A 60948-nucleotide genomic window follows, 5' to 3' on the forward strand; every position below is an offset into this window, starting at 1 on the left:
TGGCAATTTTTAGCCTGGAGGGTGGGTGGCTTGTTAGTCCTCCCTATGCTGACACTGACAGCCAGGAGAGACACCGGCCCGGGGATAGCCCAGGCTCCCAGCCAGCGCCGGCAGTGCCCGGCTGCTGCCACGCTGCCCATGCCAACCAAGGCTGGGCCAGGTCTGTGCTTGGATGGGAGACCTCTAAGGAGCACGGAGTGATGCTGGGGGCCCGGAGTTGCTGCTTCTCTTCCCGGGTCAGGAATGAACCAGTCCGAGTGGGGCTTGTTAGGGGGCACTCTCCCCTGGTCCCCCGTGCAGTGCTAGGGGGCGCCGTGCTGGGGGGGAGCAGGAGAGGAGCTCTCTAGGGGGCGCTCTCCCCTGCTCTCAGTGCTACCCCAGCGTGGCACTAGGGGGCGCTGTGCTGTGGGGAACAGCAGGGGCTCACTAGGAGGCGCTCTCCCCTGCACTCAGTGCTACCCCAGCATGGCACTAGGGGGCGCCGTGCTGTGGGGAACAGAAGGGGCTCACTAGGGGGCGCTCTCCCCTGCACTCAGTGCTACCCCAGCATGGCACTAGGGGGCGCTGTGCTGTGGGGAACAGAAGGGGCTCACTAGGGGGCGCTCTCCCCTGCACTCAGTGCTACCCCAGCGTGGCACTAGGGGGCGCTGTGCTGTGGGGAACAGAAGGGGCTCACTAGGGGGCGCTCTCCCCTGCACTCAGTGCTACCCCAGCATGGCACTAGGGGGCGCTGTGCTGTGGGGAACAGAAGGGGCTCACTAGGGGGCGCTCTCCCCTGCACTCAGTGCTACCCCAGCGTGGCACTAGGGGGCGCCGTGCTGTGGAGACCAACAGGGGCTCACTAGGGGGCGCTCTTCCCTGCACTCAGTGCTACCCCAGCGTGGCACTAGGGGGCGCTGTGCTGTGGAGACCAACAGGGCTCACTAGGGGGCGCTCTCCCCTGCACTCAGTGCTACCCCAGCGTGGCACTAGGGGGCGCTATGCTGGGGGGAACAGAGCAGGGACTCGCTAGGGCTCTGGTCACCAACCAGTAGATCTTGGAGCATCCCACGGGTGAACCTGACTGGTCTGACCAACAGGTTATCAAGTGCCGGCATTTCAGCTGTCCCTGCCCCCACTGCTGCGCATCTCTTGCCCTTTGCCTGTGAGCTGCCCCTCCCCCGGGGAGCCTCCTGCTTTCTGGGCAGAGGAGGGGCGCTGATGTCCGGGTGCCCCCTCTTCCATCCTGTATCCTGTCTCCACAGTGCAGAGAGGGGGCACAACAGGACTCGGGAGGGAGTTTGCTGGCAGCTTTAGGAAGTGGTCCAGGGCCGGGGTGAGCCTGCCTTAGCCCCACTGCACCACCAACCAGGAGCCACCAGCAGGGCCCCGCTGGAGCCCACATCCCAACCTCCTACCCTCGTCATGAACCCCCTCCTGCCCCCCAAACCCCTGCCCTAGCCCTGAGCATCCTGCATCCAAACATCCTCCCACAGCCTGCACCTAGAGCCCCCTCCGGTACCCCAACTACCTGCCCCAAGCTCAGCTCAGAGCCCCTCACACTCCAAATCCCTTAATCCAGGCCCAGAGCCTGCACCCCCAACCCTTTGCCCCAGCCTGATGAAAGGCAAGAGAGGGAGCGTGGAGTGACCGGGGCGGGGCCTCAGAGAAGGGGCGGGGCCTCAGAGAAGGGGCGGGAAGGAGGCGGGGCCAGGGTATTTATATTTGAGGTAGATCTTGGATTGCACCTAAATTCAAAAAGTGATCTTGGGCTCAAAAATTTTGGAGACCCTGCAGCTAGGGGGCGCTCTCCCCTGGCTCTCAGCATGGCACTAGGGGGCGCTGTGCTGCGGGGTGGGGGCAGCCCTCCTGTCCCACTGAGGGCTGGCCCCCAAGAGGTGCCATATTGCAGTGACAGTCTGGGCAGCGGCTGCCGATTCTGGAGCACTTTGGCAAGTGACGTGGGTGTAACTGGCCGGGTTCCCTGCTTGGATTCCACTGACCTCAGCTCTCCGCCGCGGTTCCGTCTTGGCTCCGGATTAGCCTTGGCGCCCTGTGCTGCAGAGCAGCGCGGCTGCATGCGGGCAGATGGCCCCCGCACCCCACCCCAGAGGTAGCCGCATCTCCCGATTAGGCTTGAAAGGATCCCGATGTCGCCCTGTGTGGGGAAAGCGCTTGGAGTTGAAAGTTGTTTTAAGCTTTTATCTGGCACAGAGCTACTATGGTAACCGGGATATTAGAATTGATGAGACACAGAGATGGAGCTTAGGTGCTAATTATCATTCTCGTTACCATAGCGTCTGAATGCCCCATCGGCCCCCTCTTCCTGAGGGGGAAACTGAGGCACTGAGCGCTACAGGAGTCTGTGGCTTGGGAACTGAATTGAACCCAGCCCTGCCAAGTCCCAGGCCTGGACTCCCAGCCTTGGGCCACCCTTCCTGCCCGTGCGGGGGATGCTGTGGCTGGATGGGGAGAGGTTCATTGTTGCCTCTCTGGGCTGGGGGTAACTGGGACCCTATGGCCTGGGAGTGGCTCAGTGCATGGGTGGGGCTGGCCCACGGTGAATGCCTGGAAGGGTGGGGGTGGCAGAGAGATGGGGCTGGCACAGCGTGAGTGGATGGGACTGAGGTGGGGGGGGGGATTCCTGGAAGGATAGGGGTGGCAGGCGTGGGTTGCCGTGGGGTGGGTGGACGGGGCTGGCACAGGATGAGGTGGGGGGATGGACGTGGCAGAGGGTGGGTGGGGGGCTGGGGCTGGGCTGGCGTGGGGTGGGGGGATGGGGCTGACAGGTGGATGCCTGGAAGGAAGGAAGGGAGTGGCAGACGTGGGTTGCCGTGGGGTGGGTGGACGGGGCTGGCACAGGATGAGGTGGGGGGATGGACGTGGCAGAGGGTGGGTGGGGGGCTGGGGCTGGGCTGTCGTCGGGTGGGGGGATGGGGCTGACGGGTGGATGCCTGGAAGGAAGGGAGTGGCAGACGTGGGGGAAGGGGTTTGGCTGGCAGGGGGTGGGTGCACGGGGCTGGCACAGGATGAGGTGGGGGGATGGACGTGGCAGAGGGTGGGTGGGGGGCTGGGGCTGGGCTGTCGTCGGGTGGGGGGATGGGGCTGACGGGTGGATGCCTGGAAGGAAGGGAGTGGCAGACGTGGGGGAAGGGGTTTGGCTGGCAGGGGGTGGGTGCACGGGGCTGGCACAGGATAAGGTGGGTGCGTGGACGAGGCAGAAGACGGGCGGGCAGATGCTACCGCAGCAAAGCAGAACAGCCCCTGGCCTCCCTCTGTGCCTCGTGCCACGCAGTCGGCCAACTTCCCGGGGCCGGATCGTGCGCCGCCCCCTCTCTGCGCGTGGCCCCCGCGGCTCCATGCCCTGGGACCGCAGCCCGTCCCCCGCTGGGCTCCCTGCTGCCGGCTGGACTCAGGGGCCGAGAGACACGTCCCCAGCCACTGGGAATGAGCCAGGGATTAACCCTACGGGACTTAATTCTCCTAACTGCCCTGAGCCCCTTATGTAAGAGCTCTCCAGAGCCCCTGGGGGCCAGCACGGGGGGGGGGATCACGGAGGCCTGTGGGTGGTTGATCTTGGCCCTGTGGGCCCCTCTCCATCCCCTGGGCAGGGGCATGGGGGTCCAGGGCAGGGGCTGGCTGTCCATGCGCGTGGCTGGGCGGGGGTCTGGCTGTTACACGGCGGGGGTGGGGCGGTGACTCGCTGCCCCCAGTTAAATGCGTTTCTCTCCCCTTTGCCCTTCGCTTCCTCGTCTCTCCCCGGGGAAGGTGTTTTCTCAGCCCCCCCCCCCCCCCCACTTTCTGTTTGTCTCACTCTCTCCCAGACAGGATTCACTCTGATTCCCCCCCCATCCCCAACCCCTGCTCCGTCCCACTCCCCCCCCCACTGTCCCATTCCTTCTGTGACCACCCCACCCCCTACTTTCCCCCCACCTTGGTTGCTGTGCCCCCCAGCTTCTGCACGCCTCTACCCAGAGGCACCCGCCAATGTGGCTGGGGGGCAAAGGGGCGGGTGCACGGGCATGGGGCTCTGTGCAGGGCCGGAGACCCGTGTGCTCACACTCCTTGTGCACACCCACACTCGTGTCTACACGTGTACGTGTGCCCACCCCTGGATCGGGACTTGCGCCTGGAGCCCAGCTGGGGAATCTCCTCCCTTCCCGTCCTCTCTTGTGACCCTCCCACCCACCTGGGACCCCCGAAGGACTCCAGCTGCTGAGTCCAGTGCTGTGGGGCTGAGCCAGGGCTGGGGGGGGGGCGGTGCCCCCAGTCCTGCGTGACAGGGATCCCTGTTCCTCCCCTAGTGGCCAGCTCCCGGCACCTGGCGAGTCCACTGGCTGCAGCCTGGATTCCCCCCCCCCCACCAGCCAGACCCCTGTTCCACCCCCTTCTCTTTCTTTCTTCCAGGTGGGACACCGGCACCCACTTCTGGGGGGCTCGTTGCAGGAACCTAAGTGTGGGGTAGGCAGATTCCTCCCCCCCATACAGAATGCACTCCCCCCCCCCCCCCATCCCAGCTCTGCTTGCTGATCTCCCTGGGCATGCAGCATGGGGGGGGGGGCATACAAACCAACCCCCCCCCCCCACCTTGTCATCTCCCTGCCTGCTGTTCTGCGATGCCCCTGTCTGAAGCTCTCTAACCGGGTAGACCCCCCCCCACGTACTCTGCCCCGCCTGCCTGCCCCCCCCCCCCACCCTGCTGACCTGCGCCGCCCCTTTGCTTGTACCCAGGCCAGATCGATGTGTCCGAAATCCAACAGACATTCCACAGCCTCGGCGTCTACATCTCCCTGCAGCAAGCGGAGAAAATCCTGAACAGGTGAGACCTGGGGCCCCCCAATCCGCCCGTACGCCTCCCCCCCTCGTCCCCCGGCCGCCCACTCGCAGCCCCAGCCAGGTCAGTCTGCGTCAGTGCTGGGGGCCCGAACTGCTGGGTTCAGTCTCCTGCTCTGGGAGGGGAACGGGGACTAGGGGTTAGAGCAGGGGCTAGGGGCATCGACTCCTGGGTTCTGTCCCCATCTCTGGGAGGGGAACGGGGACTAGGGGTTAGAGCAGGGGCTAGGGGCATGGACTCCTGGATTGTCTCCTGCTCTGGGAGGGGAGTGGGGACTAGTGGATAGAGCAGGGACTAGGGGCCCCAGCTCCTGGGTTCTGTTCTCAGCTTTGCCCTTGATTCCCAGGATGGGATGAGATCGGGGGGGGGGGGGGGGGTAGTTCTCTGTCCCAGCTCCCCCTGCTGTGACTTGGGGAGAATAAACCTGCTTCCTGTCTTGGCGGCTGAGTGTCTGTGCCCAGGGCTGGGGTGTGGCCAGCAGCGGGGCTGGGGCGGGTCCTGTGGGGCGCCCCTCACCCTGGGTGTGTCTCTGGTCTGCCTGGCAGCATGGACAAGGACGGCACCATGACCATCGACTGGCTCGAGTGGAGAGACCACTTCATCCTCAACCCGCTGGAGAACATGGAGGAGGTCGTCCACTACTGGAAGCACTCCATGGTGAGGGGGAGCCGCTCCCGGAGAGCCCAGGTCTCCCCCCGTTCCCCCCAGGGGCCGGCACCCACCGGCTTGTGTCACCTGGCCGGGGCCGCCCGAGACAGGGAGGTGCCTGGCGGGGCTGGAACCGGGGGACCCAGCAGTGGGAGGGGAGGGTGGCTACGAACCCTGGGATTATACCTGGCTCCGAGTGGAGTGGATGGGTTAGAGCCAGGTTCTGGGAAGGGAGCCTAGTGGTTAGAGCAGGGGCCTGGGAGCCAGGACTCCTGGGTTCTCTCCCCATCTCTGGGATGGGAGTGGGATCTAGTGGTTAGAGCAGAGGCCTGGGAGCCAGGACTCCTGGGTTCTCTCCCCATCTCTGGGATGGGAGTGGGATCTAGTGGTTAGAGCAGAGGCCTGGGAGCCAGGACTCCTGGGTTCTCTCCCCATCTCTGGGATGGGAGTGGGATCTAGTGGTTAGAGCAGAGGCCTGGGAGCCAGGACTCCTGGGTTCTCTCCCCATCTCTGGGATGGGAGTGGGATCTAGTGGTTAGAGCAGAGGCCTGGGAACCAGGACTCCTGGGTTCATTTCCTGACTCTGGGCGGGGCCCGGGTCAAGGGGGCGGGGCCAGTGGCGCCAGGACTCCTGGGTTCTGTCCCTGCCACTAAGGGCAGAGCCGTCTCTTGCTCTCGGTCTGTCGGCGGCCCAAGGGGAGCAGCCCAGCGGGTCTCTCCAGACTGAGCAGCGCCCTGCCCCCCTTTCCCCAGGGAGCCATGGCCTACCCCCTCCGGGGCCGGGGCAGCTGGGAGGGGGCCAGCCCTGCGAGGGCTGTTTCCCTGCTGGGCTAATCTCACCAGTGACCCACACCGGCTGAGATTTACTGTTTATATTTAAACGTGATTGATAGGGGGCGGGTCAGACCAGCGCAGCCGGGCCTCCAGCCTCCTGGGTTCTATCCCCAGCTTCAGGAGAGGAGTGGAGACCAGTGGTTAGAGCGGCGGGTGGGGGAGGGGAGCCCCTGCCCCTCCCCGTGTCTGTTTCCAGCGGCGACTGCTGCCTGCATGGGGAGGGGGTGCTGGGCGAGCAACCCAGGGGGTGGGGAGGGGGGTCTGTGGGGGCATCCCATTTAGCAATTAACATTTTGGGGGGGCCACAGGGAGGCAGGGCACCCTCCGAGTGCTACCATGAGAACATAAGAAGGGCCGTACTGGGTCAGACCAAAGGTCCATCTAGCCCAGTAGCCTGTCTGCCGACAGTGGCCAACACCAGGTGCCCCAGAGGGGGTGGACCGAAGACAATGATCAAGCGATTTGTCTCCTGCCATCCCTCTCCAGCCTCTGACAAACAGAGGCCAAGGACACCATTTTATCCCCTGGCTAATAGCCTTTTATGGACCTAACCTCCATGAAATTATCCAGCTTCTCTTTAAACTCTATTATAGTCCTAGCCTTCACAGCCTCCTCTGGCAAGGAGTTCCACAGGTTGACTACACGCTGTGTGAAGAAGAACTTTCTTTCATTAGTTTTAAACCTGCTCCCCATTCATTTCATTTGGTGTCCTCTAGTTCTTCTATTTAGGGAACTAATAAATAACTTTTCTTTATCCGCCCTCTCCACACCACTCATGATTTTATAGACCTCTCTCATATCCCTCCTCAGTCTCCTCTTCTCTAAGCTGAAAAGTCCCAGTCGCTTTAACCTCTCCTCATAAGGGACCTGTTCCAAACCCCTCATCATTTTAGTTGCCCTTTTCTGAACCCTTTCCAAGGGTGCCATGAGGCATCGATGTCTGTTCCCCTTCCCCCGTGCCTCAGTTTCCCCTCCCTGCAACGGCCGGATGAGCTAGAGGACAGAGCGGCTCTGCCCAAGTCCCTCCTCCACCACAAGCCCTCTAATCTCATTAGCAGGATTTCTAGGAGGCTTTATTGCCTGCCCAGCCCTTCCCACCCTCTCTCACCTTCTCCCACTCGCCACCCAGCCATGGAGGAGCCCTCGTCCGCCGCAGGGCGCCCGGCTGGTGCGTGCCCCACCGTGCTCCGCCGGGCCGCTCTCAGTGGGCTCCCCAGAGTCCAGGCGCTGGCCCAGCTGTGGGAGGCTGAACAGAGACACCTCGGGGGCTTGGGATCTGTCCTGGGGGATCCCCAACGGGTAGGATGTGGGGTTATTCATCCCCAGGGGCGTCTTTCTCTGTCTGTCCGTGCCCCACTTCTAGCCAGCCGGGATTATTAAAACCCCTGCTTGTGGCAGGCCGGGGTTCCCCATGGGTCCAGCGATTAGAGCCGGGAGCGGGGGAGGGGAGCTAGGAGTCAGGACTCCTCGGTTTTTATCCCCGGAGGGCGTGGGGACGAGGGAATTAGAGCAGAGAGAGGGGAGAACTCAGGGGTCTCCCCAGCTCTGTCATAGTCTCCATGCGCTGTGCCGGCCGAGTCCCGGCCTGGCGCCGTGCCTCAGTTTCCCCATAGCGCAGGTGACTGGTGGTAGTGTTGGGGAGGGGTACCTTCCCCCTGGGCCCCGGCCAAAATCTGAATTGCTAATTCGGGGGCCCCTGTAACACAGCCATGGGGCCAGGGATTCTCCTGCCACCTGGCTCCCCCCAGCTGCAGGTGACCCCCTTCCCCGGCTCATGAACGGTCTGGGGGCAGCTGCAACGGGGAGCGGAGCTGGGGGAAGGGAGTGAGTGTCCTTGGGGAGAGCCAAGGTGGGGATGGGCTCTGGGAGTCCTTTATTGGAAAACCTAGTCGCCTGTTATCAGGGCGCCCCCCCCCCCACCTGCCCCATGGCCTTGTGGGCTCCTGTCGGGGGAGCCCCGCTCGCTCGCTCCCTGGAGGTGTGAGACGTGGTGACCGGCCAAGGTAAATTGACCCAGATCATGAACAAGTCCCAGGCTCCCGGTAGCATGGGGTTGGGTTGGCAGGAGGGAGAAGAGGCTTTTCCCCACCGGAGGGCCCTGGTTCCGATCCAGCCCTGGGTCAGGGGGACTGGCTGGCTCTGGGGGGGCAGGGAACAAGCCATGGGGCTTCCCAGCTCCAACCCAGCCCCCGGCTGCTGTGCCCAAACAGCATCACCCTTCTCTGGCGCCCATGTGCGGTTCTGGCCCCTTCCCCAGTAGAGGGAAAGCGTCGCTCTCCCATGCCACCCATCCAGCACCAGCTGCCATGCCAGGGGACCAGGCAGCAGCGCCCTCATGGGCACCACAGGCCGAATTGTACTGTACCCTACCACCTGGAGTCCTGGGTTCTGTTCCTGGCTCTGCCATTCGGCATACCCTCCATGCCTCAGTTTCCCCATCTGTAGGTGGGTCCTGTTACTGACCTCCTTGGTAAAGCGCTTTGAGGTCAGCTGATAGCAGCCCAGTGGTGCTGTTCTTTAGGGGGTTTCCTTCCAGGGCTCTGGCTATTCCTGGGGGTCCTGGTTCTGATCCACTCACCCCCCTCCCCATCTCCCCTGGCAGGTCCTGGATATCGGGGAGTGCCTTACCGTGCCTGACGAATTCTCCGAGAAGGAGAAGAAGACGGGGATGTGGTGGAAGCAGCTGCTGGCAGGCGCCATGGCAGGAGCCGTCTCCAGAACCGGAACCGCCCCCTTGGACCGGCTTAAAGTTTTCATGCAGGTAAATAAAAAAAATAGGCCCCCGAATTCTGTGGCTATTGGGAAGCGGGCCTTCTGCATCTGGGCAGCCTGGCCGTGCAGTGGCGCCCGTGGGCATCTGCGGGCATGGAATAGAGCAGCACCTGGGGATTGGGCAGAGAGTGCCAATGAGAGGCATTGCAGAAGGACAGGCAGGGGGAGGGGTTGGAGATGGGCAGCGAGCCCAGTTGAGGGCCCCCACCCCAGAAGTGGCCCCATTTCCGCTCTGAACGCGCAGGCTTGGGACAACCTCCTTGTGCCCCACCCCAGAGGCGGCCGCATTCCAGGAGGCCGGGGCGAGGCTGGGCCACATCCCACCCCGCCCAGGCAGGGTCCCCTCCCCGGGGCACTGATGCTGCAGCCTCTCCGGCACAGGTTCATGCCTCCAAGACCAACCACATGAATGTGTTTGGGGGGCTGAAAGGCATGATCCAGGAAGGGGGCGTCCGCTCGCTGTGGCGCGGCAACGGAATCAACGTGCTGAAGATTGCGCCCGAGTCGGCCATCAAGTTCATGGCCTACGAGCAGGTGGGTGTGGGGAGTGTGGAGCTATGGCGGGGGGGGGGGATGTGGGGGGGGGGTGCAAAGCCAGGGAACGAACCCAGGAGTCCTGGCTCCTAGTTCCCCTAGTCTAACCCACTAGATCCCTCTCCCCTCCCAGAACCAAGGCATCTTGGCTCCCAGTTCGAGTCCCAAGCCCCTCTGAATGCAGACAGCCCCCCCCCACCCCACCCCCAAGACCGTTCCTTTGGACTACAGCTTTTGCCCACTAGAAGGTGGGGCGGGGACTGCAAACTGGAAAATGCCTTCTGGGCACAGGCGATTGATCTATTGTTTCTCATCCCAGATCAAGCGTGGGATCCGCGGCCAGCAGGAGACGCTGCGGGTGCAGGAGAGATTTGTGGCCGGCTCGCTGGCCGGCGCCACCGCTCAGACAATCATTTACCCCATGGAGGTGAGGCCCCTGCGGATGCCGAGCCACCGCCAGGGAGCACATAGCCAGGGTTTGCATCCAGCGTGGTAGCTACTGCCCTGCCTCCTTTGAAAGTTCTCCTGCCCGGTGTGAAAGCAGGGACTTGCGGTGTTGTTGGAGGAATGGCGAAGGCACAGGCCTGCTGTTCGTAAGAGCTGAATTCAGGCCCCAGCTCTGCCAATGCCTGGCTGCGTGACCTTGGGCATGTCCCTCAGCATCCTGGCCTCAGTTTCCCTCGCTGCACAATGGGGGTAATAGCAGCATGAGCCGTGTCCTGCCTGAGGCTAAATACAGTGACGATTGGGAAGGATCAGAGATAAGTACCCCAGGCAATGTAGGAGGTGCGCACTTGGACTGCGTTCGGATCCCAATGTGGCGCTAGAGGGCTCTGACCCAGTGCTGATCCGGATGCCCCTGTAGGGCACTAGCCGGTGCTGTGCTGCAGGGTGGGGGGCACAGGAGGGGGTACTCTCCTCTTGCAATTGGCTAGATGCCAGCTGGAGAAATGCCCCCTTCTCCCCCATCCTCCCAATGATTTTGTGGTCCAGTACTAAGCTGCTCTGTCAAACCGTTTGCCTGCCCCACCCCAGAGGCGGCTGCATTTCAGTGTTGGGCAAGCCAGTGCTGCACTGCTAGCCCGTGGCCGTGCCCCACCCCAGAGGCGGCTGCATTTTAGTGTTGAGCAAGCCAGTGCTGCACTGCTAGCCCGTGGCCGTGCCCCACCCCAGAGGCGGCTGCATTTCCATGGTGCCCCTTATCACGGTCCTTAAGGAATCTGTCCCCCAGGTGCTGAAGACCCGGCTGACCCTGCGGAAGACGGGCCAGTACGCAGGGATGGCGGACTGCGCAAAGAAGATCCTACGGAAGGAGGGACTCCGGGCCTTTTACAAGGGCTACCTGCCCAACGTGCTGGGCATCATCCCCTACGCCGGCATCGACCTGGCTATCTACGAGGTCAGGGCCAGAGGCGCACGGGCCTGCAAGCCGGGCGGAGCCTGTTTGCACATAAGCTCCTCCCCCACGGTTGGAAGTAGGGGGCTGCGAGTGGACCCATTTGTCACATGCTGGAGTCCTGACTTACAGACCCGTCCCACTCTAACCATTAGACCCTGCTCTCCTCCCAGAGCTGGGAGTAGACTCTAGGAGTCCTGACTCCCATTCTCCTCCCCTGCTCTAACCACTAGACACCACTTCCTCCCCCCCCCCCCCCAGAGCTGGGGGTAGAATCTAGAAGTCCTGACTCCCATTCTCCTCCCCCGCTCTTACCACTAGACACCACTTTCCCTCTCCTCCCCTGGAGCTGGGGGTAGAATCTAGGAGTCCTGACTCCCATTCTCCCCCCTGCTCTAACCACTAGACCCCACTCCTCTCCCAGAACTAGGGGGAGAGCCCAGGGATCCTCACTTTGAGTCCCCCGGCAGCCTACCATCCCTGGCATCCACCCAGTACTCCCATCCCTCTGCTGGAACCCCCCAGCCCTGGCATCCATCCACCCCTCGTCAGCTCTGCTCTCCTCCTCCCTGCAGACGCTGAAGAACATGTGGCTTCAGAAATACAGCTCGCACACCGCCGACCCAGGCATCCTGGTGCTCCTGGCCTGCGGCACAGTGTCCAGCACCTGCGGGCAGATCGCCAGCTACCCCCTGGCCTTGGTGAGGACCCGGATGCAAGCCCAAGGTGAGATGGGGCGGGGGGGGGGGGGGCGCCAGCAGTGGCCCAGATATCACAGGGCTGGGTGTGGCCTCAGGATGCAAAAGCAGCGAGATCCCAGGAGTTGACCCGGTGCATTATGGGTTCGGCGAACATCCCGTTGGACCAGTGATCCAGTCCCCATACAGCCAGGGAGAGGCGGGATCAGCAGCAGCCGCGGTGCCCGGCTGCCTCCTCTCCAGACTGGGGCCGTGACTGAGGGAGAGATGGGGTCTCCCTCGCCGTGCCCAGGGGGCGCTCGGCCCCTTCCCCACTGCACTTCTCCTGGACCAGTGCCAGGGCAGATCCGTGGGGTGGGGGCGAGTTTAGTGTAAGTCAGTGTCAGCCCTGGGACACGCCCTCCCTGTGCAGCATCGCCGCGCCCAGAGGCCGTGCCTCTCCCCAGACGCAGCTGCATTTCCATGCGGAGTGAGCCGTCCCTGTGCTGCGTGGCTGTACGGCTGATACCGGATGCATTCACCACATTTGGGGCTTTCTGCCTGGCTCCCTGCTCGACCTTATGCTTTGCCCCCCATTGGCCCTATGGCAATGCCTCCGAGCCACCTGCTGTGGGGCAGAGCTCCCTAAAAACTGGGGTAGGGAAAGTCCCCTCTGCAGGGAGATTTTTTGGGGTCACCTCCCGTTCCCCCATAGCCTGAGTGTAACTGAGCCTCAGGCCCTGAGAGTGGGGGTCGGGTGAAGGTGACCATAATGGGCAGGACCTGACCGGGACCCCTTCTCCCCCCAGCCTCCATAGAGGGTGCCCCCCAGCCCACCATGCTGGGGCTCTTCAGGCATATCCTGTCGCGGGAAGGGGTGCTGGGCCTGTACCGGGGCATCGCCCCCAACTTCATGAAGGTGATCCCGGCCGTCAGCATCAGCTACGTGGTCTACGAGAACATGAAGCAGCTGCTGGGCGTGACGTCCAGATGAACCCGCTGCCCCTGCAGGCAAGGATGCCCCCCCCCCCCCACCCGCCCTCCCACGCTGCACTTTGGAGCCGGCTGGCGCAAGAGCGGGGCCGGGAAGTGCCGGAGCTGGGGGCCTCCGGAGACGCTGCGAGAGCTCAGCTGTACCCAACCCCCGGCCCCCCTCCCATGCCGGCAGGACTGCGCCGGGCCAGGGGACCAAACCCTGGAGCAGGCCCGGGGGGGAAGGAGGAACCCTTCAGCCTGACTGCCAGGCGGAGCACGTCTGCTGGGGGCAGCTTGGCCAGGGGTGGGCGAGGAGCAGAGCCGGGGCATGGGGGGGTTAAGACAAGGCTGAAGTTTCGGCTTTTTTGAGTTTGAGACTCTCCAACCCCCTCCCCCAGTTTTGCGGAGGGGGCGTCGCTCCTGGACGTGCATGACACACGCACGGCCCCGTTCCCTGCATGCTGCACATTTCCTGCACGCGGGAGGGGGGGGGGGCTTTGCTGCACCCCCTCCACAAGCACTTGCTGACATTTCACTGCCAGTGGATTCCAGTAGAGACTCCTCCATTCAGCACCCCCAATGGCACCGACACTGGATCCCCCCGGGGAAACCCCCCCAATCAGCACCGACACTGGATCCCACCGGGGAAACCCCCCCAATCAGCACCCCCAGCTCAGCACCGACACTGGATCCCCCGGGGAAACCCTCCAATCAGCACCCCCAGCTCAGCACCGACACTGGATCCCCCGGGGAAACCCTCCAATCAGCACCCCCAGCTCAGCACCGACACTGGATCCCCCGGGGAAACCCTCCAATCAGCACCCCCAGCTCAGCACCGACACTGGATCCCCCCGGGGAAACCTCCCCCGATCAGCACCGACATTGGATCCCACCGGGGAAACCCTCCAATCAGCACCCCCAGCTCAGCACCGACACTGGGTCCCCCGGGGAAACCCTCCAATCAGCACCCCCAGCTCAGCACGGACACTGGATCCCACCGGGGAAACCCCCCCAATCAGCACCGACATTGGATCCCACCGGGGAAACCCTCCAATCAGCACCCCCAGCTCAGCACCGACACTGGATCCCACCGGGGAAACCCTCCAATCAGCACCCCCAGTTCAGCACCGACACTGGATCCCCCCGGGGAAACCCTCCAATCAATACCCAAACTGGATCCCAGTGGAGAGGCCTCCAATCAACACTCCCAACTCAGCCCTACCACTGGGGAAACCCTCCGATCAGCACCACCGCTGCACCCCATTGGAGAGTCCGCCACTAGCCATTTCCCTTCCCCCACCCAGACTTCCAGTGCTGCCACTGGATCCCACTGGGGGCCGCCTCCTGCCGAGAGGAACGCCCCCCCCAAATAGCGTTACAAGATCCCAGCTGGAACTGCCGCAGCTCCCCCTCAACCCAGGCACTGCCCGGTTCATCCAGGGGGCTGCACCCTAAAACACCAGTGCCCAGACAGGAGCCGGGGCCCTACCTCTGCAGAGACCTTCCTTGCCACCCCACACCCGCTTCCCGTGAAGTCCGAGCTAGCAGCCTGCCCTGCCCCCCTTGCCACCCACTGTCTCCGTGTCCCTGCCTGGGGAGGAGACTTGGCACTGGTTAGCCCCCCCCTTCTCCTCTGGGCGGCCTCCCCTGCATGCACCGAACAGCTCTCCCCCTGCACAGCACAGGAGGCCCCCTGGCCTGCCAGCAACGGGTGGGACAGGGCTCAGGCACGGCATGCTGAGCAGAGGGGGCAGGGCCGTGCTGGGGAGAGGGACGCAGCCTGAGCCACACAACTGGCTGGAGGGGGGTCAGCGAGGGCTGGTGGCCCCAGGGAGTCAAGGCCAGGCCATTGATTACCCCAGGGGACGGATTCCAGGGCCGTTGGGGGTGAGCTTCCACCCAAGCAGGAGGCAGTGTGGGGCATGCCCAGCCCAGGATGCTGACTGTGTTATCCAGCAGGGGGCAGTATGGGGCATGCCCAGCCCAGGATGCTGACTGTGTTATCCAGCAGGGGGCAGTATGGGGCATGCCCAGCCCAGGATGCTGACTGTGTTATCCAGCAGGGGGCAGTGTGGGGCATGCCCAGCCAAGGATGCTGACTGTGTTATCCAGCAGGGGGCAGTGTGGGGCATGCCCAGCCCAGGATGCTGACTGTGTTATCCAGCAGGGGGCAGTGTGGGGCATGCCCAGCCCAGGATGCTGACTGTGTTATCCAGCAGGGGGCAGTGTGGGGCATGCCCAGCCCAGGATGCTGACTGTGTTATCCAGCAGGGGGCAGTGTGGGGCATGCCCAGCCCAGGATGCTGACTGTGTTATCCAGCAGGGGGCAGTATGGGGCATGCCCAGCCCAGGATGCTGACTGTGTTATCCAGCAGGGGGCAGTATGGGGCATGCCCAGCCCAGGATGCTGACTGTGTTATCCAGCAGGAGGCAGTGTGGGGCATGCCCAGCCCAGGATGCTGACTGTGTTATCCAGCAGGGGGCAGTATGGGGCATGCCCTGCCCCGCCTCACCACACCATGTTGGCCTATCCATCCAGCAAGGGGCCGTATGGGGCATGCCCAGCTGTGCTGACCTATCCCACCCAGCATGATGCACCCAGCAGCCCCCCTTTGCACACAGGCCAGAGGAGCCCATCCAGCAGGGGGCAGGATATGCAACTCCAGCCCTGCCCTCTCCCCCCCCCCCCCAACCAGCACATGGCTGGGTAGGTATTGACAGTCCATCCAGCAGGGGCAGCATCACAACCCCCCCACCCCACTCCCCCACCCCAACCTTGGGCCGCGGAGCCGTTCTAAACTTCACCCACCTGCATGCGCCCTGGACCCGTTGTTCCAGCTTGGGGCCTATGTCCATCGCTAAGGGGCAGCGCCCCCCCCCCCCATCAGCTCCCCTGGGACACCCACTGTGGATAGCGCCTGCCTGTTTTGCACTAGGCTGGATTTAACTTGGGCCTATTATGGACGCTGCCTGGATTTCTATGAACCTTGTGAAGCCCCCCCCCCCCAATATTGAGACGGGGATTCTCCCCCCCAACACACAAACACGCACACTGGCTGGGGAGGGCAGCTCCTACAGCCAGAAGCGGCAAGGGCTAATATTCTTGTGGTGGTGTTCTTTTGGGTAGGGGGGCGGTTAGGTCGTCTGGCTGTGGGCTCCCCCCAGGTCCCTTGGGTCTCTTCCTGTCACCGCAGCGGCCATCTAGCCCCCGCCTCCAGCCTCGGACGCAGACGTTCTTCCACATCAAACCTTGGCCGGCCGGCCCCTCTCCCGGCCTGCTGACGCCAGCTCTGAGCCAAGGCCAGGCGCGGGATTGATAGAGAACACGCTAGCCCTGGGAAGCGGGGGATGTCCCACACTGCCAGGTGGAAGGGGCGGCCGGTAGATAAGAACAGCCAGGCTGGCTCAGCCCAATGGTCCATCTTGCCCAGTGTCCTGCCAGATGCCTCTGAGGAAACAAACAGAACCAGGAAAAGAACAGAATCAGGAAATTGGCGAGTGATCCCTGCGCCCGGCCTCGCTGCTTAATTTGTAACAAGAGAGCTGCTGGGCTCAGGCAATTGTTTTACTTTCATAACGGACGTGGCAAACCTGGAGGTGCCGGGCTCTGAGATGCCAGGCCCGGAGGTGCCAGGTCTGAAGGTGCCGGGCTCTGAGATGCCGGGCCCGGAGGTGCCAGGTCTGAAGGTGCCAGGCTCTGAGATGCCAGGCCCGGAGGTGCCAAGTCTGAAGGTGCCGGGCTCTGAGCTGCCAGGCTCTGAGCTGCCAGGGCTCACAGCTGCTGAGCTGCCAGGCCCAGCTGGGCTCTGAGCTGCCAGGTCTGGAGGTGCCGGGAAGAGGAGGGGGATCCAGGTAGTGAGCTTGCCCAGTAAAGGAGAAAGGAGGGTGGTTCGCCCTCCCCCTGGCCATTGGCTGGGACCAAACCTGGGACCTCTGGAGCCCGAAGCCGGCACGCTTGCTAACTGAGGCAAAGGGCCAGCTTGCCTAGCTGGCCGGCAGCAGCACGCACCTATGCTGCTGTGCAAAGTCTGTCCCCTAGCGGGCACCAGAGAGCAAGCACCTTCCAGGGACACCCCCAGGAAATACGGCAGGGTGAAGAAGGTGCCTTGTGGGGGCTGGAAGGCTCCCCCCCCCATAGTGAGCGTGGGGGGATGTGTAAGGGGGGGGCAAAAGGACGACAGGACTGGCTGCGGGGAGGGGCCTGGTACCAGAAGGGAGGAGCAGGTGTGGCGGAGCCGAGAACTGGGGAAGTTGTGACAGGGATGGGGAAGGGACCCATGTGGGGCAGGGGAGGTTGGCAGGACATTGCAAACTCCCGGCAGTGTTGGGCCTTTATTATTATTTTAATCTTATTTAATTCCCCCACCCCCCCCCATTGGAGGTGTGAGTGATGAGTGGCGCAGGGCTGGGGAGACAGTAGGAGGCAGAGGCAGGTTGGGGGGGGGGAGGCAGAGACAGGTTGTGTGTGGGGGGGAGGCAGAGACAGCCCCCCACTGTGGGGCAAACAGGCTTCCCAAGGGGCCATTGGTCCCTCTCCAGTAGGGGGCACTGAGAGCCCCCAGGCCCTGGGGAGGGGTAGAGGTCGCCAGCCTCGCCATTCCCGCAGGAGCCAGGGACGCCTGCCCCCATGACGGCACCAGTCCTTCCCCCAGCTGCTTTGCTCCGTGGTGCCTTGCCGGGCAGCCCAGTCCGACCAGGTGGGAAGAACACGGCACTCGCCCCCTCTCGGCAGGGCCAGGCCTGCCTCGCGCCTGGCTCTTGCATGTGCTGGCTGGCAGGCCCGGCTCTGTGCCCCGGGGGGCTGCTGCTTTAAAGGGAAAAAAGAGCTAATAAAAGTTTTCTAAACTTTCTTGTTTGTTCTGGTGCCAGTGCGGGGCTATGGATTGGGGCAGGGTGGGGACGGTGCCAGGTATCACACCAGCCACCTCCACTGGGGCAGAAGCCACCCCCTCCAGAGGCACGGACAACAGCTGAGGCCTCTGCCATCCGCTGCAGTTAGGAGGACAGAGCGGTGCAGCCTCATGTCTGGGACACAATCCTCTCCAGTAGTCTCGGAGGCCTTGGTTTGACTCCCGCCACTGACCTCCAAATTCCCTCCCAGCCCTTGAACTGGTCAGGCCATTGGTGCCTCAGTTTCCCCGAGCCACCCTTCCTTTCTCCCACCTTGTGTCTGGTTAACTGGGTTGCTCTTCCCCACAGGGGCGGCATCTCACTGGCTATACTGTGCCAGGGCGATGGGGCGACTAGCAGATCTAGCCAGTAGGGGGCAGTGATATGCCCAGGGGATTCCTGCCCCAGAGATGTTCCAGTGTCAGTCATCAGAGGAGCCAGTGGCTTCCTTTGTCAGACCAGCTGTTGGGGGGCGGGGTCCTTAGAGTGCCTGGGTGCCACTGAGGCTCAGAGAACCACAGATCACCCCCACAGCATCCAGGGCACACGTTGGACCAGGGGCGCTCTCATCTTGCTCAGTAGAGCTCCCGTTTAAGCCTGAAAGGCACAAGAGGAGGGTTTGGGACGTAAGTAACCGCCCTAGTCTCCATTCACCGGCCTGCCCTGGGCGCTCCGCCTGGCTCTTCTGCCTGCAGCTGTGCAATTCGGGTGCCCCATCTGGGCTGTAGCAGCCCGGCTGCATGTGACTGGTTGATTGACAGCAGGAGCCACCCACAGGACATCTAACACCAGCCAGCATCAGCGATAAAATCTCCCTGCTGAGTAATCCGGGGCCTGCTTCCTGCGGGGTGTCAATCAGCCTGGCGCTATTCCCACGACACCCGCCCGCCAGCCCCCCACCCTTTGGTAGAGTCCCATCTGTGTCACCCTTCGCCCTGCGGGCATGGGCTGGGCCGCCCCCTTGGCAGAGCAGCTTGCGGGGGCCCATCTGTCAGGAGGAGGCCGTTGGGGTTCTGCTGCAGCCCCCCTGGCAGCCGGGTGCGAGGCCCCGACCGGTGCCAATTACACGCAGCGCTGGCTGCTAAATATTTCATGCTCCTCCCTCCCCTTCTGCAAACCGCAGGGGAGGAAACCTCCCCCAAGCACGGCACAGTCGCCGGCGTATCGACAGACTCAGGCCCAAGGAAAGGAGAACACAACAGGGCTCCGGCCTGGGCCCAGGCCCCTCTCCCCCAGCCCCCTAACTAGGGAAGTGGCCACACCGCTTTGCTGCAGATTAGCAGCTGAGCCCCACGTGACAACATTGTTTACATGAAGCAGGGGATGTGGGAAGCAGGAGAGCAGATGGGGGAGTTAGTTCTGTTAAGATCAAGGCCCTGTCCTGTTGGAGGCCAGACAATGCAGAGACCCGGACCAAAATCAGGACCCGTGTTCCCTGTAAGCTCAGCGCCTGGGCAGTTGGGCAAATGAGATTTAAATGTCACCCAGCTGCTTAGAGAACCCCCAGCCACAAGCATATATTTCTGCAGGTGTGCACATCCACACAAGCTTTGGTGCAAGTGACAAAATGTATTCCACACTTGCGGCAGGGAAGAGAGAAAATTACAGCCAACCCTTATCCGAATCCACACCATTACAGCAGACAGTCCCTGCCACAAAATCTGCATCTAGACTGGCATGATTTTGCGCAAATACTTTTAGCGGAAAAGTTTTTCCGTGAAATATTTGCGCAAGAGAGCGTCTATACTGGCATGTGCCTTTGCGCAAAAGATTTGCTTTTGTGCAAAAGCATCCGTGCCAGTGTTGACGCACTCTTGGGCAAGAAAGCTCCGATGGCCATTTTAGCCATCGGGCTTTCTTGCGCAAGAAATAAACATGGCTGTCTACACTGGCCCTCTTGCACAAGAATACTTGCACAAGAGGGCTTATTCCTGAGCGGGAGCATCAGAGTATTTGTGCAAGAACCACTGATTTTGTACATTACAACGTCAGTGTTCTTGCACAAATACTTGCGGGCAGTGTAGACAGGCGGCAAGATTTTGTGCAAAAGCAACTGCTTTTGCGCAAAATCATGCCAGTCTAGACGCAGTCAAAGTGTTTACAAACTGTTGGGACTATAATGTTATTTCAGCCAAAAATGCAGGTTGGGTGATGCCGGCACCTTCCTCAAATTCGCGGTGGTTCTGGGTGGCTGTTTGCATAGATAACAAAAGGCAGAAAAGTGTTGCAACGGACATGGTCCCACTTTTTGTTATTTCCTGCCTGTTTATTTTTTCACGTCACAATAAAAAAGCCTCATGGAAAATGAGCAAAATGTTTTGTTCAAGCCAAAACAGCACCCGCCCCCTATACCCCCGCTTTTCCCTTTGCTGAGAACTGTGGAAAGGTGTGTTTCTAGGGACGACCCTGAAATTGGAGGGGGGAGGGGTAGATTTTTCAGACTTGCCAGCAAAGGAAAACACGACCCAGCTCTAGTTTCCAGTAGAAATAGACGAGGCAAAGGGCAGGGTTGTGCAGCTTGGCTTGGGGAAAGTGAGGCTCAAAAAAGGAGGAATTGAACTCAGGTCTCACGCCGGCGCTTTCAGCACTAGCTCCCTGTCCCCCTGTCCTTCCAAGCTCCATTTCCTCAATGCTTGCTCCAGGGAAGGCTTGGTTTGGTTTTTCCAACCACATCCTTCGCGCCCCCAGCCGAAAGAGCCTTTTGCCATTAGAGAGTCACAAAAACAGCTGGCAGCCACTGGAGAGCTGCCCATCTTTAATTAGCCTTATCCTAATGACAAATCACCTTGTTAGTTTAAACCCCACACCCTCCCTTAACAGTAAGTGCAAAAAAATCATTAGGAAGCAGACAGTTCTTTCCCTTGGCGCCATTCACGTGGCCTCCAAATTTGCAGGTGGATTTTCCTCCAATGCCCCCAGCTTCCTGCAAAGACATTTGGAAGCTGTTTGTTGGGTGAAACTGACAAGGGTCTGTATTTCCCCCCTCCCTAAGAGAAAAAAAAAAAAGACAGCTGTAAAAATTGACACTGGCGTAATTTGGGCTGAATCCGTCGCCTATGTCTACACAGCAGCGTTATTCCGAAATAACGTAGCGCACGTCCACACAGCAAGCCCGTTATTTCGAAATCACTTCACAACAGGCTTCTTACTCCGACTTCTGAGTAAGTACTCCCCATTTCCTGAGGAGCAAGGGAAGTCGGGGGACGAGGTCTCTATTTCAGAATAACTGCTGCGTAGACAGAACCAAAAGTCGAAATTAGCTATTTCGACTTAAGCGACGCAATTAGCATAGCTCAAGCTGCGGAGCTTGTTTCGAGGTTAGCCCTGCTGCGTAACTGTGCCCAAAGCGAATGATTAAGGACACAGAGGGGGAGCCGTGTGGGTCTGTAACCGAAAAAAAACCCAATAACAAATGGTCCTGCCACATCTAAGAGACGAACAAAAAATGCAGATGGTACCATGAGCTTTTGCGGGCACAAATTGCATCGCTTATTTCGGAGTTCATTTTGAAATCAATTTTTTCAAAATTAAAATAGGGCCCTATTCTGAAACATTCCTTCCTCCTCGTGAAACGAGATTTACAGGGATGTCAGAATCACGCGCCCCTTACATTTCGAAACAAGGGGCTTGCTCAAAAGATATGGAGCAGCTGTTTCGTGATAGCTCCGCAGCGTAAACATAGCCCGGCAGAGCTACACCGCCAGGTAAATATACCAGCTAGCCACGATGCACGCGCGTTTATAAATCAGTCAAAGGTCATGATTTTCAAAGGCATTAGGATTGTTTATTAGGCATATTATGGTAATGCTTAGGAGCCCAGTAAGAGCCTTGGGCCCAGCATGCCAGGCACTAAAACACGGAACAGTCATGCCCTAAATCCATGCCACTTTGGTCGGGTTTCAGTTTCTTCAGGCACCATTTTTGCGCCAATCTCCTCTTCCAAGGTTCACCTGCTACATGACATCCCGCCTGTTCCAGAGAGCGGAGTGCAAGGATTTGAAACACCAAAGCCGGCGTATCTAGCTGGGTGCAAGACAGGACTGAAAGTTCACAGCCTAGACAGTCAGCAGGGGGCGGTAGAGCTAATGACCCTGCCTGGCCTAGAAATCGATGCATTTCTCGTGCTCTCAAATCGTTCTGGGAAAAGTGGGGAGGGAAGGGGCAGAATCCAGCAAAGCTAGCCAATGAGAAAAGAGCGCATGGCCAGACAAGGCCTCTACCAGTCGGCTACAGCTTAGCTGGACTTGGATGGCTACGAGTGACGGGTCAATCTTTTGGCTTCCTCTAAAGGCACTTTTTTTTTTTTTTTTTAAAGCAAGAAGTTGGCTTCTCTTTATAGATTGCACGTCCCAACCTTGGGGTGACTCGCCGCTTTCCTTCACCCGCCACCACCCCGGGGCCAACCCGGTCTCCACAGCCGGGGCAGGACGCGATGAAGCGTTGCAGGGCTGGCCACGTCCCCCTGGGATACGCCTGACTCCTTTTGGATTCGAGGCCCGGGACCGCTAGGGGCAGCTGACACGATGAAGCGGATTCTCGGTTCAGGCCCCTTTAAAGCAGAATAAAGTGGGCGGAGACAAACACCTGCCTCCTCCCCATATAGGCAGGGGGCAGGGCCTCCCCCAGCCCGTGGGAAGCTAGAAGGGCAACAAACCTAGCGGATGGTGGGCGTGGCCAGATCATGTTGCATTATGGGTACTCCACGCTTTTGTGCAAGAGCATGAATTAGAGTAGCCCAGAGACTGCTCTAGCTGACACTAGGGACTAGGCACAACCCCAGAGGTAAGGGAGAAACTGACCATCATGCCCTGGTCCAGGCCCAGGCAGCTCCTGGTGGGGAATCCAATGAATCCCCCTCTTTCCAGGGTTAGCTAAGGCCCTTTGGCCAGGTCAAGCTTTGTGGCACACCTGGAAATAAACTGGGAGGCTTTGGGGTTGACGGGAAGTCAGATCCACAGATGCCAGGGAACTGGAAGGGGAGCAGGGCTCCTCACACCCTGGAATCTCAGCCTACAGCCAAGTCAGGCAGCTTGGGAGCTCCCTCCGGCGCTGATCCACAAGGCAGCCCTGCCTCACTAGCCCATCGGCGCACGGTCTGAATCAAACCATGCGAGAGCCTGAGGCCTCGATCCTGGAGCAAGCTCCAGCCTCGCCTCCATGAGATCAAGGTCTCAGCCAAGCCAGGTTCCAGCCTGGAACAGGATGGCTAATTGGGGGAGGGGAGGGGGGAAGTCTCTCTCTATTCCCCTGCCCTGTCCTAAAGTCCTCCCAGCCCAATTCCCCAGTGCCCTACCCCATTAGTCTAACCCCACTGAAACAGTCGCCGCCTGTGCGCAAACCAGACTGGCCTGATTTTCGCCCCGCACACACCAGTGCAAATAAATGGGAATTAAGAGGTTTGGTGCAATGGGAATCCAGAACCAGGATTTTTTGCTTTACGAGACTCCTAGCCCTGCAGGGGTTGACTCCAACCAACCCGATACATGGGAGGAATTCAATTTTCTCCCCAACCCATGGGCTTCTCCGCCTCCCCCTCCCCCGCCACCAGCCCTTTTGTAAATTACAGGCCAGATCCCCAGGTTCTGTAAATCAGTGTCACTGCATTGGAATCGATGGAGCAACACCCATTTACACCAGCACAAGGTCTCGCAGAACCTTGAGAACAGGGACAACTCCTCCTCCCAGTCAGACAAGCGTGAGCTGAGCCTCTCGGGATTTTCCCCTCTCCCCACACGCAAACGACTGAAGATTTTTGGTGCCTCCAGACTTGGGGTGCTCAATCACAGGCTCCTTAAAGGGACCGGCCCCTCCCACCCCCCAAACCTTTGAGGCAGGTCATGCTGGGCAAGTCCCCGAATTGCAGCACCTCCAAAGCAGGAGATGCTTTGAGGAAAGAAAAAAAAAAAACCCTCTCAGCACCCAATCCCCCGCTGCCTCATGCCTTCATTTTCACTGCCACCCCCCTCCCCCCAAAGGAGCATTCAACACTAGTGCAAACACATGCACGAAGGTCAGGCAGTGCACTAGCGCCCCCTGGCCACGTACAAGGTGTATGGCTCAGTGGGGAGCAGTCAGATGGGGCGGAGTTGCTTTGGAAGTGCTGATGCAGTGCCCCATGGGAGTTGTAGTTCACGGGCCTTAAAAGCTTCCATTCTCTCCCACCAGACAGGTTCCTTGATGAGAATCCCTGGTTAAGATACAGTCCAATGATGCAACTCCCCCACCAGGGAGAGTGTGGTGCATCATGGGAGATGTAGTCCAGCCAAGGAGGAGAGGAGGCGCACAAGGCATTTCAGAATCAAAGTAGCTCCAAGTTTTTGGTCAAGAGTGTTCAGGAAGTTAAAATTAACGGGAAAAAAAACCTGAAAAAAATCCAGTGGAAAAATAAATGGAATTCTCTCCTCCACCCCCACCACCTGTTTTACAGCATGAGAATTAATGTCCCTCACACCAACCGGCAGCAAAACCTGCGCACAAAACTTCCTGATATCTACCGCATCCCCTCCCCGCTCCCCTCCCAGCACCCCTCTCTGTCCCCTTCCAAACGCAGAGCGGTTGGCACTGATCTACATGGGGTTCCATGCCCTAGCCTTTTGCAAAGCTCAACCAGGGCCGGGTTAATAACAGACGCGCTCCCACGAGACACTGTGCACAGAGGCATCTAACCCCCTTTGGGTCCGCGGCACCCACACCAACGCAGTCAACGGAAGTCAGGACAGTTTTCGCCAGCTGCAGGGGCGGGGAGGGGAGGGGCTAGGCCTACCCCACTGCCTCCGAAGCCGGGTGGATGGGCTGGGGTGCCACATCCCAGGGACAGACGAACTGTGGAATGGGGCAAACCAGCAGGCAGATTCAGTGCAGAGCTGTCATAGGCAAACAGAAAACCCTGGGGCAGCAGCCCAAGAGATCTGTCCCTAAAACCTCCCCTTCTATTTGTCTATGACACCTGTATGACCACTGGAAGGGGGAGGGGGGGGGCGCGAGGAGAGGGAAGCCGCCGGTGGGCGGAGTCCGTTATCTAGCAAGAGCAGCTGCCAGACTGCGGGGGCGGGGTCTCCGTCAAGGTGCCGTTCTTGCTGTTGCCGACGAGCGTAGGGCTGGCGTCCAGGCTCTCGTTCATCTTCTCGCAGATAATGTCCACCAGGCGCTCAAAGACCTGTTTCACGTTGATGTTGTCTTTGGCGCTGGCTTCGAAGAATTCAAACCCTGGGGGGAGGGGGCGGGGAAGGAGAAGGAAGAGAAAGTGGGAGGAGGGGGGTGGAAAACACATGTTGGTAAATGTGGATTGCAAGTAACAACAGATCCATCAGCGGGATTCGAACACATGGCCGTCAGTATGAAACCCCCCCACCTCCTCACAGAGCAGTAACCCGCTTGCCAACCACCTACGGGAGAACTTGTGCCTTTTCACATGAACAGAGGAAGGCCGACTCCACCCGGCCGCTGGCAACTGAAACCAGACCCATTCGGACTGAAAATAAGGCGCCCGTTTCTAACAGGGAGGGGAATTTGCTACTGGACCAAGGGTGGATTTGCCATGACGGACACCCAGATTGGGCGTGTTTCTCAAAGACCATCTGGAGGGATTATTTGGGGGAAGTTCTCAGAATACATGATCCTGACGGTCTGTTCTTGCCTTGAATTCTAGGGGTACGTCTACACAGCAACATTATTTCGAAATAATGCCCAAATACTGTCAAGCTGGAGAAGCTTTTATCGGTTTCCCTGGGCCACTAGGGGGCAAGGGGGCACAAAATGAAAGAGTGTTAAGGGCACAGAGATGATCAGACAGGCCCCCTTCTGTTGATGGAAATTTGTGATTGGCCAGCCACCCCAACTCAATTTTTTGTCAGGGGGGGGGGGGGGGGAGAAATGACATTAAAACAGGGTAGAAAAAAAAAGCTATTTTTTTTTCTAAAAGGAAAAAAAAAAAATTTCCTCCCAAAATTTCCCTGCCTTTTATTAAAAATTACTCCCCCCCCCCCCCCCGACGTTTACTCCTGGGGTTTTGGAGCTGCCGACACCCCCCCCCCAGAATCCGTTTCATGCCCAGCCTGCTGTGGGGGAGGGAAGAAGGGACCCCTACCGAGCTCATCAGCCAGCCGCCTGCCGTCCTCCGTAGCCACCACCCGCTCGTCCTCCAGGTCACATTTGTTGCCTACCAGGATCACCTGGGCGTTGTCCCAAGAGTAAGTCTTGATCTGAGTCGCCCTATGGAGCAGAGGTGGGGATTGAACTAGCGCACAAGCCCTGCCCCCAGCTGTCAATCACCTTCACCCACCTTGACTCCTCCCCTTCACCCACCTTGACTCCTCCCCTTCACCCACCTTGACTCCTCCCCTTCATAAAAGTCACTATGGCAAACCCCGTGCGCCTGCTCTTGCTGGGGACCAAAAGGGTCGTGAGCCGCACCACCAGAGATTTGCACTAAAATAGGCCCTTCCGTGGGAGGAAAGCAACCGTCCTAGCACCCTGCTCCGACCACTAGACCCTGCTCTTGGAGCTATCAACTCAGGCTCTTTGCAGATTCAGGCACCAGTGAGAGCTAACTTCCCCCACCGAGATCTTGACCTCGATCCCTCTGACCAACGTTCCCACTAATTTCTTCCATCCATGTGTGGAATAATTTGTATGTGCGCCGAGGCATATGTGGATGTGCACCATCAGTAGAAACACAGGCTGTGGGTGCTGTGCTAATCAGATGGGCAGCACCTGAATGTCTCCTGGGTGGCCACCCAAGCACCCAGTCTACAGGGAACACTGGCTGTGACACCCCACCCCCCGACTACCGGTATCGTCTGTCAGCTCTGGACACAACTAGCTTTCTTGGTACAGACCCCAGTGCAAGGGAACGTGGCGTCTCCTACCAGTCCTGCACGGCACTGAAGGAGTCCTGGTTGGCGATGTCGTACATCAGCAGAAAGCCCATGGCGCCCCGGTAATAGGCCGTCGTGATCGTCCGGTATCTCTCCTGCCCAGCTGTGTCCTTTAAACAATCCCGGTCCCGCCCCAGCACAAATTAGAGCCACTTCTTTGCAAGATCCCAGCTGCACAGGGGACGATTTCAACTCAGAGGACCCATTTCCCACTTGATTTGATTCCTGCCACAGACCCCCCCCCCCCCCCGTGCCTAAGTTTCCCCACCTGTAAAACATGGGAAAATCCAGCGAAAGCAGCACTCAGCTGGTGTAACCCACCTGGGTCCTAGCTTGGCGGGGGGCGGGAAGTTAACATCACTCGCCTGCAGAGTGCTGACTAGCAGAGCTCCTCCAGTGGATGTCTGGAACAGGGCAACTAGCCTTAGGACGGACAGAAGAACCGGGGCAGGGGAGGGGCGGTTAGCCTGGGGAACTCACTGCCCATTGATGGGATCAACACTCCCGTTTGTGCCCGCAGCACCTAGCACAATGGGATTCCAGTACTCCAAAGTACTACCGTAATACACCTAATAACATACAGCACCCAATCCATTGTGTCCCAGGCCATAACTGGGACTCCTGGGTGCTACCTTAATACATCTATTTATTGACCTCAAGGGTGGGGGTGGTGCAGGCAGAGTCTGTAGAGAACTGGCATCTGTCCATCCTTAGTTAATTAATCCTTCCCCATTCAGCTGCGTCCCCTTATATTGAAGCATATGCTTAAGTACTTATTTATGAGGCGGATTGTGCTAGTGCCTCAGCGGCCCAGGAACCCAGACTGTACATCCGCAGAACAAACAGATGGCCCCGGCCCCAAAGAGCTTCCGACGTCGCCAAGCAGCGGAGTGACTCCAGTGAAGCCACGCTGAAGAGCTAAGCACCTGCTACCGTAATATCGCTCCCACACGCGCCCCTGATCTAACAGCCCCATCCCTCCTAGGCATCAGGTCACTAACGCTGGACCCGCAGGTCCTCCTGCCAACCACAGTGGGAGAAGAGGTTGTGTAGGAAACATACTAGGCCAATGTGCCCTGAGAGCTGTGGAGTTACTATCTGCGGAGATTCAAGCTGCAGCAAGTATGGAGACCGCCCAGCCTTAGGAACCAGTATAGTAGGGCTCCATCTATCCAGTCAGCCCTTCTCCAATGGTATTATCTGGTGGCAGTGAGTTCCGCAGATTAACCACATTGATAGAGGTAGAGAGTAAATGCGGAGGCAGAGGTAATTCAGGGTTCTGGGGTGGGCAGTAGTAGGCTGGCGCAGTTCCCACCATAGGAAAAAAACAGTGGCAATGAGTTCCACAGGTAAACCCACAGAATTAAAAGGGAGACAAAGTAGGGCTGTCAGGCTGTGGGGGGAGAAAATCCTGAGGTTGGGGGGGGCAATAACTTTTTTTGGGTGGCGAGTTTGGAGGATGGTGCCCCAGTGACATTTACCGGCGTCAAGGTAACGCCAGCGGCTGCCGGAGCCAAAGCACACAAGGGCCGGGGGCGTTGTCATGGTGACCACAAGAGGCCTTCAGGAGCCAAGCGACTCCCCCACTCCGGACGCCCGACAGCTGCCGTGTGGGGAGGGCTGTTTACCCTCAGCTCCAGCGCTTAACGACTCGGCCACAGCCAGAGATAACCGGGACAGAACGTGCTGGTCCGGTCCTACCACCTGGTGCCGTGGGATAGCGCAGCTGGCTGGGCCTCAGCAGCACAGGGGCCAGATCCCCACGCGGGTGTAAAGCGACCTAGCTCCATGGACACGAGGCCGATTCACACCAGCGGGGGGCCGGCTTCCGTGGTCAGAGAGTCTTAAAAAGTCTCATTCTCCGCAGGCTGTGACATGGGGCCTTTCCCCTCTGGGGCCCTGGTGCTGATCGGCCCCAGGGTGGAATAAGGAAGGAGGACATAGGGTCTTCCCCCTCCAATGGGCATTGGGGGGGGGATAGCTCAGTGGTTTGGGCATTGGCCTACTAAACCCAGGGTTGTGAGTTCAATCCTCAAGGGGGGGCCATTTAGGGATCTGGGGCAGATCTGTCAGGGATGGTATTTGGTCCTGCTGTGAGGGCAGGGGAGTGAACACACTAGGAGGGCAGGGACCAGCTGGCTGCCTTGGGGTGGGGAAGTCAGGCCTTTTCCTCGTACGGCTGCAGTCTGCTGCACAGAACGGTTTCCCCCAAAAGGAGGAAGGAAGGACGATTTTTAAAGGAAGTGGTGCAGGACTCCAGTGATTACGGTAACAGCTCCTCATGCCCTGTGGTGGGAGGCATGCCAATTTCACACCCATGCACCACCCACATGAAGTTCTGGTCCACTCCCTGCAGCAGGAGCAGGCCCAATCCCCCACGATGCAGGGCAGAATTTCTCCAGCTGCCAGTCCTCTGCCCCCTGCCCATACAGAACCCCAACAGAAAAGGGGGCTGGCAGAAGGAATATGCCCTGGTATGGAAGGCTTGGGGTAGCTGGTTATCCGCATGCCCAGGAACACAGAGCAGCTCTGGGGAGGCACAAAGTTTGCCCCTAGTTGTTCATAGGACTAAGAGCAGCACCCAGCAAGGAAAACTGAAAGGAAAAAGGTCATCGACCCTCATGCTTCAGGGCACAGGCTGATCCTGGTTTGGGGTCAGGAGGAATTCACCTGGAGTTTAGTTCTGCCCAGCCTGGGGCAGTGGGCTGGGCTGCTCTCCCCAGTGTCTGGCGTGGACGCTGGAATATAGAGGATGCTGGATCTGTTCTGACCTGGGACCCCGATTGCTAGAGATTATTATGGGATTCAGGGCCACGCCCTGAACCGCTGGGACCCTCGGCCCCACTCTCCATCCAACCTCCGCCCCCGCCGGCGCTCACCCAGATCTGCAGCTTGACCCTCTTCTCGTTCCGATAGACCGTCTTGACCTTGAAGTCGATGCCCACGGTGCTGACGAAGGCCGAGGTGAAGGAGTCGTCCGCGTAGCGGAACAGGAAGGACGTCTTCCCCACGCTGCTGTTCCCGATGATCAGCAGCTTGAACATGTAGTCGAAGTTCTGGTCGGCGGCATCTTTCTGGGCCTGCCGGGTGTCGTTGGCAGAGGCCATCTGGGTGGGGGTGGGAGGAAAAGGGGGCGTCAGCCTCAGGAGGGCCTGTCAGGACACGGTTCCACTGCCAGTTCCGGGTGGGGAGTGGAGCCTAGCAGTTAGATTTGGGGGGAGTTGGAGGATAGGACTTCTGGATTCTCTTCCAGCTTTGGGAGGAGTCTAACGGTGAGAGGTGGGGGAAGGCAGGACTCGTGGGTTCTATCTCCAACTCTGAGAGGGGAGTGCTGGCTAGTAGTTAAAGCAGGGGATCGTGATGGGAGTCAGAACTCCTGGGTCTCGTTCCCAGCTTTGCTAGGGACTTGACTAACTTTGAACAAGCCACACTGACTTGCTTTCCCCCCTTTTCCCCCCAAGAAAGGCAAATACCATCTGCCAGCCAGTGACAAGGCTAAGAAAAGCACAGAGAGAAATTCCCCCCACCCGGGGAGCTAGGACACGCAGCACGCTGAGGTCTCCAGAAGTGAGGCTATAACCCGATAACAGGTGTGGTTTTTTTTTTTGGGGGGGGGGGGGAGGAAGAAGAGGCTCCCTACGGGATTCAATCAAAGTTCTTCCTCCTCCTCACAGCCCTTTCTGGGAACAGCCGATCATCAGGGATCCCCAGCCTGGAAGTTAACGTGCAAATCATCACCGGAGCTTCGAACCAGTCTCTCTTCTGCGTACGCCCAGAGCTGTGCCAGGTCCCCTCGCCACTACCGTAAGCCACCTAACAACTAGCCACCCCCGGGCTCTAAATCCCAGCTCCAATTCGCTGAATGACCTTGGGCAAGTCACTTCCCTGTGCCTCAGTTTCCCTTCTCAGTCTCAAGTCATTCCCAAGAGAACCCAGGAGGACTGGGCCAGGCCTCCCCGCCCTCCTGGTGCCAGGCGCTGTACGTTGTTAGGGACGTGCCCAGGAGTCCCAGTGTCTCAGATGCTCTACAAAGACAGAGCAGGGTAATTAGCACCTTCAGGGTCCGTACAGCAACCTCCTCAGAGCTCTGACTTAGACCAAGCGGGAGAAGTCAGCCCGCTGCTCAGGGATGTGCTAATTGCCTGTTTCCTGTTGCTCCCTGCCTGCCCTTCTCCTCCAGGCCTGGCGGGATTGTTCTGCTCCTGGGGCTAGGAGGTGCCACATTCGGGCGGGGTGCGCTGTGTGGGGGAGGATTTCTCAGCTCAAACACAGCTGTTTGCTAACTGGGAAGGGGCAGGAACTGTGGCTTTGGCCTCTCACCTGCGGTCAAACCAAAGCAAAACCTGTTTACCTAAAGGGAGAAGGATGAACACCCTCCCCAGGCAGGCGTGGGGTGCAGCGATTGGGCTGCAGGAGATCTGGGATCAAATCTTCCTTTGCGGCTTGCTGGCTATGTTCAGAGCTGGCATAAGTGGGGAGGCCAGGTTCCAGTGTGGCCTAGGGGATCGGGTTCCCCTTCCCCCACCCAAGCAGTTTTTTGAGGCGGAATTGGGTTTTTCGACTAAATGACATTTTTCCAGAAACGTACCTGCTTCCTGCAGAAAAACCCCTTTTCTCCCCATCACAAATCAGAATGCTAACAATTTCATAATGTACCACCTCCACTCCCTGGGCAGGTTACCTAGTTGGTTCATGGGAACTGTAGTCCCGCCATACAAAGCTCAGCTCAGAGCTCCCACCACACCACATCACACCACACGAGTGAATTTAGCTTGGTGGAACTGGGGCAGTCTCTTAAGAAATCAGCGTGCATCGGGGGGGGCCCACTCCCAGTCAGAGTCAGCATGGAGGGCCCCCAGCATGAGCTGAAGGGCCCAATCCTTCAGCAGCCCTTCCATCTCCGTGCAGGGCTCCAGGACCCATCCCGCCTCCCTCCGCCCCCATCCCCTAGGCCACACTGGAACCCACCGCACCCCTTCCGGGCAGCCCTATCCTGCCTTCTGAGTGCTAGAACCGGTTCCTGCACTGGGGCAGCCTGTGTGGTCTGGCTGGCTGGCCCCAAAGCGGGGGGGACTGAGGCCACGAACACATGGAAACGAAATGCCCCCTTCCCCTGCAGAGCGGGCAGACAGGGTTAAACGCCGCCGGGCAGGAGCCAGCAAGACTGACTTCCTAGCGGCTCTCACCAAGGCCCCGTGAGTCACGCTCCCCGCCCCCGCGCCAGCAGGTCAGAACAGCCACTGCTGTGCCAGGGCCTCCCGCCCAACCCGCTCGACCGGTTTGCGTGGCTGCCGCTGAGGACCAGCCAAGTGAAGTAACCGCTCTGGTTCTCCAACTTGTGCTGACAGCTGAGCTCTGCCCCTCTAGAGCTGTTAGATGGGGCCATGGAGAGGACACCAGGCTAGGGCTCAAGGCAGCTGGGCTGTAGTCCCTGCTCTGCCAGGGCCCTGGGGTGAGGCATGTCCCCATTTCGTGCCTCAGTTTCCCCCTCTCGTGCTTTCCTTGTTTAGACAGCGAACTCTTTGGGACAAGACTGTCTGGCCAAGTGTCTATGAGGCGCCCAGCACAAAGGGGGTTCTCTCTGCCAGGGTGCAGGCAGCATCCAGCGTGAAGGGGCCCTCCAATCTCCATCGGGGTGCTGATTTAGGTCAGGATCTATGTCTGGTTGACTATTACCACCTGTATTGACTATTAAGCTGTTTTCTGAGGGAAAATGGGGGGGGGGGGGGTTGGACATTGGATTTTTTCAATAACAAACCAGAATGCCCCAAACACAAACTATTTATGTTTGCAGCTGCCATCACAGGGACTGGGAGTTGTAATGCCCCATTCTATCCGATGGCCCCATTCTACCTGCTGGCTCTTGCTGTCCGTGGGACTACATCACCCATGATGCACCAGGGCCAGGGGCTCCCATGATGCACCACTCCGCTCACTAAGAGGGTTACCCAGCTGGTGGAGGAGAGCTGGAGTCCCACAAAACAGAGCTAAGCTCACGGCTCCCACCACAGCACCTGTTTTTCTGCACTGGCTTCGCGGGACAGGGGCGGTCTCTAATAATACGGGTGCGCAATAACGTGTCAGCACAATATGGGCCCAGATCTCAGGATCTGCTACACGATTGTCATCCTCCAGAAATACTGGCTGTGACATCAGCATTAAAACCAAGCTCTTGGCCGGATACGAAAACATCCAGCGTATCCTCCCCAGACGTACAGCCCTCCCTCTCACAGGGCAGAGCACACAGCCCGAGAATTCACAAGGAAACCGGCTAATTCATTTAGGAACGAGAGTTAATCGAAAACTGGGTCCTGGAAGAGGCTGAGCCAGGCTCTTTATCCTTTGGGAGCCCTGGATAACGCAACTGCCTCAAACCCCCTGTCCCAGGAAGCAAAGTTGTTAACAATCGTTGCAACTCATAACTCTGATCATAACAGGGCCGTTGTGACATCAGAGGATAGCTTAACCAATCCCTGCCCTTCTTCCGCTAAATTTGCATGCCACGATGTCGTTGGGAGGAGGGAGATTGGCAGCAAGAGTTTGGTGGGTTGCGTGGCCAATCACAGCTGTTTAAAGAGCCTGACTCCATGTTAGTTGGGCAGCATGGCACGGCTGCTTCCGTCCTGCTGCGCATGGAGGCAGTGCTGCTGGGGGAAACTGAGGCAGGGGAAACCCTAAGCTCATAGAGTCACTGGGACTCACTGAGCTTTTTCCATCCAGAGTGATGAATTAATCCAATAGTGCCCAACCTTTTTGAGCATACAGACCTCTTTTCCATCTATTAAAATTTCACAGACCTCCCCCACCCTCCCTAGGGGAGAAAAAAGAAAAGGAGAAGGAAAGCAAACTAAGCATCTGGCCCACTGTGATAGGCCCGATCCTTATTTTTAAACTTTCAACAGACCCCCTGCAGGACCGTCACGGACTACCGGGGTCCTGCAGGCTACAGACTGGGAACCACTGAGGAAGGGTATTGGATGGATGGGTAGGGCAGTCGGGCGGTGGCATAGAGCAGCCCATGGCAGGGTGTCTGCTAGGTGGGTGCGCAGCACTGCATGGCTTTGCTAGGGACTGGCACAGCGACTGGCAGAGTGGCACGGCTGGGAGCTGGCACGCAGCCATGCTGCAGCAAGGCACAGACAGGGCACGTGCGCGCCAAGAACCGTGCGCCGCCGACCAGAGCAAAGCTAAGCAGAGTGACTAACCGGGGCTGGATCCGTAGCAGCCTGGACGCCCAGGCCTGACTCACTGCCTGGGCTCTCTGCCCTGCCCGGCGGAGACTCGGGTGCAAGAATAAGAGCAAGGGGATGGGGGAAGAGGGAAGCACTATGCCCTGAGAGCGCTGCACGGTTCCTATCCCCACGCCCGGTCTCACAGCAGGGTGAAGCTCCAGGCCAGGCTCCCCGCTGGAGCCAGCGCAGCCAGGCCCTCTCCGCCAGCTGGGATCTGGCGCTTTGTACACGTTGACTGGCAAAGCCGAGGGCGTGTTTACTGAAGGCTCGGAGAGGGGCCGCTCCCTGGCAGCTCCGGGAGAGCTGCCATTCACAGCCGGAGCGCGCCCAGGCAGCGCAAGGGCCCAGCTGCTGGGACACGCCGATGCCCCTGCGTGGCTGATCTTAGCCCTAGGCGCCACCTCTTACGGGCGACCCATTCATCTACCAGGTCTCAGCTGCGCCTCGGTCCAGTGCCCCATAATGCCACCCCTTGTGCATGGGGCAGGCTCTGCAACCCTCTGCAAGACCTCCACATGCTCCTGTTTCCCACTCCCCTGGAAAACAGAGGCCCATCTCCCCCCACCCCTGACCCGCCCTTCTCCCCCAGCAGAGATTGAGAGCCCCACTGTGCTGCACCAGGGCAGGGTTGAGCTGGAGAGCAGACAGCTGTTCCAGCACTGGGCGAGGAGTCCCACATGCCCCACCCCAGAGGCAGCTGCATCTCCTGGGCAAGGAATCCCTGTTCGAACAGCCCTAGGGCACCACCCCAGAAGCAGATGCACCTCCCCACCCCAAGAGGCACTTCTGACACTGAAGGGAGGGGCACGGCAGAGTTCCTCACACAGCAGCAAGATGCAGCCACTTCTGGGGCGAGACATGGGAGCTGCTTCTCCAAGGATCCTTCCCCCAGCGCCCTTATCCACAGGGGGTGATTCTAGTGGGGGCATTTTCCACTGCCTCTGCACACTCTAAAGGGGCCTGAGCACAACAGGAGGCAGCACCTTGAAGGGACTAATGTGGATGGACCCAGGCTGGGGGGCCTGGGATACTTCCAGCTCCCAGGTGGGTAGGAAATGAACCTCAGGCTGGCCAAGAAACCCACCCAAGCCCAGCTCCCACACCCAGAGAGATCTGCTCTACCTGGCTAGAAACTGCAGCCTCTCGGCTGCCCGGAAAATCCTGCTGTGTTATCTCTTCCACGCAGGAGAGCCCAGACCGGAAGGGGCCCCGGGCTATGACAGCTCAACTCAGCCACCTGCCTGCCCCATCGGGGCCGTCCCTGCAGGTGACAGTCCCCCAAGGCGCCTGTATTGCAGAAGAGCTGGGATGAGGATAGACAAGGATCTCCCTGATGCTGAAACGCAGCTGCCTGGGGGAGGAGGGGCGTGGACGGTGACGGCTGTTTATTCAGGGATCCTTCACCGAGAACCACAATGCAGCAGCGGGGCGGGGGGGCAGCGACTGTTTAGACAGGGATGCCTCCCCCAGCGTGGAGATGCAGCTGCCTCTGGGCTGGGGCACAGCAGCTGTTTAGTGGGTGAGGCATCCCTGTCTACTGAGGGATTGGGGCTGGGCCGTGACCTGGGGTGCTTAAACAGGGTTCCCTCCCATAGAGCGGAGATGCAGCTGCTTCTGGGGTGGGAGCCGGCAGCTGCTTCACACCCCACAAGCAGCGGGGACCCCATGCCCAATGGAAGCGCTGGGGGGAGCACTTCAAGGGGCAGCATTGACTCCCGTTTAACACCCTCTTGTATAAAGGGCCACAGCACCTTGCTGGCTGGATGCTCGGCTCCATGGGAGCCTGCTGAGAGGGGAGCATGGCCGGAGGGAGGCATGCCAGAGTCTTCAGAACACATTTTAACTGGGGGGGGGGGGAGGGGAGGGATCTGTCCGGGCCCTGCTGGATTCACATCCCTCCAGCTTCCCCCCAATAATTTTGGGGGGCTCCAAAGCCCCCCCGCCATTCTGCCTGCAGTGGGAAGGAGACACTTGGCTAGGCACTGACATTTTCACCCACCAATGGCCACTGCATCCAGGGGGTGTGTGTGTGTGTGTGTGTGTGTGGGTGGGTGTGTGGGTGTGTGGGTGTGTAGGGGGGGAGGGTAATGATTCTCCATCAACCGTCCCGCCCTCCGTGGAGAAATGCCAGACACCAGAACCGGCCCCAGCCATGAAAGCAACCGGAGGCTCCCTGCCAGCTGCTGGCACAGATGCTCGGTAGCAGGCCTTACACTGCTGCAAGCCAGTCAATACCCGGCCAATTCTGCAGCCAGAAAAGCCCAGTGAGAGAAGGGCTCCGACTCATCCACCTTGCAAGATCTCAGGGTCTTTGCTCCTGCACAGCTACCTGGGATGCTACCTCTAGCTAGGCACGATTTGCACCCAGGAAGCACCAGCTACGTGTCCCTACGCCCCCGACACTGCCCCAGCACCTGCTGGCTCATTCCCCAAGATCTGGTGTCCGCTGGCAGGAAAAGCCCCCCCGTGCCAGCCGCGCTGAAGGGCAGATCGCTAGGGTGCGAATGGCGCTGCTCACTCCGCAGCCCCTGCGAGCGCTGGTTCAAAGCCACCCCAGGCAAGGTCCCTCCTGTGAGAGCTAGGGCTGGGAGGTGCAAAGAGGCAGGATATCCTGTGGTTAGCACACTGGCCCTTCTTGGGAAACGTGGGGTCATTTCCCCACTCGGCTACAGACAGTCGGAGTGATCTGGGTCAATTCACCGCAACGTGCCTCAGTTTCCCCATCTGGAACAGGAGGGGCATATCACTCACTTGCCTCACGGGGGGAGGAGGCTGGGTGGATACATACACTAACAATGGGTAGGTACCCAGATACTGCAGTGATCAGGGCCAGCTAAGTACCTTGACTAGCTACACACTGGTTCAAGTCGGTGCCCCCTACCTCAAGGAACCGAGCCCAGGGCCCCACGCTGCCCTACTCCTCCTCCCCTCTTCCTGCAAGAGACCCTGCCCGAAGAGACTCAGCGGGCAACAGGATCGAACCTAGATCCACAGCACCATCCACTGCAGGTGGCAACATACATAAGCAGAGCTTAGTTTGCGGACGGAGCTTGGAAGGGCCCCTCCCTCCAGTGCAGCATTGGGGGAAGTGGGAATTCGGCAACTGGTACGGTGCCCGCTCGGCAGCGAGATTTGCGCCGCGTCGCCAGGAGGGGTGCGCAGCCGCCCGGCGGGGCAAAAACTCCCCCGGCTAGGGGAGGCCTCAGTTCTGCAAGAGATGGGAGCTGCCCTGCCAGGTAGATGCCCTGGCCATTATGGGCATCCTGTCTCACCCCCCCCTCCCCTCCACATGGCTCCTGTTTCGTGACAGAGACCTTGCCCCTCCCTTCCGAGTGAGCAGTGCACGTGGACCAGGAGGCAGGCACTGGGGGGGGGGGCGCACAAGCTCTACCCAACAGGGGGACTAAGTTCCCTTCGCCCATATTGTGGGCCTGCCCCCGTCACTGAGAGCAGCCACAGGGCTGCTGCAATTTCTGCCCCACCCCCAGGAAATGGAGAACTGCACAGGGCAGGCCGGCCATGCCCCTGGGGACCAGTGCAGGGTCCCTGGGGGTCAGAGACACCCTCCTGCAAGGGGGGAGGGGAGGAGGACTCTGGAGGGGACCCTTCGAGAGACAGGTGCACCGGACTAGACCCGCTTCTCCATGTGTCACGGGGATGAATGGGAACCCAGCCGGCCCGCAGCCCCAGGCGCCTTCTGGCCACCCAGAGATCCCCAGACCCAAGGCGAATTGGCCCGGAGGCAGGTCGCCACCTCAGGCGTGCCCAGGAGCACGTCAGAGAGGAGCCGCCATTCCCGGGAGTGTGCCCTGCTGCTCCCTGGCTGGGAAGTGGCTGATTGCTTCCTGCCAGCCTCCCGGCTGCTGTTTTATTGCCGGCTTCCTGCTGGCTTATCAGTGGAAACGGACTTGGCAAGGTTCCTGCCCCCCAGCCAGGCACCCCCACAATCAGTGACCTCCCCCCCCAGCCAGGCACCCCCACAATCAGTGACCTCCCCCCCCCAGCCAGGCACCCCCACAATCAGTGCCCCCCCAGCCAGACACCTTCCCAATCAGTGACCTTCCCCCCAGCCAGGCACCCCCACAATCAGTGACCTTCCCCCCCAGCCAGGCATCCCCCCCAGCCAGGCACCCCACAATCAGTGACCTCCCCCCACCAGCCAGGCATCCCCCCCAGCCAGGCACCTCCACAATCAGTGACCTCCCCCCCCAGCCAGGCATCCCCCCCAGCCAGGCACCCCCACAATCAGTGCCCCCCCCAGCCAGACACCTTCTCAATCAGTGACCTCCCCCCCCAGCCAGGCACCCCCACAATCAGTGACCTCCCCCCCCAGCCAGGCACCCCCACAATCAGTGACCTCCCCCCCCAGCCAGGCACCCCCACAATCAGTGACCTCCCCCCCCAGCTAGGCACCCCCACAGCCAGGCACCCCCACAATCAGTGACCTCCCCCCCCAGCCAGGCACCCCCACAATCAGTGACCTCCCCCCCCCAGCCAGGCATCCTCCCCAGCCAGGCACCTTCCCAATCAGTCCCCCCCAAACCCAGCTCGCCCTAAGGGCCAGGAGCTCCCAAAGGGCTCAGCAGCCAGGGGAACCCGGGAACAGGCGAGTGACCCCAATCTACCGCCGCGGATCTAACCCGGTTCCTCTCTGGCCGTAGCCCCCGGAGTCCTCATGGAGCCTGGGACAAGCTCCCCCGTGCCCGGCGCTGCCCAGCCCGGGCCCCCTATGCCGAGCCGGCCCCCGCACGAGGAGAAGCTTCGCTCGCCCGGTCGCTGAACCCCGGAGGAGCGAGACGCCCCGGCCCGGGCCGCGCCCCGAACCCGCCGCGGTACCTCGGCAGGTGCGCGGGTCTCCCTGGCGGGGGCTGCTCCCCAAGCGCAGCCGGATCCGCGGCGCCTCTCGGGCTGATGTGGCTGCACCGGGCGCGCCCCCCCAGCCCGTGTGACGCGCGAGCGGGGCCGGGTTTGCAGCAGCGCGCACCGGCCCCACCTGCGGCCTGGCGGGGCCCGCTGCGCGCGCGGCGCGAGACCGGGGGCCGGATCCGGCGGGTGTCAATCCGGATCGCTCCATTGGAGTCAGCGGGGCCAGATTCCCAGCTGGTGTCAATCCGGATCGCTCCATTGGAGTCAACGGGACCAGCCCCCCAGCTGGTGTAAATCCGGATCGCTCCACTGGAGTCAGCGGGGCCAGATTCCCAGCTGGTGTAAATCCGGATCACTCCATTGGAGTCAACGGGGCCAGCCCCCCAGCTGGTGTAAATCCGGATCGCTCCACTGGAGTCAGCGGGGCCAGATTCCCAGCTGGTGTAAATCCGGATCGCTCCATTGGAGTCAACGGGGCCAGCCCCCCAGCTGGTGTAAATCCGGATCACTCCACTGGAGTCAACGGGGCCAGCCCCCCAGCTGGTGTAAATCCGGATCGCTCCATTGGAGTCAACGGGGCCAGCCCCCCAGCTGGTGTAAATCCGGATCGCTCCATTGGAGTCAACGGGGCCAGCCCCCCAGCTGGTGTAAATCCGGATCACTCCATTGGACTCAACGGGGCTAGCCCCCCAGCTGGTGTAAATCCGGATCGCTCCATTGGAGTCAACGGGACCAGACCCCCAGCGGGTGTAAATCTGGATCACTCCACTGGAGTCAACGGGGCCAGCCCCCCAGCTGGTGTAAATCCGGATCGCTCCATTGGACTCAACAGGGCCAGCCCCCCAGCGGGTGTAAATCCGGATCGCTCCATTGGAGTCAACGGGGCCAGCCCCCCAGCTGGTGTAAATCCGGATCGCTCCATTGGAGTCAACGGGGCCAGCCCCCCAGCTGGTGTAAATCCGGATCGCTCCATTGGACTCAACGGGGCTAACCCCCCAGCTGGTGTAAATCCGGATCGCTCCATTGGAGTCAACGGGACCAGACCCCCAGCGGTGTAAATCTGGATCACTCCACTGGAGTCAACGGGGCCAGCCCCCCAGCTGGTGTAAATCCGGATCGCTCCATTGGAGTCAACGGGGCCAGCCCCCCAGCTGGTGTAAATCCGGATCGCTCCATTGGAGTCAGCGGGGCCAGATTCCCAGCTGGTGTAAATCCGGATCGCTCCATTGGACTCAACGGGGCCAGCCCCCCAGCTGGTGTAAATCCGGATCGCTCCATTGGACTCAACGGGGCTAGCCCCCCAGCTGGTGTAAATCCGGATCCCTCCATTGGAGTCAACGGGGCCAGCCCCCCAGCTGGTGTAAATCCGGATCGCTCCATTGGAGTCAGCGGGGCCAGACCCCCAGCAGGTGTAAATCTGGATCACTCCATTGAAATCAATGGAGCCAGCTTCCCAACTGGTTTTTAAACTGGCTCCCCTGTGAACCAGCTCCTGCCTGGCACCTCACGCTGCTGCTTCTGATAGAGACACAGCAGCGCGGGGTGGCGGGGGGCTCCCCGGGGGTGGGGCTGGAGCGCACTGGCTGCCAGCCCCACCCCCAGAGACTATAGGCCAGTCGACTAACCGATAAGAATTCATGAGGTTACTGGGCTATTCAATTAACTGATATTTAACATCCCTAGGCCAGACCCCTGGCTGGTGTAAATCAGGGTAGCTCTACTGGAGTCAATGGGGCCCGATCTCTACTAGGCATAAATCGGCCGGGCCCCATTGCAGGGACGCTCGTTTACCCCACCGTAGAATGTAGCCTGTTGGCACCGTGGCTGCGAGACACGGGAGGTGCAGAGACAGGGGGAGGGCCAGGAGTTCGCTCACTTTTGTGTTTTCATCTCTCCCAGCTCAGCACGACCAGAAAGTTCAAGACTCCTGGATTCCCAGCAGGACAGCCGCAGTCCCGTGCTCTCTGGGGGGGAAGCCGCTGTCCCTCTAAACAACTTTTTAAAAAATGTTGAACCAATTTCTCTCTGGTCGTTGCTTTCCCGGGATACAGCTAGAGGAGGTGGAGAAAACAACCCTTCCTGGGATGGTACCATGTGACTCTGCTTTACACACAAAACCAGTGGGAGACGTAACAGGCTGCACCCTGGGGCCCAAGGTACCCCTCACTGCAAGCTGGCTCTCTGCTAGACCATTGGTCACCAACCAGTAGATCAGGATCTACCAGTAGAGCTTGGAGCCTCCGACAGGGGATGCTGACTGGCGTGGCCAGAAAGCTATCAAGCGCTGATGTCAGGGTGCGTTGATGTCAGGGTGTCCCTTCACCCCCCACTTCTGTACCCCGTCTCCACACAGAGAGAAGGGGAGGGAGGGAGCTTGGTGATGTAAATCCGTCACTCTCACACAGTGTGTGTGTGTCTGTCGTTCACACGCACACACGCACACGCTGTCTGTCACGCTCCTCTCCCGACCCAACACACACAGGGGGGGTGGCTGTTACTTCTTTTAATGCTTGCAAAGTGGGTTAGTTTTGGGTTTTGACAGTCCCTGCCCTAAACCTCCTACACTCAATCTCCTGCCCCCGACGTGAGTCCCTCTGCACCCAAACGCCTTCCCAGAGCTTGCACCCCGAAACCCCTCCTGGACCCCAATCTCCCACCCTGTGCAAGCCTGGAGCTCCTCCCACACTCTAAACTCCTTGGGCCAAGGGCCTGCACCCCAGCCTGGTGAAAGTGCATGAGGATGGGGGAGGAAGAGGGATGGAGTGAGCAGGGGGAGGCCTCGGACGAGGGGTGGAGCGGAGGCAAGGCCTCAAAGAAGGGGCGGGAAGGAAGCGGGGCAAGGGTATTGGAGATCTTGCATTGCACTGAAACTGAAGAAGTGATCTTGTGTTTAAAAAGGCTGGCGACCGCTGCCTTAGACCGACGGGCTAGATCAGGGGTGGGCAATCATTTTCACAGGGGGGCCACTCAGGGGTGGCCCTAGACTGGCTGCTAGCAACTGGTGCCCTAGGCAAACCATGCAATCAGCCCCCCCATCTCCAAACCCCTCAGTGAAATTGCACCTCCATTTGGCGCCCCATTTAGCTTAGCACCCTAGGCGACCGTCTAGTTCTCCTTCATGGACAGGCAGCCCCTAGGGCCACTTAATGAATGTTGGCACATGGTCACCGGCCAGCTCCACCCCCAGAAGGGGCGGGGCCTGGGACAGAAGGGGCGGGGCCAGGGACTAGCCTCCCTCCCAGAGTTGTCTGGAGCTAGAGGCTTAGAATTAAAAACACTGCAAAGGGCTTGCGACTTTCAACCCCGCCGCTACCTCGTTGCCTGGCAGCCGGTGGCGGTTGCTGTGGCTATTTAAAGGGCTCCCGGCTCTGGCCCCTGCCGGGGTAGCACCCCGACTAGGAGCCATTTAAATAGGATCCTGCCGCCTGAGCCACCGTCTGGAAATTCGGTGGCATGGGCAGCGGGATATACATCAACAGCTGACCAGATCAAAGGGTTAGGCAGCCGGATCTGGTCCCCGGGCCGCCTCTTGTCCAGCCCTGTGCTAGATCCAGATGCTTCTCTACAGAGACCCCGGTCTCCCAGCAGGACCAGGCAGCCCCCACCCCAAATGGAAAGTGCTCGCTCGCACTTTGAAACCCATTCCAAGGCCCTGCGGTGGCGAGCCTCAGTGCAAGGAGCTCTTGTGTCAGCACAGGGAGACGCAGGAGGAAGAGGGGCTCGCGCTGAGAACACGCAAGGAGGAATTACAAACCCTTGCATCATAACCGACCTTGCACAACGCAAAGGAGCAACGTGAGCGCCATGCTACAAACCAGGGCAGCCTTGAGTCTCTTGTCTCCGTTCTGGAGGGCAGGAAAAATGGCTGCTTCAGGGGAGCTAGTTGGGAGTTTTTCCACAAATGTTTGTCCTTCGCCTCTTGGAAAATGCCTCTTCCTGGCACCTGGAACTTCTTGCAGGCAACGGAGGCAGTTTTTAGGATGTGCTAGGGTCGCCAGGTGTCTGGTATTGGCCGAGACAGTCCGGTATTTGCGACTTCTGTCCGGTGAAAAAACAGAAAATACTGGACATGTAAAATGTCTGGTATTTTCTTTCTGTTTCTCGGACAGAAGGCATTCTTCCCCTGCTGTGTCTGGTGGGGGCGGGGGGAAGCCTGGGGATTTAAAGGCACTGTGACTCTTTTTTTTTTTTTTTGGGTGCGTCTGGGTTTTTTTTTGCTCAACCAATTTTTTCCCCCGCCATGTTCAATATTTTTTTTTAAACTATCTGGCAACCCTAGATGTGACCCAGTTTGGAGAAAGAGAACGCTTTGAAACGGGCAAAACGCCCTTGTCTGGGCATTTCCCAGGCAAGAATTCGGGTTTCCTGGTTCAGAACAATGGCTGGATTTGAAACGGAAGCTAAGCAAAGTGCAAAGGCATGAAAACGGCCCAGGACAAAGTGTTTCCAGACAATCAAAGTGAAACGATTGGCAGCAAGTTTTCTTTGGGGCTTTTGCAGCTCAAGGAACATTTGGAGTCTTCATCTTTGGGGTTCAGGCAACTTCCCTGTTATCGCGAAAGCGTCTGCGAGACAAGAAATCTCATCCCAGCTCAGCTTCTCTGCTCCGACTGTCTGGCAGGAACCTCTCTGGGATCCACACCAGACGAGGAGTCAAATCCTGATCAAATCACGCTGCCTAAGCCCCTCCCCTTCTGTGGCCCATGCAGAGCCCCTCCCAGCTGGTGTGGAATGGGAGCAACAGCTGTTGTCAGTTCCCGGGGACTATGGGAGAGGGGAGCACAAGTTAGAGCAGCCCCAAGGCTGCTCTTGCTGAGAACAGGGATCAGCCAGGACTCAGCCTACGGAGAGCTCAAAGCAACAGCTGCCTCCAACCGCTTCTGGACACACCCCGGACACAGGGAGGGGTAGGGGAAAATTAGGGCTCCTGAGTCCCAGCCCAATCCCCCCTCAAAGGTCCTGGCACCAAGCCCCTCCTTCCCCCCCGGCTCTAACCAGTAGATACCACTCCCCTTTCAGAGCCAGGGTAGAACCCAGGAGTCCTGACGGCCATCACTGCCCTAGTCACCACTCCTGCAGAGGGTCCCAGCGAAAAGGAGTCACCGCACTGTGGTGAACCGACACCCAGGAGCCGAGGTTTCGTGTCCTGGGTGAGTCACGTTGTGCTGGGCCTCAGTTTCCCCATTTGTGAAACAGGGGAGATACTTGTGTTGTCTAGTTGTTCTCTAGGGTGGGGACTGTCCCTCATTTTGTGTCTGAGAAGGGCCAGTGGGGTCCTGATCTCAGCAGGGCCCTGCGTAACGCTAGGCCCAATGTGGGTCCTGATCTCAGTCGGGGTCTGGGCCTTGTTGACAGAATGCCCATGATAAATAGGAAGTGGGGACTCGAGAGAGGAAGGGTGGCCCAGCGGTTAGAGCACTCAGCTAGGACTTGGGAGAAGCGGGTCCAAGCTCCTGCTCCTCCCCTCACTTCTTGCGTGACCTTGGGCAAGTCACTGAGAGGCTTCGTGCCTCAGTTTCCCCATGTATACAATGGGGATAGTCACCCTCCGGTGAAGCAATGCTGAGGGACGCCAGCCTGGGGTCCGACCCACTGACCCCTTTCTGGAGCTGTCCCCATAGGGTTCTGGCTCCAGTGAGCAACCCCACTTGCATCAGCTGGGGGGCTGGGTCCCAGCTTTCTGAATGCACCGCCCCTCCCCCGAGGCTGCCAGCGCTGCTTCCGGCTGGTTAAACCCCTGCAGAGTCTCGTCTCCGGCGCGAGCAGCCAGCCCTCCGTGAGCTCGGCCAGGCAGGGTGAGTGATTGCTGTGCCGTCTTGCTGCCAGCCCAGCAGTGCAGCCGCCCCCACGCCCTGGCGGCCTCGGGTAGGGCTCTCCCAGCACTGGCTGAAGGTGGCGCGCTGCAGAAACCAAGACCCTGAGCTGCCCATGGGCAGGGGAAACGCCCCGTTCTTGGAGCCAGGATTCACCCACCCAGGAGCTGGGCTGCAGGATTCACCCACCCGGGGCAGCAGCGACGTCCCCCCTGCTGGATTTGAACCTCAGCTGCTGCTGGGGCAGGGGTGCAGGATGGGCCCCGCCGGCATCCTGTCCACTCTCCCTGGGCTCCTCAACTCCTCCATCCCCAGTGGCAGCATCCCAGGCTCCTGCCTCATGTAGGAACCTTCCAGCAGGGGTCAGCACAGGCAAGTAGCAACCTGGGATGCAGGGGATTAATACCCCAGGCAAGATGGTTACAGGGTGTATAAGGGCAGCAGGGCACAATGTTCTCCCCTTCCCCTGTGGGCCCAGGGGGCAGGGACTAGCCACAGTGCAGGGTACCACAACTAGGCACAGATCTGTCCCTCTGCCCCCTGGCAGAGGCTTGGACCAAGGGCAGTGCACAGCGCAGGCCAGCCCCGCATGCATGGGGGGTGGGGTCTGGAGGCAGCACAAAAGGGCCTGGGTGTCACCAAGAGCTGAGCTGGATCCTCCAGCAATAGCACAGACCCTGCTGCGATCTGGGCAGGCGTCTCGCTGCCAAGCCAGGGTGCATGCTTCCACCTCCTCCTTTGTCCTGTTGGCGAGTGGGCAGGATCCATCCAGGCTGCCCCACTCCACTAGGGACCTGCCTAAGACGACTCTGCACCCAGAGGGGTTGGCGGCAATGTTCTCGCTAAGTTTTTCCATCGGTGTGCGGAATAAATGTTATTGTGTGCACCAAGGCAACGGCAGATGTGCACCACCCATAGAAACACACGCTGCCGGCTGTGAGTACTCTGCTAAGCACCTGAATCTCTCCTGGGAGGCTGCCTAAATGCACCACCTCCAGGCCATGCTCCTCAGGGGCTGTGGGAATTGAACCAGGGAGCATGGGATCATAAAGCACTAGGCTCTGCTGCCTGAGCGAACTCATCTGCTCTGGTATTGAAGACTGCCAACATGTTGGTAATGCTCAGACAGCGCCACCTCGTGGCCAAATGAGCACAGCCCTGGCCTTAGCCAGTGCCAAGCTGGCCCACCCTGGCAGGAGCACTGGAGAAGAGGAAGCATTAGACATGGGGGGGCGGGCGAGAAGGAGGAATATAATTAAAGATCCTAGGACATTTTAACTCTGATGTTTCTGCCAGATTCCAGTTCAAGCTACACCCTCCCTCCCTAGATCCCCACACACATCAAGGTTCTGCCACAGTGTCACACGCTACCATGGAGCCCCCCAGAGGCAGCTGCATTTCAGGGGAGCGTTTGCGAAAAGTACATTGACAGCTTGCAAAGCCTCTCTCAAGAGGCCCAGAGGCATTCACAGGAGTGTTGTGAGCAAGACACGAGAAATCATTCTTCCGCTCTGCTCTGATCAGGCCTCAGTTGGAGTACTGGGTCCAGTTCTGGGCACCACATTTCAAGAAGGATGTGGAGAAATTGGGGAAGGTCCAGAGAAGAGCAACAAGAATGATTAAAGGTCTGGAGAACATGACCTGTGAAGGGAGACTGAAAGAACTGGGCTTGTTTAGTTTGGAAAGGGGAAGACGGAGAGGGGACAGGAGAGCGGTTTTCAAGTGTCTAAAAGGGTGTCACAAGGAAGAGGGAGAAAAATTGTTCTCCTAGGCCTCTGAGGATAGAACAGGAAGTAATGGGCTTAAACTGCAGCAAGGGAGGTTTAGCTTGGACATTAGGAAAAAGTTCCTAACTGTCAGGGTGGCTAAACACTGGAATAAATTGCCCAGGGAGGTTGTGGAATCTCCATCACGGGAGATATTTAAGAGAAGGTTGGACAGACACCTGTCAGGGATGGTCTAGATGGTACTGGGTCCTGCCATGAGGGCAGGGGACTGGATTTGATGACCTCTCAGGGCCCCTTCCAGTTCTAGTGTTCTTTGATTCTATGTCCAAAGAACAACGGTTCAACTTTCAAAGGGTTCAGGATCCATCATCCAGGGCGAGATTTGGTTACAGGAATGGCTAGGCTCTGCCCTGTGGCCCTAGGGTTGCCAGGGGTCTGGTTTTGGCCTGGACAGTCCATTATTTCTGGCCCCCGTCCGGTAAAAAAAATAGAAAATTTTACATGTGCGGCATTTTCTGTTTCTCTCGGCTGGAAGGGACCTTTTTCCCCTGCTACGTCTGGTGAGGGCGGGGGGAGCAAGGGTTTCTTTTCTTTTTTTTTTTTTTTCAATTTTTTTTCCTGCCACGTTCAGGATTTTTTGTGAAAGTATCTGGCAACCTTATGCCAGGCACTACGCATGCACAGCCAAAAGAGATGCTGCCTTCCCCAGAAAGCTAATAATCCAAGTGGCCGTGGATGGAAAGCACAACGTAGAACAGGCGGAGGATTTTTGTTCCTAGCTCTATTCCCCGCCCGACCAAAAAAAAAAAAAAAAAAATCGCTAGTTTCGTCAACACGCAAATGTCTGGTTCCAACTAAACGTTGCAGGCAGTTTGTTGAAATCCAACACCAGGAACTGGCAGAGGCTTTGGGGAAGACTTAGGGAAATTAAAATTAATCATAATAAAGTATCAGAGGAGTAGCCGTGTTAGGCTGGATCTGCAAAAGCGACAAGGAGTCCTGTGGCACCTTATAGACTAACAGATGGATTGGAGCATAAGCTTTCGTGGGCAAAGACCCACTGCGTCACGTGCAGCTGGTGAAGTGGGTCTTTGCCCACGAAAGCGTATGCTCCAATCCATCTGTTAGTCTATACGGTGCTACAGGATTCCTCGTCAATAATAATTAAATTTTCTACCAATGGAAAAAAAACAGTAGAAGAATCCAACGCAAATAAAAACAATTTCCCCCCACTCTAATTTTCCTCCCTGGAATAGCCAAATCCCCAGAGCAGCCATGGAAAAGTTCTGGCGCAGGTCACAAAGGAGAGATCTGGAGGCGCTTCCTTTCTGCGGGCGTGTAAATACGTCTTTTATTAGTGGAAACACAGTCCCCCAAAGCAGGTCGGAGGCGAGGGTTCATGATACGTGGCGCTGGTACCTTTTACGCCCGGTGCTGTACAGACTCCGGGCGGTTACGTTCCCCCCACAACAGCACTAGAGCCAGACTTGCATTCAGCCGGTTTCCCACGTGGTTGGTACAAACAACGGAAAAGCAGGGCAGGGAGCCCGTGGAACAATCTCTGCCAGCCGAGGTCCAGCAAGGAAAGGGAGGGCAGCGAGCGCAGAACAGGAAGCGTGACACTAACGGGGAGGCCCAAGCTCTGTGTAACCCGCCTAGGCACTGCCAGGAAATCCCACAGAGGTGCAGCATTGCCCAGTCACTTGTGACTCAGGGAATCTTGGGGCTAGTCCTCGGCTCTGCCACTGGCCTGCTGGGTGGCCTTGGGCATGTCACTTGGCCGCTCTGTGCCTCAGTTTCCCCTCCTGTATTTGGCCGATTTCAGCTAAGCTCTTGTCTAAGTGCAGTGCCACAGGGACCCACTCAGCTGGGCTACTTACAATGATCTCTAAGGGGGAGGGGAAGCCGTCCTGAAGGGAGACGGGCACCAGTATCTCATAGTGCCCTTTGAAAGGGCCAGATGTGACTGAGGCCTGGGACCTAAGCACAGGATGAATTTCAGCCCCAGCTGGCTTGACATGATGTGTTAGCAGAGGCAGCATCCCATCCCCTCCCCCACCCCAAGATTTTAGTTTGGTTTAATACAATAAAGAGATCTAGTTTCTCCTCCTGCTCTGGAGCACCAGAGTCCAGTCCTCCGACAGCTGGGGGCTGGGGAGAAGACCCAGGAGCCCTGCTCCTTAGGCCCTTCCCCCACTCCCCTCCCAGAGCCGGGGATAGAACCCAGGGAAAAAACACTACTGAGTCATCAGCTCGGCTGCATTTCCTGCCCCATCAACTTCCAGCTGGTGCCAGCGGTGGGATACAGGCTTCCCAAGCGATGCCACTCCAAATCCCACCCAGTGGGAGGGGCCCCCCTGGCCAAGGCCGCCCCCCCCCGCCCAGGGCCCCACCTACAGACCGCGGAGGTGCAGCGCCAGGCACAGCAGGTTGATGCCATTGCAGGCGAGGCAGGCGAGGTTGCAGAGGGACGACAGCCCGTGGCGCCGGAAGAAGCTCTGCCGTGCAGCTTGATACTTGGGGTCCCTCTCCCGCAGCTGCTGGTACATCTCGCGCCGGGCCGCCAGCCCCACCTCCCCGCCGAGGCCGTGCTCCCGCTCGATGGCCTGCATCTGGAACATGGCCCCCGTGGTGGCCGGGGAGAGCCCCAGGGCGTTAACAATGGCCAGGAGCAGGCAGAGGAAATAGAGGCAGCCCTGGGGGAAGGGAGAGAGAGATGGTTGGGACGGCAGCACATGCTCTTGACACCCAGCCCCCATTGCTCTAACCACTAGACACCACTCCCCCCCCCCCCCCCCCCCGAGCCAGGAATAGAACCCAGGCACCCTGACTTTCAGCCCCTCCCCCTCTAACCCCTAGCCCAGGGGTGGGCAAAAGGGCCTCTGCAGGCCAGATCCAGCCCACCAAGTGGGTAGATCCACCAGCAGAGGCCCTGCTGCTCCCCTGCCCCCAGGCCAATTAGGGCCAAGGGGCTCCCCCATCCCCAGACCAATCATGGTCTGGGGGTGGGGTAGCCCCACCCCTTCCTGTTTAGGCCCTGCCCCTCCCTGTTTAGGCCCCGCCCCTCCTGGGGTGGCCCAGGGCTACTTCAAAAATCTTCTGTAGTAACTCTGCGTGTGCCTCAGTTTCCCTGGGCACTGCACTGGTGCCCGGACGGGGATGGAAATTTTGGGTGCGACTCACACTGAGAGGAGGCTGCCTCATCCTGGGGGGGTGGGGGCAGGATGCAACTCGGTGACACCTTTTGCCCAGGGGGAAGCTGGAGAAAGGGGGAGGGGGAGCTGCCGGGACTGGGTTGCTGAGTGTGAGTTAGTCTCGGCTGGCTTAGGATACAGGGAGGGGACCCCTGGCTTGGGCCCCCCCACGTCCCCAAGACGGATTGTACTGCCTGCTCCTGGAACACATCTGTTCTGCGCCGGGTCCCTGAGAACTAATAAACCCTCTGTTCTACCGGCCGGCTGCGAGTCACCTCTGGCTGAGGATGGGGTGCAGGGCCCGGTGACCCCCCCTTGGCGACACCCACCAACCCGCTAGACCCCACCCCCAGTCAGAGGTGGGAACAGAACACAGGGATCCTGCTCTGTCCCCCTCTCCCAGAGCTGGGGACAGATCCCAGCCGCCGGGACGTGGCCCACCCGCCTGCTTGGGGTGGCTGGCCTGCGAGGGGTGGGGGCTACGCCCGGCCCGTCGCTGCTACCTGCAGGGTCTCGGTGGTGCTCAGCAGCTCGCGGGGGTGGTAGCAGGCGAAGAGGGAGAGGTTGAGGAAGGCGCAGGCCACCAGGGTGTAGAAGTAGAAGGGGAAGAGCTTGCTCTGGACCAGGCCGAAGGTGTGTCGGCTCACGCCCCGGATCAGCACGAACCCTGAGCCAGGAGGAAATGAAGGCACGCAGCGAGCGTCAGGGCCATGGGGCTGGGAGCCAGGACGCCTGGCTCAGGGAGTCAAGTCTAGTGGTTAGAGCAGGGAGCCAGGACTCGGGGGTTGTGCTCCTGGGTTTAAGAAGGGAGTCAGGGCGGGGAAGAGGGGCCAGGTGTCAGTCCCCTGGATCTGAGAGTTCGGGGGGCAGGGGTGGCCCTTCCCAGATGGTTGGACAGCTTGGCACAGCTTCCCCAGGCCCTGCGCTTTGAGGGTCAGCAGGGACAGCCTGGGAGATTACTGGGGCGGGGGTGGGGGGGCTGACCCTGCACTTAGCTGCAGCAGTGGGAGCTGCAGGAAGCTGGGAACGGGCGGGGGGGGGGAGGAGAATGGAACAGGCTGGGGTCACTGCGCTTCCTACTGCCACTGTGAGTAAGGGGGCAACCCCGCTCCGCTGCCAGCCCCCCCCGTGTAATCCCCCTTTGTGTCATTCACGGGGGGGAGGGGAGGCAGGGCCTGGGGGAAGAATTGGCCCGGGGGTGGGAGGAGGCAGAGTGGGGACGGGGACCCTAGGGGCCACACTGTCAGCAGCAGGCCCCACCTGAGATGAAGGTGACCCATATCTGCATGCCCCAGGCCAGGGACAGGACGAAGAGCTGGGCGACTTTGGCCAGGCTGCTGGGCTCCTCTTCCAGCGACATCTCTGCTGTGCTTCGACCAGGAGGCTGTGGAGGGGGAAGAGCCCAGGATGAGGCACAGAGCGGAGACGGTCCCAGCTCTGCCGCTGTCCGGCTGGGCAAACAGAACCCAGGTCCCTTGGGTCCCATTCCCAGGTTGGGGCTGTGAGGCCTCCCCCGGCAAGGTCAGCACCCCCAATACAAAGGTGGGGAAACTGAGGCACAGAGCGATCCAGCAACTTACAAAACTGACCCGAGAGTGGGTGAAAGCGGCCAAGCAGCTGGCATGCTGAACTTGGTGGCCCAGCCTGGAGGCAAGAGGAGCAGGGAGGCCGGCCCCGTATGCATGTGGCTGGCAAGTGGCAGGAGGAGATAAGGGTGTGGGGGCAGGGTGGGGGGGGGCAGAAGCCTGGCGTAGGGCCCCACAGCCAATGACCCAGATGCAGAAATGCTGCCCCCACCCCCTAAAATAAACTGGGAGGGGGGAACTGGAGGGGAGGGGAGGAGAACTGGAGGGGAGGGGAGGAGAACTGGAGGGGAGGGCTCAGGACACCTGTGTGTTCCCTTCCTGCCTCTGCCACGGACTCCAGGGCGAAGGTCACCTGGCGAGTGAGCCACGCAGTGAGGAAGGGAACCGGGGAGTCCCCCCCCTCCGAACCCATTAGACCCCCCCCCTTCCCTCAGGGCTGAGACCAGGGTCCGGCACCGGGAGGGCCCCAGCCTTGCACAGGATGGGGGGGGTGGGCAAAGTTCCTGCCCAGCCACAGGGCGACACAAAACACCCAGCCGGGGACCTATGGGAGCCCCTAATGTAGCTGCTTCCCCCGCCCCACACGTGCCCTTTGCTCTCCCCTTTGCACCCTTCCTGCCCCCCCTTCACCTATCCGCCCCATATCCCCAGCGCCCCGCCCCCTGCATTCCTCAGCACCCCCCACACCCCAGCCCCCCATGTCCCCTGCATTCCTCAGCACCCCCCACACCCCAGCCCCCCATGTCCCCTGCATTCCTCAGCACCCCCCACACCCCAGCCCCCCATGTCCCCTGCATTCCTCAGCACCCCCCACACCCCAGCCCCCCATGTCCCCTGCATTCCTCAGCACCCCCCACACCCCAGCCCCCCATGTCCCCTGCATTCCTCAGCACCCCCTATACCCCAGCCCCCCCATGTCCCCTGCATTCCCCCCCCATGCTCCCTAAACCGCCCCCCAAGTCCCATGGATTCCCCCCCCCGCCCGTGCAGAGATCGGGTGGAGGGGGGCGGTACCTGCTCCGGCCCGGGCTCAGCTGTAGCGCAGCTCTGACCACTCGGGTCCCCCTCCCCCTGGCCACGCCCCCCACTTGCACTCTAGGCTCCACCCCTTCCCTGCGCCTACCCAATCGCCTCGCCAGGGGAGCTCCGGGCCAATAAGAACTGAAAGGGGAATGACATCATCCTAGAGGGCGGAGCTAGCAAGCCACGCCCCTTGCTCTTTGTGACTGTTTTTGTTACATGGGGGCGGGGGCCGGGATAGGTCCGACCCCGCCCCCTCGGGCACCACGTGGGCCTCTGGCAGTGGGGCAGAGACCCGGGGCGATGGAGGAGCTAGAGGAGCGGGTCCGAGCCAGCAAGGTACCAGAGCAGCCAGGCTGAGCCCTGGCCCAGCTCATCACCCCAGCCCTGGCGGGCACTGCCCCCTGCCCGGACCAGGCACCCTGCCCAGGTCTGGGGGTACAGGGATAACTGCCCCGGGACAGAGCAGGGGCCCATCAGCCCTAGTATCCCACCATCTGGGAGCCCATCGGCCCAGGTATCCTGCCTTTTGGGGGCCTAGCTGCATCCCTTTTCCCTTGCCAAACTAAGCAGGACCCGCCCCCCTTTCCTAGGGGGAGGCAGGCAGGGGTTGTGGGGGGCTGAATTCCATCCCCCTTTATTTCCAGATCACTTTGCTCACAGCGTCCAAGGAGGACAAGAGTAGCGCCAATGCACCCAGCTACTTCTTATCACGGGCCATCGGCAGTTCGGGGCTGGTAAGCAACTCCAAGCCGCTGGGGGTGCAGAGAGAATCCTGGTCCCCATGGCTGGAAAGCCCAGAGCCCCCAACATGCGAGCTAACAGGCAATGTTCCCTCTAAGTCTTCCCACCTGTGTGTGGAATAATGTTTGTTATGTGCACCAAGGCATGTGTGGATGTGCACCACCAGTAGAACCCGGGCTACGGGCTATAGGCATAGCGGGTGCTCTGTTAATCCACTGGGCACTATTTGAATTGCTTCTGGGTGGCCGCCCAAGTGCTCAGCTTACAGGGCGCGCTGTGAGCGGGGAGCACGGGTGCCCCATGCTCTGGTTCGGGGCTCCCACAGAGAGGGATGGCGCTAAACTCTAGTGTGCTGCCCTTAGTCCCATCTCCGGTGACACTGCGAGCAACCTTGAGGCTGCTCGAACTCCTGCCCTGCTGGGGAAGCAAAGAAATGGCCATGTCGCGCCCCCTCCCCCCACTCCATTTTCACAGCAGCTGAGAGGTCGCCTGCCCAGAGGGGTAGCTTGGAAAGGGGGGGCGTCTTCCCCCCACTGAGCTCCCAGAGCAATTAAGGGGGGTAGGCATCAATGAGAATGGGGTCCCCGTTCGCCCTCCGGGGGCCACAGGATTCACATCTAAATCTCTCCCAGCACCCTCCCCATGGGCTGAGTCCAGCACTCAGACCCCTGGCCTAGACAATCATCCCCGAGGGGCCAATGGGGAGAGCGGTGCTGTGGGTCAAAGCTGATGGCAACTTTCTGACCCCCTCCTTGCAGAGCCAGCTGGAGACAGAGGCCTTTGAGACAAACGGTGAGAGACCATCCATCTCCGTCGGGTGGGGGGGGGGGCCTTGCTGATCCTTTGTGGGGATGGGGATCACTAGGCCTGGGGAGAGGAGACAAGTGCACCCTCCCCCCCCAGCTGAGCAATCCATGGGATGGGCTGCCCTTTCCATCCGGGGGAGGGGGGCTGGCTCCCTGACCCTGGCAGGAGGAAGCGAGGTGGACCCCAGCAGGGGGGCAGATGGACTGGTCTGGGGCTGGTCCCCACTGGGGTCAGGCCGAGGGGCTGTGTCCCAAGCCGGGGAGCAGGGCGTGCCTTGGGATTGAGGAGGGGCCTTGTCGTGGCGCCGGTGTTAGCGACAGCAGCCTCGGTGCTGCTCTAGCTCGTGCTCTGCCACGTCCTGTGGTCCCTGAGGAGCAGAGAACAGCCCCAGCGTGGTGTGCCCCCCCCATCTGCGCCCTGTGCCCGTGCAGAGCCAGGATGGCACAGGGAAGCACGTTTGTAAGTCCTTCCTCGGGCTCCATCCCCATGCCGGCGCCGGCTCCCCGCTCACTTCCAGCCACCTTTACTCTGAGGCAGGGATGATCCAGATGATGCTCCCGGATTCCCAGAAGATCCTGAAGAATGAGCTGGAGATCATCAAAAGCCAGCTCCATGCCCAGGCCAAGGTAGTCTCAGCAGGGGAGGGCTTGTTAGGTGCATTACGGTAGTGCTTAGGGGGCCCACTGAGCTGGAAGCTGCAAAACCGGGATCAGGGCCCCACTGGTCCAGGTGCTGCACAGACCCCCCCCATCCAGGATCAGGGCCCCACTGGTCCAGGTGCTGCACAGACCCCCCCCCCATCCAGGATCAGGGCCCCACTGGTCCAGGTGCTGCACAGACCCCCCCCCCCCATCCAGGATCAGGGCCCCACTGGTCCAGGTGCTGCACAGACCCCCCCCCCCCATCCAGGATCAGGGCCCCACTGGTCCAGGTGCTGCACAGACCCCCCCCCCCATCCAGGATCAGGGCCCCACTGGTCCAGGTGCTGCACAGACCCCCCCCATCCAGGATCAGGGCCCCACTGGTCCAGGTGCTGCACAGACCCCCCCCCCCATCCAGGATCAGGGCCCCATAGGGCCAGGTGCTGCACAGACTTCTAACGAGAGCCAATCCCTGCTCCAGCTTAGAAGGTAAGCACATAAAAGGCATGAAAGGGAAACGGAGGCACGTAGCAGCAAAATGATTTGCTCAAGACCACCCAGCCAATTCAGTCTGGAGCTGGGACTAAAACCCGGGTGTCCCGTCACCCATCCTGGTGCCCCTTGTGCTGGACTCCACTGCCTCTCCAGCCCCTGCTCCCTTTCCGTCTACACTCCGCGGCCCTGGCGAGTCACCAGAGGCAGCTGGGCTGGGTGTCCCGGCTCGGACATGAGCTCTCTCTGTTGCGTGTCTCTGGGACAGGCCTTCGAAGCCCTGAGCCACTCCGTCTCCCTGCTGGAGCAGGAGAGCAGCCTGCAACAGCGGCAGATTCAGCAGCTGGAAGGTGAGAGAGAGAGAGAGAGTGAGTTGGCTCTTCCCCTCCAGGGGATTATCTCCTCTCATTCTTTGGATCATGGCGCCCCCTTGTGCTGGGCGCTGCAGAGACACCCCTCTGACTGAGATCGGGCCACAGCTGTTCCCTGCCTTCCGCCCTCTGACTGAGATCAGGGCCCTGCCCGGTCATAGAGCAAGCAACAGGCACTGCACTAAAGATTTCACCATAGAGAGAGAGAGAGAAGGAGAGAGCATCATTGTAGAAATGAGGAAACTGAGGCACGGAGTTAGGCAGTGACTCCCCCCCCAAGGTCACACAGAGAGTCAGTGGCAGAGCCAGGAGCTGACCCTGGACCCCCAGCCCAGGGCCTGAACCACCAGCCCAGCCTGCATTGTTTCCCGGATGGGGTGGGATTGTCACAGGCACCAAGGGCTGGATGCTGGACTCCTAATTTCCCCCTTTAACAATCTACCCCCTAGGACAGTTTCAATTGGTCCTGCCCAGATAGCCCCTCCCCCTCTAGCTCCTCCCCAAGTAGCTCCCCTCATTAATAGCCCCTCCCTGTTTAGCCCCTCCTCCAAATAGCTTCATCAAGAGTCCCGCCCTCTTCAGTAGCGCCACCCCCAAATCCACATGGTACCGTTTCCGTGGGTGTCAAGTACCCCACTTTGCCTGCCCCTGCTCTCTGCAGAGGACATGAGCCGAACGTGCGGCCTGGCCCAGGGGGAGATGTTTGAGCGGCTGGTGGACGGGAAGATCCAGGAGGTCTGGGCGGCCATGGCCAAGGAGGTAGAAGGATTGCAAGAATCTCTGCTCGAGCGCTCTGACCACCGCATGATCCAGAGGGGGGACTCGCTGGAGAACCTGTCCCTGGAGATCCTGGAGAGGTTAGAGCGGTAATTGGGGTGGGGCTCCCAGATCTGCTGCCCTCAGGGTCTTGCTAGCCCAACCCCCCCACCATCAGACTGGGGCCCTGCATAGTCACAGAGTAAGAGACAGACCCCACACTGAAGATTTTACCCTCTAGCCAGATGCAGGAAAGATCATTATTCCCATTGGGGAGATGGGGAAACTGAGGCACAAGGTAGGGGCGTGACTAGCCCAAGGTCACACTGGGACTTAGTGGCAGGGCTGGGAATTGAACCTGGGTCCCATGAGTTCTACTCCAGGCCAGGCATGAACCACCAGCACCTGCCCCCTTCTCCAGCAGCCCCATGCACCCATTGCCCACCCATGAATGAGACAGGAACACTGCTCGTGACATGGTAACAGCCCCCATTGGGCCAGGCCTAGCACAGACAGCTGGTGAGAAACACTCATGGCCCCAAATCTAACTAGACAAAAGGTGGGGGGAAACTGAGGCACAGAGGCAACCCCGGCAACAGGGCTGGGATTAGAACCCCAGTGTCGAGCGTCCCAGTCGCTGGCGCCCACTTGCCCCACCCTGTACAGCACTTCCAGCTGCAAACTGTGGTGGTGGTGTCAGAGCAGGAAGGAGTGAAATCCTCCGTCACCGCCCCCGGACTCCTGTGTGCGCCTTTAAAAAGCTCCCCCCAGAACAGTCAGTGGTAGCCCCTCCCTCTTGAATAGCTCCTCCCCCCCAAGGACCCACCCCCCCACTGACTGTCCTGGGCCCAGGACATCACCCAAGGGGGAACCCAGACTACGCAGCTTCTCCGAGTCCTCATGCTGCAGATTTCTCCAGGCCTACTGGGGCGATGGTGCCAGGAGCCTTTGGTTTTCAGTCCACGTTCCTCTTCCTTTAGTAAGAAATTCCTCTGGGAGGAGCTGGAGTCAGTGCAAGGTGAGATGAGGAGGATCCATCAGAAATTGAGTAGGTACCAGCAGAATACCCCTTTCTTTGCCCCCAGCCCTCGGGTGCCCATGGGTAAAAAAATCCCCCTGGTGGGTGCAGGGCACAGTACACCCTCCAAAGCACCCTCCAGTCGTGGATCTATCTAGAGGGGAAACTGAGGCACGGAGAACTGAGAAGGGACTGGCCCAAAGTTCAAGCCATGAGCTAGTGTTTGAGCTGGGCAGAAAACCCCAGGAATCCCGACTCCCCATCCAGCCTTCCCCTCCCATCTACCTATTATACTGCACCTTCGTAGGGAATCAGATCTCTGCCTCTCAGGCCTGCTGCGTGACACGCAGGCTCACCGTCTTGTAGTCCTGCTGGGAGGCCCCATTTTCCATGGGGGAAACTGAGGCACGGACATGCCAAGTGTTCTGTGAGGGCCCCGCTGCAAGTCGAGGGGCAGGAGCAGCGCTGGGTCCCAGCAATTCCAGAGGTTGGAATTCCAGCTCTGCCAGATGTGCTTCCAGGGGCGTGGTTAGCTGTGGGGCCGGTTCGGGAAGGGTCGGGAGGGGGGACCCTGAACTGGAGGTTCTGGTTTGTCTCTTCCGCAGAGGATCAGGAGGACGATATAACTCAGAACCTGGTCAGCATAAAGAAAATGCAGGATAATCAAGTGAAATGCAGGAAGGTGAGATGTGGGGGAGGGGAAAGAGGTGGGGCTACAAGATGCCCCTCCCCCTTTGCAGTCCATTCACAAGTGAGGCTCTTGGCATCATTGTCATTCTCTGTCCCCCAGGCACACACCGGCTGCCGGGGGAGAGCTCCCCTCCCGCCCCCCCACTGATCCCCACCCTACCCCCTGCATGACTGGGGTGTTGGGGTCGGCGCTGGCTGTGAGGGCCGCCCCCCATGCAGCACAGCCAGCCTCTGTGCCCGAGCGGTTTGGGCCTTTGCCCGCCTGCCTGGGGTGGAACCGCAGCTCTGCTGGAACAGAGCCCCTCTCTCCGCAGATCCTATCACAGCTGAAGGGCAAAGGGCTGGGCCCAGAGGGGGCCCCGGAGTCCGTGAGCGGAGGTAGAGACCGCCGGCCGGTCAAAGAGGAGCTGAATGAGATCTGGTAAGGCTGGCCAGCCCAGTGCTCGCTCCTGGGAGCCACCCAGCTCCTCCCTCAGCCCCTCTCTGTGCTGAGCTGTACTGGAGGCCCCTGTCCATCCTGTGCCCCCAGCCCCCGGCTCTCATTGCAGCCATTAGGGGCCAGCACTGACTGCCAGATGAGAGCGCCCCCTACTGAGCTCCCTGCTGCACAGCGCCCCCTGTTGGGATCATCACTGACTGCCAGGGGAGAGCGCCCCCTACTGAGCTCCCTGCTGCACAGCGCCCCCTGTTGGGATCATCTCTGACTGCCAGGGGAGAGCGCCCCCTGCTGAGCTCCCTGCTGCACAGCGCCCCCTAGTGCCATGTTGGGATCATCACTGACTGCCAGGGGAGAGCGCCCCCTGCTGAGCTCCCTGCTGCACAGCGCCCCCTAGTGCCATGTTGGGATCATCACTGACTGCCAGGGGAGAGCGCCCCCTGCTGAGCTCCCTGCTGCACAGCGCCCCCTAGTGCCATGTTGGGATCATCACTGACTGCCAGGGGAGAGCGCCCCCTGCTGAGCTCCCTGCTGCACAGCGCCCCCTAGTGCCATGTTGGGATCATCTCTGACTGCCAGGGGAGAGTGCCCCCTGCTGAGCTCCCTGCTGCACAGCGCCCCCTGTTGGGATCATCACTGACTGCCAGGGGAGAGCGCCCCCTGTTGAGCTCCCTGCTGCACAGCACCCCCTAGTGCCATGTTGGGATCATCACTGACTGCCAGGGGAGAGCGCCCCCTGCAGCACAAGGCCCCCTCGCACACTCTTCATCGCCTCCCTTTGCCCAATGGTGACTCCCTTCTGCCGGTAGCTCCCAACCCTCCCATTACCCCCCTTCTCCACCTCAACGCAAAGGCAGCAAAACATGCTCCTCAGTGACCCATGCTTAGGCGTGAATGTGCCCTTCCCCCCTCCCCCCCACCTCTGGATTTGGACCCTGAGCCCTGCAAGGCCACAGGCCAGAGCTAAAAGAGCAGCTCTGTCAGCCGGCAGCAGTAGTAGGCTGTTATGTTCTTACGCACATCAGTCACCAGAGGGAGCTGAAGAAAAGCCCAGTGGCCCCTCTGTAAGTGGGGTATCCCCAGCCCTGCAGTCTGTCTGCCCCACCCCGCAGCTAGCCAGGGGCTCTGTTCATGGGGTCTCCCCACACAGGTCGGCCGTCAACACCCTGAGGAACTCCATGGACCATTGCAACCTCCGGGGCGACAGCCAGGCGGCCGTCAGGGTCACAGGTGAGCTGGGGCGGGGCTGGGGGCGAAGTGGGGGGCAGGGAAGTGGCGGGGGCTGGGTGTGAGGGGCCCGGTGTGAAATAGGGACGGTGAATTCGAGATGGGGGGGCTTTCAGGGAAGTAGACGCGAGGGCTGAGGTAAATCCCGGCTCAGTGGGCCCCCCGCCCCTCTTGCCCCACAGGCCGGAGGAGCCGCCGGCAACGTGTGTCCATCTCGGCCAGCACCCCAGCCCCCGCCGCGGAGCCCGCCCTGCTTCTGGCCCAGGAGGAGAGCAGCTCGGACCACAGCTCCTGCGAGGGCCCCTGCCCCTAGAGGGGGGCTGTGCTGGTGAGACCTCCCCCTGCCCCATCCCACTGCCGGGCCCGGGCTCCACTGGGCCTGCACTTGTGTTGAAACTCCCATGGGATGGGCCCTGGCCACCACCTTCCCCTGGGTCTCTGCTGCCACGTGCTCAGTTAAAGGGCCTGCGTGCCAATTTGCCTTCCTCTCTTTCCCCCAGGCGGAGAGCAGAGACCTGGGACCTGACAGGGGGCCCGACCTGTGGAGGAGAGAAAATTAAATTGAGCTGCTTGGGTTTGCCGGCGTCCAGTGTTGAAGGGCCGGGTCGGCAGAACGCAGGGAGGTGTCTGGCCAGAGGGTCCAGGCACCGTTCACGGCTGCCACCCGGCTTCTCTTAGCACATGGGCACCCCCCTTGTGTGATGCCCTGGGAACCCCTCCTCTCTGGGCACTGAGGAGGGAACCCAGGAGTCCTGGCTCCTGTCCCACTCTGATCACCAGACCCCGTTTCCTTCGGGGAGCTGGGATTAGAACCCAGGAGTCCTGGCTCCCAGTGCCTGCCCCTCTCTAAACACCATCCCTTGCCTGTGCCCTGCTCCCTGCACACAGCGCCCCCTAGTGCTGCCCTGCCAGCACTGACTGCCGGGTTTCCTGCACCTTCAGCTGGTACTTTCACGGACAGGGGCGCCCCTCTGCACTGACTAAGGGTACGTCTACCCTGCAGGGGAAGATCGAAGTGGCCGCTGTCCATCTTGCAGGGTTCGAATTAGCGGTCGAGTGAAGACAGCTCCAAAAACCGAGTTAAGCAACGTCGACTTCAGCGACGCCATTAACGTGCTCGAGGTTGCGCCTCTTAACTTTGTCCCGCAGTGTAGACGTACCCTTGGGGTTTAGGGTGAGACGGGGCCATCTGATCCTCTAGGATAGGATGGAAGGGGAGTGAGGGGACGTGGGGCAGAGGGTCCAGGCTGGGAAGGAGGATCCTGCCATGGCCGTTCCAGCCCCTCTCACCTACACCCCTGCCCTGCCCTCCTGGTTCTGCCGGCCTGATTTCCTGTGGATCCCAGGCTGGAGAATTGCACCTGCCTGTTCCCGGATCCAGCTCCGAGCTGGAGCATCGTTTAAAAAAGCAGCAAGTCTTGATGGAAAGACTCCACATTGTCAGAAGCCATCGTCCAGGTCAGTTGCTCCTTTGGTTAATTCCCATCCCTGGCAGACACATGCCCCATATTTGTCGTCTGGATCTCACCGGCGCCTTTTCCACTGGACCCCAGAGCCTGCTACCAGCCCGATCAGAAATCTCCTCTCGCTGCCAGCTGGAGCCCGGGATCAAGTCCCCGATTAACCGTCTCTTGGTTCAGCTTCTTGGGCCTGTCTCTCGGGGAGCCACGTCGAGAGCGACACGTTCTCCTAGCGCCTTTCTGCAGCCGACGCAGTGGCTCCGGGGCCTTTATGGACGTGGAACAGGACGTGGCATCCCAGTAATTGTCTCTCCTAAGGTTCCGGACAGCAAGATTCCCAGTGACCCCAGCAATATTCAAACCTTCCCAGCGGCCGCAGTGAGAGGGCTGTGTATGTTCCATCCGTGTTGGACTGCTTCCGCCCCAGCGGGAAACGCTTCCCGGGCCCAGCTG

General features: G+C 60.0%; 4 protein-coding genes across 15 annotated transcripts in view; 2 read left to right on the forward strand and 2 right to left on the reverse strand.

Moving 5' to 3' along the window:
• Positions 1-17498, forward strand: part of SLC25A23 (solute carrier family 25 member 23) — a 23857-nt gene extending 6359 nt beyond the window's left edge. Inside the window, exons 3-11 of one of the 4 annotated variants that reach the window (XR_012896652.1) lie at positions 4711-4798; positions 5359-5470; positions 8898-9056; positions 9449-9601; positions 9921-10028; positions 10833-11000; positions 11573-11723; positions 12484-16276; positions 16382-17498. Coding sequence is in view for 3 of the 4 variants with exons in the window: in XM_075902318.1 (XP_075758433.1) it covers positions 4711-4798; positions 5359-5470; positions 8898-9056; positions 9449-9601; positions 9921-10028; positions 10833-11000; positions 11573-11723; positions 12484-12668 (1124 nt within the window). In the remaining variant the exon portion in view is untranslated. Of the gene's footprint in view, positions 1-4388; positions 4441-4710; positions 4799-5358; positions 5471-8897; positions 9057-9448; positions 9602-9920; positions 10029-10832; positions 11001-11572; positions 11724-12483 lie in introns of those variants that run through there. The other 3 variants (XM_075902319.1, XM_075902318.1, XM_075902320.1) reach the window with 3 other exon arrangements.
• A 3800-nt stretch (positions 17499-21298) lies between these two features.
• RAB3D (RAB3D, member RAS oncogene family) lies at positions 21299-38641 on the reverse strand. 4 transcript variants are annotated; one of them, XM_075902322.1, is made up of 6 exons: positions 38484-38634; positions 34770-34934; positions 29295-29522; positions 26407-26525; positions 25626-25750; positions 21299-24745 (listed from the first exon to the last, which is right to left on the reverse strand). In XM_075902322.1, exons 3-6 carry the CDS (start codon positions 29520-29522, stop codon positions 24558-24560), a joined length of 660 nt encoding a protein of 219 aa, XP_075758437.1. In that variant the 5' UTR covers positions 34770-34934; positions 38484-38634; the 3' UTR covers positions 21299-24557. The 4 variants fall into 4 exon arrangements, with proteins under 4 accessions (XP_075758437.1, XP_075758436.1, XP_075758439.1 ...); XM_075902321.1 differs by lacking the exon at positions 34770-34934 and having other exon boundaries at positions 38484-38641; XM_075902324.1 differs by lacking the exons at positions 34770-34934; positions 38484-38634 and adding an exon at positions 32430-32792.
• An 8736-nt stretch (positions 38642-47377) lies between these two features.
• Positions 47378-51961, reverse strand: TMEM205 (transmembrane protein 205). Of its 4 annotated transcripts, none has more exons than XM_075902325.1 (4): positions 51848-51961; positions 50508-50631; positions 49751-49914; positions 47378-48749 (listed from the first exon to the last, which is right to left on the reverse strand). In XM_075902325.1, the coding sequence occupies exons 2-4, from the start codon at positions 50605-50607 to the stop codon at positions 48447-48449; spliced, it is 567 nt and encodes a 188-aa protein (XP_075758440.1). In that variant the 5' UTR covers positions 50608-50631; positions 51848-51961; the 3' UTR covers positions 47378-48446. The 4 variants fall into 4 exon arrangements, with proteins under 4 accessions (XP_075758440.1, XP_075758441.1, XP_075758443.1 ...); XM_075902326.1 differs by lacking the exon at positions 51848-51961 and adding an exon at positions 51137-51416; XM_075902328.1 differs by lacking the exon at positions 51848-51961 and adding an exon at positions 50837-50957.
• Positions 51962-52040: 79 nt separating this feature from the next.
• Positions 52041-59610, forward strand: CCDC159 (coiled-coil domain containing 159). 3 transcript variants are annotated; one of them, XM_075902329.1, is made up of 12 exons: positions 52041-52192; positions 52501-52590; positions 53356-53389; positions 53942-54030; positions 54806-54887; positions 55570-55765; positions 56645-56712; positions 57288-57364; positions 57687-57793; positions 58959-59038; positions 59218-59363; positions 59536-59610. In XM_075902329.1, exons 1-11 carry the CDS (start codon positions 52073-52075, stop codon positions 59346-59348), a joined length of 1074 nt encoding a protein of 357 aa, XP_075758444.1. In that variant the 5' UTR covers positions 52041-52072; the 3' UTR covers positions 59349-59363; positions 59536-59610. The 3 variants fall into 3 exon arrangements, with proteins under 3 accessions (XP_075758444.1, XP_075758445.1, XP_025041280.2); XM_075902330.1 differs by having other exon boundaries at positions 56645-56682; XM_025185495.2 differs by lacking the exon at positions 59218-59363.
• Positions 59611-60948: the final 1338 nt, after the last annotated feature.

Source organism: Pelodiscus sinensis, chromosome 19 (assembly GCF_049634645.1).
Source record: "Pelodiscus sinensis isolate JC-2024 chromosome 19, ASM4963464v1, whole genome shotgun sequence".
NCBI lineage: Eukaryota > Metazoa > Chordata > Testudines > Trionychidae > Pelodiscus > Pelodiscus sinensis.

Coding starts and splice junctions, on each gene's coding strand:
- RAB3D (XM_075902321.1), bottom strand. CDS start 29,522: ATGGCCTCTGCCAACGACACCCGGCAGGCCCAGAAAGATGCCGCCGAC. Junction 26,526..29,294: donor GGGTCAAGCTGCAGATCTGG/GTGAGCGCCGGC, acceptor GATTGTTTAAAG/GACACAGCTGGGCAGGAGAG. Junction 25,751..26,406: donor TTCAGTGCCGTGCAGGACTG/GTAGGAGACGCC, acceptor TCTGCTCCATAG/GGCGACTCAGATCAAGACTT.
- TMEM205 (XM_075902325.1), bottom strand. CDS start 50,607: ATGTCGCTGGAAGAGGAGCCCAGCAGCCTGGCCAAAGTCGCCCAGCTC. Junction 49,915..50,507: donor ATGGGTCACCTTCATCTCAG/GTGGGGCCTGCT, acceptor CTCCTGGCTCAG/GGTTCGTGCTGATCCGGGGC. Junction 48,750..49,750: donor GCACCACCGAGACCCTGCAG/GTAGCAGCGACG, acceptor CCCTTCCCCCAG/GGCTGCCTCTATTTCCTCTG.
- CCDC159 (XM_075902329.1), top strand. CDS start 52,073: ATGGGGGCGGGGGCCGGGATAGGTCCGACCCCGCCCCCTCGGGCACCA. Junction 52,591..53,355: donor CCATCGGCAGTTCGGGGCTG/GTAAGCAACTCC, acceptor CCCTCCTTGCAG/AGCCAGCTGGAGACAGAGGC. Junction 56,713..57,287: donor GAGGATCCATCAGAAATTGA/GTAGGTACCAGC, acceptor TCTCTTCCGCAG/AGGATCAGGAGGACGATATA.